The 72,089-nt window shown below is 42.3% G+C and overlaps 4 protein-coding genes across 4 annotated transcripts; 1 reads left to right on the top strand and 3 right to left on the bottom strand.

Annotated features, from left to right (window-relative positions):
- Positions 1-20,844: 20,844 nt before the first annotated feature.
- LOC308282815 (homeobox protein Dlx3b-like) lies at positions 20,845-25,039 on the bottom strand (the record flags this gene model as incomplete). Its single annotated transcript, XM_080723201.1, has 3 exons — positions 20,845-21,288; positions 23,252-23,439; positions 24,658-25,039. The coding sequence occupies 3 exons, from the start codon at positions 25,037-25,039 to the stop codon at positions 20,845-20,847; spliced, it is 1,014 nt and encodes a 337-aa protein (XP_080579327.1).
- Positions 25,040-28,737: 3,698 nt separating this feature from the next.
- Positions 28,738-39,556, bottom strand: LOC308284154 (26S proteasome non-ATPase regulatory subunit 11-like). Its single transcript, XM_080724704.1, has 13 exons — positions 39,458-39,556; positions 38,284-38,385; positions 36,254-36,450; positions 35,493-35,550; positions 34,939-35,133; positions 34,439-34,583; positions 33,944-34,004; positions 33,765-33,827; positions 32,557-32,682; positions 31,176-31,211; positions 30,795-30,846; positions 30,167-30,309; positions 28,738-29,621 (listed from the first exon to the last, which is right to left on the bottom strand). The coding sequence occupies exons 1-12, from the start codon at positions 39,546-39,548 to the stop codon at positions 30,167-30,169; spliced, it is 1,269 nt and encodes a 422-aa protein (XP_080580830.1). The 5' UTR covers positions 39,549-39,556; the 3' UTR covers positions 28,738-29,621.
- Positions 39,557-40,510: 954 nt separating this feature from the next.
- On the bottom strand, positions 40,511-44,921 carry rpain (RPA interacting protein). Its single transcript, XM_080723603.1, has 7 exons — positions 44,788-44,921; positions 43,767-43,958; positions 41,971-42,040; positions 41,506-41,623; positions 41,309-41,372; positions 40,900-41,037; positions 40,511-40,643 (listed from the first exon to the last, which is right to left on the bottom strand). Exons 1-7 carry the CDS (start codon positions 44,857-44,859, stop codon positions 40,614-40,616), a joined length of 684 nt encoding a protein of 227 aa, XP_080579729.1. The 5' UTR covers positions 44,860-44,921; the 3' UTR covers positions 40,511-40,613.
- An 11,653-nt stretch (positions 44,922-56,574) lies between these two features.
- LOC308283649 (cyclin-dependent kinase 5 activator 1-like) lies at positions 56,575-59,775 on the top strand (the record flags this gene model as incomplete). The annotated part of the gene is made up of 2 exons (XM_080724117.1): positions 56,575-57,129; positions 59,284-59,775. The coding sequence occupies 2 exons, from the start codon at positions 56,575-56,577 to the stop codon at positions 59,773-59,775; spliced, it is 1,047 nt and encodes a 348-aa protein (XP_080580243.1).
- Positions 59,776-72,089: the final 12,314 nt, after the last annotated feature.

Raw genomic sequence — 72,089 nt, 5'->3', positions numbered from 1 at the left:
GCAGCCGAGTGTGATCTACAAGCTCACAACGGCTGCATCTAGACTGCGACACGACGTGAGCTTGTATGTCTGCTGTTAACCGGAAGTGTGGTGCAAGAAAAATCTCCAGTAAATTCCCTATTTACTATTTTTAGGATATCTCCAATCACACAGTCTACAACCTCTTTGAGAAATGGTGTGGGTATTGCATCCAGCGAGCAAGAAGAAGATGTCATCTGCGATATGGAGATATCTGTATCTGTCTGTCTGCGTCCATTTTATACCCATATATGGAGATCTCTGCAGACACAGTGCCGGTTCCGGAAAACCCTGATGTCAGACATCAGCTCCGCATAAGGAGAATCTGAACCTTTCGCACCGGTTCCGGAAAATCGCGTATCGGATCGGGTCGAGGCCAGGTACTGCACTACAGTACACACTCACAGAGATTTTTTGTTGACTCATGTGGCGTACGTGATGTCAGAGCCTTTTATGAAGTGATGTCACAATGAGTCAGCGCTTGCGCCAGTTCCTCCGGAACAGTCTGATGTCAACAATCAGCAACAATCAGCTCCGCATACGGAGATTCCGAACCTTTTGCGCCGGTTCGGGAAAACCGCGTATCGGGTCGAGGCCGGGTACTGCACTCCGCGCCGCGGCGAGGAACGTGCGCGCAGAATCTGAAGCCGGTGGGACGAACGGTTCTCGAGATACGCGGATTAAATACACGCAGACACGCACGCTCACAGAGACTTCTCGCATTTATTGTAAGATGATTCCTCCCCACATAAATTGCTGTGTTGCTGTGTCACTGCTGTTGTATCCTACTGACTCGGCTGCTAGTGAGGAGCCCCCACCAGGAGGACGTAGAGCTTTCATACTACTCCTCCCGCCAAACAGGTGCCGCCTTTAGTAATAGTAGCAATAGCAATGATCAATAACACCCTCCCCGCCTGCCTTCCCTCCCCTGGCCTGAACATGGGCCAATTGTGTTCTTGCAGACGCCCATTGCACCATGGTGGCTTTCAACCCACAACCTCTGTGGTGGTGGGCAAGGAAATTAAAAACAAGGTAGGGACATATACGTCATTTTCGCTATCTTGCAATTCCAGACGGCAGATTCGTCTCACCATGGGAGCCAGCCCTGCAGCCGGACGTTTGGTGGCCTGCATTGGATTCCATGGAAGTCCGTGGAGAAGCTCATGAACAAACCAACAACAAACAATTATTCTGACAGTCTTGGACCTTTGTCAAATAATCACTTCTGGAAAATAAAAGACATCATATAACACTTTTTTTTCTGCTATGTTACTTTTCAATGTGCACACTGTGCAATTTTATAGAGGTATCTAAAGAGTACAATGTACGTTCTGAACGTGCCAAGGATTTAGTGTTGCCATGTTTGCTTATTATAAGCGACTTTGGGCTTATTTGTCTGTGAAGTTGCTTGTAAATATTGGTTGTTGCAGGTAGCGTCTTGGGAGTGTGTGTGTGTGTGGGGGGGGGGTACTGCAGGGGTCCGCGAAATTATTGCTTAATTGATGAAGAACGTGAATAAATAAATACATTTCATTTACACTTTTCCCCCCCAAATGTCCATTTATCTTCAAATATCTTTTAAACCACTTTCTGTATCTCATAACATTGAAAGAGACCGATGGAGCACAGTAGGCTACTTTGCATAGGATATGCAGTAACAAGGGAATGGGCTTTTTATTGTTTTAACCAGTGGTTCTAAGTGGTGGTGGTGGTAGGCCTACCAACGTTTTTTACTTGAGTAAAAGTATCATCAATATTGTCAATGTTTCGATCAATTGAGTACAAAGGACCCCATGGAAACAAGCCATAGCTATACTTATACTGTTTTGGAAAATTAATTTTAGCAGAACTTGTACTGTACTGTAGCCTACTTCTCTGTACCTGTCTCTGCAAACTGTAAGTAATCAATCAATACAGCAATTTAGAAATAATCTCACAAGTTAAACTCAGGAATCAAAAATGAATGATATTAAAATATAAATATAGCTGCAAGCAGCGATAAAGTGGCCAAGGTAGAAAAAGTAGGAAAGCAAAAAAGCATCAAGGGAAAGCAAAGAAGAAATCAAAGAAAAACTGGAAGCAGTGTTCTTCCGAACAGGTCTCCGGCAGGTCAGGTGTTTTTTTTTGGCCTAGTGGTGACTATAATAGGCCAAAGTCAAAAGGGTACCACGTGTTCTTTGGCCTTTCACGGCAATCGGACGCTGCATGCGGGATTTGAGGCATTTTGTTCCAAAAATGGGTTTTGCAAAAATTGACCCGCTGGTGGCGCTATAACAGGCCAATGTGAGAAGGGTGGCATCTGTTCCTTGGCCTAGTGGGAATGTGCATGCAAAATCTCACACAAATAGCAGGCTGCGTTTGAGACATTTTGTTCAAAAAGGAGCAATCCTGCAAACCTTGGAATTCAATGTTAGCCAATTAGATAGAATATGATATTGGACAAATCCGTCATGATTACATCACTGTAGAGATACTGTGTGCCCATTTGTGTGATTATCGGATAAAATCTGAAGGAGTAATATCGAAGAATGCGTTTTTGGCCTTCTGGTGGCGCTATAAATGACAGAGACTCTGCCGATTTTACACTAATCGGCATAGTTATTGGTGAAAGCACAAATTGACCTCTACACAACATGTATGCAAAAGACTATATGCAACAGACATAAAATAGTTCCAAAGAACTCCTCAAGGTTTTCAAATAATTCAAGTAGTAAACGTCTTCAAATAAAGTTTTTAAACATTAAGTATTGTGAAGTCTGAACCCAAACCAGCACACGGAAACAGTTCTCAAGGTGAAAACGCAATAAGCGTTGTTTTATTCAATGGGGCGTTCCCCTAAAACATGAAATAAAGTTCTTCCCAAAACCGGGGCTTTTAACACGTCTTCAAATAAAGTTTTTAAACATTAAGTATTGTGAAGTCTGAACCCAAACCAGCACACGGAAACAGTTCTCAAGGTGAAAACGCAATAAGCGTTGTTTTATTCAATGGGGCGTTCCCCTAAAACATGAAATAAAGTTCTTCCCAAAACCGGGGCTTTTAACTCAAAATATGCTTCTTTCCAGAACTTAACAAACAGGGGTTACATTCGAAACATATGTTTCACAGTATGCCGTTGCTTCCATTAACACATGCCATTTCTCTTCCAAGACTCAGATGCTGCTCCTAATTTGCCTACAATGGGAACAGATAGAACCACCATTAGCAATGTGGCAAAATACAGAGCAAATGTGCGACAGAGGAGAACATAGTGGAGTTTTGCTTACTGCTCGATGGAAGAGTCCCTTCGAGAGCCAGCTACACAGTGAAGCAGAGCTCGGTGGTTAAGAGCAAAAACATTTGGATTGCCTGACTCGGAGAAGCTGTGTTGCGGCCAGGTGCTGACAAATCAAACTGATTGCAACAAGCAGCCATCTTAGCTGCTGCATTCTGGGAAATGTAGTTTTTCTGAAAACCAAACAAAGCCATCAGTTAGATTCAGTTCACATGCAAAAAACAGGGCCTGGATAAAAAAAAATAAGAAAAATCAACTAATCAGCCGATCTACAAGGTTAAAACAAAACTAGAAAAATATTGTTCCTTCGAAACAATTGTGGGCTCGCTTCAAGCCAGAAAACAATGGCTATAAAAGCACAAAATGTCAAGATCGCAGGCAGTGCTCTCTTTGACGTTACTGACGTCAAAGATTGGTCCATTTTGTTCCAAAAATGTGTTATGCAAAAGTTGACCCGCTGGTGGCGCTATAACAGGCCAATGTGAGAAGGTTGGTATCTGTTCCTTGACCTATTGGGAATGTGCTTGCAAGATTTCACGCACATCCCAGGCTGTGTTCATGATTTGAGGTGTTTTTGGCTTTGGACACTTTATCGCTGCTTGCAGCTATATTTATTATTATTATTTTATAACTTTTTTGTGTGCACTTCATAGGCATGTTAGATAAAGGTCCTTAGATTGCGTGTAGAATGTTTCATGCAAATTGCAAAAAAAATCCTAGAATAAAAACGGGTTTAAGCGTTTTACAAACTGCTCAAAATTATATAGCGCCCCCCTTTGGCCATTTGGGGTAAGTGATATTTGAACTAACCCTCTACACTATTTTGTCATGAAAATGTGACTTTGCATGTATGATTTAGAGGCAGAAGAATAATTTGCATAAAAATGCAATATTGTTTGAATTATTTAAAAAAGCATGTTTCAATGTTAAAGAAATCCGATCTGACAGATCTTTAGATACGGTCCAAAGTTCACGTAAAAAAGGTTTTGTGCACGTGACGCGAAAATTCCAGAATAATAGCGGGTTTACGCGTTTTACAAACTGCTCAAAATGGCGGAAAATGGAAGGGCGGAGCTTACTTAACAACGACACAGATGTCTTCCGCTTGAGTCAAAGCACGCGTGTAACAAGTTGCATGTCTTCAAACGAAACGAGTCATGACTTATGCCCGTTTGAAGTTTGGATTTTCAAACGCTTCGTATAGCGCCCCCCTTTGGCCGATTGGAATAAAATTGGTTTCAGTGATACTTTGACTAACCCTCCACATCTTTGCCAAATGCCATGAACGTGTAACTTTGCATGTATGATTTAGAGGCCGAAGAATAATTTGCATAAAACCGCAATATTGATTGAATTATTAAAAAAATATATTTCACTTTAAAAGAAATCCGCCGAGACTAGTTTGACCGTATTGGTCCAAAGTTCATGTGAAAAAAGTTTCGTGCGCGTTATGCAAAAATCCCAGGAGGAGATAGATTTTTACTGTTTTTCATATAAATCCAAATTGTGGGAGAACTAAAGGTCAGAGGTCAAAAGTTAGAGGGTAAAAGTTGTTCGGCATGAGGAGACGCATAAGTGTATACAGGTTTCATGGCTGTACGTATAACACAGCATGAGCTATACCTGTTCAAAGATCGCACTTTCGAAGGCTTCCTACAGCGCCACCATTTGGCCGATTGCTGTAAAAAATAATAGCACACTTCGCCACTGTAAGCTGAACACATTGATGTTTTTATTTTCATTTTCTCACTAAGTATGTAGGAGTAGAAAGGAACCGAAGTTTTGAGGAGAACTTGATATGACGGTTAGATATTGTCACTAGAAAAATATTGTTCCTTCGAAACAATTGTGGGCTCGCTTCAAGCCGGAAAACAATGGCTATAAAAGCACAAAATGTCAAGATCGCAGGCAGTGCTCTCTTTGACGTTACTGACGTCAAAGATTGGTCCATTTTGTTCCAAAAATGTGTTGTGCAAAAGTTGACCCGCTGGTGGCGCTATAACAGGCCAATGTGAGAAGGTTGGTATCTGTTCCTTGACCTATTGGGAATGTGCTTGCAAGATTTCACGCACATCCCAGGCTGTGTTCATGATTTGAGGTGTTTTTGGCTTTGGACACTTTATCGCTGCTTGCAGCTATATTTATTATTATTATTTTATAATTTTTTGTGTGCACTTCATAGGCATGTTAGATAAAGGTCCTTAGATTGCGTGTAGAATGTTTCATGCAGATTGCAAAAAAAATCCTAGAATAAAAACGGGTTTAAGCGTTTTACAAACTGCTCAAAATTATATAGCGCCCCCCTTTGGCCATTTGGGGTAAGATTGGTTTCAGTGATATTTGAACTAACCCTCTACACTATTTTGTCATGAAAATGTGACTTTGCTTGTATGTTTTAGAGGCAGAAGAATAATTTGCATAAAAATGCAATATTGTTTGAATTATTTAAAAAAGCATGTTTCAATGTTAAAGAAATCCGATCTGACAGATCTTTAGATATCGGTCCAAAGTTCATGTAAAAAAATGTTTTGTGCACGTGACGCGAAAATTCCAGAATAAAAGCGGGTTTACGCGTTTTACAAACTGCTCAAAGTGGCGGAAAATCGAAGGGCGGAGCTTACTTAACAACGACACAGATGTCTTCCGCTTGAGTCAAAGCACGCGTGTAACAAGTTGCATGTCTTCAAACGAAACGAGTCATGACTTATGCCCGTTTGAAGTTTGAATTTTCAAACGCTTCGTATAGCGCCCCCCTTTGGCCGATTGGAATAAAATTGGTTTCAGTGATACTTTGACTAACCCTCCACATCTTTGCCAAATGCCATGAACGTGTAACTTTGCATGCATGATTTAGAGGCAGAAGAATAATTTGCATAAAACCGCAATATTTATTGAATTATTAAAAAATTATATTTCACTTTAAAAGAAATCCGCCGAGATAAATCTGACCGTATTGGTCCAAAGTTCATGTGAAAAAAGTTTCGTGCGCGTATCGAAAAAAACCCAGGAGGAGATAGATTTTTACTGTTTTTCATATAATTCCGAATTGTGGGAGACCTAAAGGTCAGAGGTCAAAAGTTAGAGGGTAAAAGTTGTTCGGCATGAGGAGACGCATAAGTGTATACAGGTTTCATGGCTGTATGTATAACACAGCATGAGCTATACCTGTTCAAAGATCGCACTTTCGAAGGCTTCCTACAGCGCCACCATTTGGCCAATTGCTATAAAAAATAATAGCACACTTCGCCACTGTAAACTGAACACATTGATGTTTTTATTTTCATTTTCTCACTAAGTATGTAGGAGTAGAAAGGAACCGAAGTTTTGAGGAGAACTTGATATAGTATATAAATAAATAAATAAATAAATAATGACAATATCTAAAGTGTGCTCGCCTTATAGGCGAGCCCACAACTAGAAAAATATTGTTCCTTCGAAACAATTGTGGGCTCGCTTCAAGCCAGAAAACAATGGCTATAAAAGTACAAAATGTCAAGATCGCAGGCAGTGCTCTCTTTGACGTTACTGACGTCAAAGATTGGTCCATTTTGTTCCAAAAATGTGTTGTGCAAAAGTTGACCCGGCGGTGGCGCTATAACAGGCCAATGTAAGAAGGGGGGTATCTGTTCCTTGACCTATTGGGAATGTGCTTGCAAGATTTCACGCACATTGCAGGCTGTGTTCATGATTTGAGGTGTTTTTGGCTTTGGCCACTTTATCGCTGCTTGCAGCTATATTTATTACTAGAAAAATATTGTTCCTTCGAAACAATTGTGGGCTTGCTTCAAGCCAGAAAACAATGGCTATAAAAGCACAAAATGTCAAGATCGCAGGCAGTGCTCTCTTTGACGTTACTGACGTCAACGATTGGTCCATTTTGTTCCAAAAATGTGTTGTGCAAAAGTTGACCCGCTGGTGGCGCTATAACAGGCCAATGTAAGAAGGGTGGTATCTGCTCCTTGACCTATTGGGAATGTGCTTGCAAGATTTCACGCACATTGCAGGCTGTGTTCATGATTTGAGGTGTTTTTGGCTTTGGCCACTTTATCGCTGCTTGCAGCTATATTCATTATTATTATTATTTTTGTGTGTGTGCACTTCATAGGCATATTAGATAAAGGCCCTTAGATTGTGTGTAGAATGTTTCATGCAAATTGCAAAAATAAATCCTAACAGGTTTAAGCGTTTCACAAACTGCTCAAAATGATATAGCGCCCCCCTTTGGCCAATTGGGGTAAGATTGGTTTTAGTGATATTTGGACTAACACTCTACATCTTTGCCAAATGCCATGAACATGTTACTTTGCATGTATGATTTAGAGGCAGAAGAATAATTTGCATAAAACTGCAATATTCATTGAATTTATTTTAAAAAGCATGTTTCAATTTTAAAGAAATCCGATCTGACAGATCTTTAGATATCGGTCCAAAGTTCACGTAAAAAAAGTTTTGTGCACGTGGAGCGAAAATTCCAGAATAAAAGCGGATTTACGCGTTTTACAAACTGCTCAAAATGGCGGAAAATCAAAGGGCGGAGCTTACTTAACAACGACACAGATGTCTTCCGCTCGAGTCAAAGCACGCGTGTAACAAGTTGCATGTCTTCAAAGGAAACGAGTCATGACTTATGCCCGTTTGAAGTTTGAATTTTCAAACGCTTCGTATAGCGCCCCCCTTTGGCCGATTGGAATAAAATTGGTTTCAGTGATACTTTGACTAACCCTCCACATCTTTGCCAAATGCCATGAACGTGTAACTTTGCATGTATGATTTAGAGGCCGAAGAATAATTTGCATAAAACCGCAATATTGATTGAATTATTAAAAAAATATATTTCACTTTAAAAGAAATCCGCCGAGACTAGTTTGACCGTATTGGTCCAAAGTTCATGGGAAAAAAGTTTCATGCGCGTATCGCAAAGATCCCAGGAGGAGATAGATTTTTACTGTTTTTCATATAATTCCAAATTCTGGGGGATCTAAAGGTCAGAGGTCAAAAGTCAGAGCGTAAAAGTTGTTCGGCATGAGGAGACGCATACGTGTATACAGGTTTCATGGCTGTACGTATAACAGAGCATGAGCTATACCTGTTCAAAGTTCGCACTTTCGAAGGCTTCCTACAGCGCCACCATTTGGCCGATTGCTGTAAAAAGTAATAGCACACGTCGCCACAGTAAGCTGAACACATTGATGTTTTTATTTTCATTTTCTCACTAAGTATGTAGGAGTAGAAAGGAACCGAAGTTTTGAGGAGAACTTGATATGACGGTTAGATATTGTCACTAGAAAAATATTGTTCCTTCGAAACAATTGTGGGCTCGCTTCAAGCCAGAAAACAATGGCTATTAAAGTACAAAATGTCAAGATCGCAGGCAGTGCTCTCTTTGACGTTACTGACGTCAAAGATTGGTCCATTTTGTTCCAAAAATGTGTTGTGCAAAAGTTGACCCGCTGGTGGCGCTATAACAGGCCAATGTAAGAAGGGTGGTATCTGTTCCTTGACCTATTGGGAATGTGCTTGCAAGATTTCACGCACATTGCAGGCTGTGTTCATGATTTGAGGTGTTTTTGGCTTTGGCCACTTTATCGCTGCTTGCAGCTATATTCATTATTGCGACCGTAGGTCGCACTTACTACAGAAAGCTCCACCAGGTGTCCGTGCGTCAGTCCGTCACACGTCAGACGTCACACTTTTGCCCTGCTCATATCTCCGCAACCGTTGCCCCGATCCATGCCAGATTTTGCACACACACTCCTTACCTGCCAAACTACAACCTCCAAGGACCCCCGGAGTTCCAGGGACCCCCAGGTCCCTGGGGGACCCCCAGGTGTAAAAAAAATACCAAATGTGCAAAAATGACCAAATGACCACCCCCACGGGGCTACTCACGGGGAATTCCCGGGGACCACCCACTCCTGCTACTCCAGAACGGATGCAAAAGTGGTGGCGCCCCCAGTGGAGGACCCCCTCCACTGCAGCTCACATAAAATGCCCTAACTCGGCCTAGGAGCGTCCGGGAGAGCCGGGGCCGGTACCTATTCGTCCGCCAAGGCAACGCGGAGACCCCACCCCTCATTTCTCACATGGCCCTCTTCTAGCGAGACTTACGGTCGCTTATCTCCCGATTAGGGAGTCTTACTGGTTATTATTTTTTTTGTGTGTGTGCACTTCATAGGCATATTAGATAAAGGTCCTTAGATTGTGTGTAGAATGTTTCATGCAAATTGCAAAAAAAAAATCCAAACGGGTTTAAGCATTTCACAAACTGCTCAAAATGATATAGCGCCCCCCTTTGGCCAATTGGGGTAAGATTGGTTTTAGTGATATTTGGACTAACACTCTACATCTTTGCCAAATGCCATGAACATGTTACTTTGCATGTATGATTTAGAGGCAGAAGAATAATTTGCATAAAACTGCAATATTCATGGAATTTATTTAAAAAAGCATGTTTCAATTTTAAAGAAATCCGATCTGACAGATCTTTAGATATCGGTCCAAAGTTCACGTAAAAAAAGTTTTGTGCACGTGGAGCGAAAATTCCAGAATAAAAGCGGGTTTACGCGTTTTACAAAGTGCTCAAAATGGTGGAAAATCGAAGGGCGGAGCTTACTTAACAACGACACAGATGTCTTCCGCTCGAGTCAAAGCACGCGTGTAACAAGTTGCATGTCTTCAAACGAAACGAGTCATGACTTATGCCCGTTTGAAGTTTGAATTTTCAAACGCTTCGTATAGCGCCACCCTTTGGCCAATTGGAATAAGATTGGTTTCAGTGATATTTTGACTAACCCTCTACATCTTTGCCAAATGCCATGAACGCGTAACTTTGCATATATGATTTAGAGGCAAAAGAATAATTTGCATAAAACCGCAATATTGATTGAATTATTAAAAAATTATATTTCACTTTAAAAGAAATCCGACCAGACAGTTTGACCGTATTGGTCCAAAGTTCATGTGAAAAAAGTTTTGTGCACTTGACGCGAAAATCCCAGGAGGAGATAGATTTTTACTGTTTTTCATATAATTCCGAATTGTGGGAGACCTAAAGGTCAGAGGTCAAAAGTTAGAGGGTAAAAGTTGTTTGGCATGAGGAGACGCATAAGTGTATACAGGTTTCATGGCTGTATTTATAACACAGCATGAGCTATACCTGTTCAAAGATCGCACTTTCGAAAGCTTCCTACAGCGCCACCATTTGGCCGATTGCTGTAAAAAGTAATAGCATACTTCGCCACAGTAAGCTGAACACATTGATGTTTTTATTTTCATTTTCTCACTAAGTATGTAGGAGTAGAAAGGAACCGAAGTTTTTTGATACTTGATATGCCTGCCTAGTATAGAAATAATGACAATATCTAAAGTGTGCTCGCCTTATAGGCGAGCCCACAATTATTTTTTTTTTTTTTGTGTGTGCGCACTTCATAGGCATATTAGATAAAGGTCCTTAGATTGTATGTAGAATGTATCATGCAAATTGCTAAAAAAAATCCTAACGGGTTTAAGCGTTTCACAAACTGCTCAAAATGATATAGCGCCCCCCTTTGGCCAATTGGGGTAAGATTGGTTTTAGTGATATTTGGACTAACACTCTATACATCTTTGCCAAATGCCATGAACATGTTACTTTGCATGTATGATTTAGAGGCAGAAGAATAATTTGCATAAAACTGCAATATTCATTGAATTATTTAAAAAAGCATGTTTCAATTTTAAAGAAATCCGATCTGACAGATCTTTAGATATCGGTCCAAAGTTCACGTAAAAAAAGTTTTGTGCATGTGACGCGAAAATTCCAGAATAAAAGCGGGTTTACGCGTTTTACAAACTGCTCAAAATGGCGGAAAATCGAAGGGCGGAGCTTACTTAAAAACGACACAGATGTCTTCCGCTCGAGTCAAAGCACGCGTGTAACCAAGTTGCATGTCTTAAAACGAAACGAGTCATGACTTTTGCCTGTTTGAAGTTTGAATTTTCAAACGCTTCGTATAGCGCCCCCCTTTGGCCGATTGGAATAAAATTGGTTTCAGTGATACTTTGACTAACCCTCTACATCTTTGCCAAATGCCATGAACGTGTAACTTTGCATGTATGATTTAGAGGCCGAAGAATAATTTGCATAAAACCGCAATATACATTGAATTATTAAAAAATTATATTTCACTTTAAAATAAATCCGCCGAGATAAATCTGACCGTATTGGTCCAAAGTTCATGTGAAAAAAGTTTTGTGCGCTTAACGCAAAAATCCCAGGAGGAGATAGATTTTTACTGTTTTTCATATTATTCCAAATTGTGGGAGACCTAAAGGTCAGAGGTCAAAAGTTAGAGGGTAAAAGTTGTTCGGCATGAGGAGACGCATACGTGTATACAGGTTTCATGGCTGGACCTCAAACACAGCATGAGCTATACCTGTTCAAAGTTTGCACTTTCGAAGGCTTCCTACAGCGCCACCATTTGGCCGATTGCTGTAAAAAGTAATAGCACGCGTCGCCACTGTAAGCTGAACACATTGATGTTTTTATTTTCATTTTCTCACTAAGTATGTAGGAGTAGAACGGAACCGAAGTTCCCGTCTACAGTATGCATGATAGATAAATAATGACAAGAACTAAAGTGTGCTCGCCTATAGGCGAGCCCACAATAAAGTCAACAGATGTGCTGATTTGGAGGTTGTGATTTGCCATCCAATTTGCGTGATTTTAGGCCAAAATCTGTAGGAGCAGTGTTGTAAAATGTGTTTTGCAAAAATCTGTCTGATGGTGGCGCTAGAGAGGGGCATGTGTGAAATCAGGGACGGAGGTTGTGATTTGACAATCAATTTGCGTGATTTTAGGCCAAAATCTGTAGGAGCAGTGTTCACAAATGTTTTGCAAGAATCGGCCTCATGGTGGCGCTGGAGGGCCATGTGAGAAATCAGGCAGCCAAGGAGTGTGTGCAAAGTTTGGCATGGATAGGGGCAATGGTAACGGAGATATGAATAGGGCAAAAGTATGATGTCACACGGACAGAGTGACAGCCGGTGGAGGTTTCGATAGTAACTGCGACCTAACAGTCGCAATAATACTCACATCTCTTTAGTTAAATGCTTACATTGAAGAAAGAGATGAGGCCACACCCCAAACAATAGTGGACACAGGCAATAATCCACAACTGCACACTCCTGACAATATAAAACACATTCTCACTGTAAACGATAGAACCAAAATAACACAGTAAAATGGTAAAAGAGACCATACAAAATACAAGCAAACAGTCTTACCGGTTAACAGAGCAGCACACACTCCTCAACTCAGCAGTGTTTTGTTCAAACTGTTCAGATGGATTCAATCGGCCGACGCCCAACAAGCAACCATCTTAGCTGCTGCATTCTGGGAAATGTTGTTTTTCTGAAAACCAAACAATTAAGATTCAGTTCACAGGCAAAAAAACTTAAAAAAAATCAACTAATCAGCCGATCTACAAGCTTAAAACAAAATAAAGTCGACAAATCTGCTTATCTACAAGCAATAATTACATTCCCGAAATGAATCTTTTTACATTCCAATCCCAAAACCAGAAACAAACATTTCCGAGCCACATGTTCACTTACCAATTATCTTAGTCACGCAGCCTCAGTGTCAATATCAGAGTTGGTCAGGTGGATCTAAAAGCAATATAGTGTGGGTTAAATATAAATGGAGTAATGCTGTTAGAAATTGGAATAGTCTTGAAATGAAATGTGTACAAACCTGCAGCAGCTCCAATGAGGTTACTGAACAAACTGAAAAAAAAACTGGCTTTATACAGGGTGTGGTGATTACGAATGCTCGGCAGCTGTGACTCAGGGACCGTGGTCAAAACATTGCATGTGAAAAATAAGAATATATTCCATTTGAAAAATAAAATAAAATGACTGTAATTCCCGCTGAACCGTGGGTTACAAGTGCACAAGTGCACAGTGCACTAACCTACATTATTGCAAAGTGTGATTTAAATGTGACTTTGAATGTATGTTTTAGAGGCAGAAGAATAACGCACGCACGCACACACGCACGCACGCACGCACGCACGCACGCACGCACGCACGCACGCACACACACACACACACACACACACACACACACACACACACACACACACACACACACACACACACACACACACACACCTGTGCCTAACCATTCTGCATTAGAGGTGGGATTTATGGCTATTTGAAGTGAGACAGTACCATCGATCTGGCTCACTAAAAAGAGCCGTTCAAAAGACAGGCTCATTTGTCTCCTTGTATATTTATATATTTTTAAGAAGAATTTGTTTAAACATGAATCCACAAGGTGGCACCACATTCCTCTGCTGACAGTTGAGATCACAATTTAGTATTTACCCTTTTCATAAAATGTGTGTGTAAATTAAGCTACCTTGACTTTTGTTATTCATAAAACACCTAAAAAAAACAAGCAGGCAACAATGAACTCGCTCCTCCACTTGTTCTCTCTCTCTCACTCACTCACTGTACTCAGTCAGTACTCAGTGGAGTAGCAAGGAGATGTTGAATTGGGGGGAGGGGGTCTCCCCCCCAAATGAACGGCTCTCTACTGCGCGAACCGGATCCCAACGTTCACTTCAAAGAGCCGTTCAAAAGATTTGATTCGTTCGCGAACGTCCCAGCTCTATTCTGCATCTAGCCTAAGGCCCAGATCATGGGAAAACCCTACTCACGTCAGGGTGGGGGGTCCCCAGTTCAAATATGATTCTTTTTGGTTTCAGTGATATTTGGACTTACCCTCTACAGTAGTTCATCATGAAAATGTTACTTTGCATGTATGTTTTAGAGGCAGAAGAATAATTTGCATAAAACTTGCAATGTTGATTGAATTATTAAAAAAGCATGTTTCAATGTTTAAAAAATCCGATCTGACAGATCTTTAGATATTGGTCCAAAGTTCATGTAAAAAAAGTTCTGTGCACGTGACGCAAAAGTTCCGGAATAAAAGCGGGTTTAAGTGTTTTACAAACTGCTCAAATTGGCGGAAAATCTAAGGGCGGAGCTTACTTAACAAAGACACAGATGTCTTCCGCTTGAGTCAAGGCACGCGTGTAAGCAAGTTGCATGTCTTCAAACGAAACGAGGCATGACTTATGCCCCTTTAAAGTTTGAGTTTTCAAACGCTTCGTATAGCGCCCCCCTTTGGCCAATTGGAGTAAGATTGCTTTCAGTGATATTTGGACTAACCCTCTACATATTTGCCAAATGCCATGAACGTGTGACTTTGCATGTATGATTTAGAGGCAGAAGAAAAATTTGCATAAAACTGCAACATTGAGTGAATTATTAAAAAATAATGTTTCGCTTTAAAGAAAATCCGCCTAAGTTTTCAGACCGTATTGGTCCAAAGTTCATGTAAAAAAAGTTTCGCGCACATTACGCGAAAATCCCAGGAGGAGATACATTTTTACTGTTTTTCATATAATTCAAAATTGTGGGAGAAGTAAAGGTCAGAGGTCAAAAGTCAGAGCGTACAAGTTGTTCGGCATGAGGAGACGCATAAGTGTATACAGGTTTCATTGCTGTACCTGAAACAGGGCATGAGCTACACCTGTTCAAAGTTGGCATTTTTCAAAGGCTTCCTACAGCGCCACCCTTTGGCCGATTGTTGCGAGCTTCACCTTTTAGCCGTTTGGCATAGTCCTCTGCCATACTGCCGAGTTTCGTAAAAAGCGACTGCACGGTCTAGCCGCTAGAGAAAAAGTGGCGGAAGAATAATAATAATAATAGTTATGATGAAGTCCAATAACAATGAGTGGCCATTTGCCACTTCGTGGCCTTGGCCACTAATTAAAGTACCAATATAGAAAGTGCTCAATATGCAGAATGTCGCATTTGACAAGTTATCAAAATCTTGGCAGATCTATAGCTTGTTGATGGTTATTTTCAATACAGCAGTAAGTGCTCATAAAAGCCTAGTACCTGCCTGGCTCTAGTTGGTTATTTTGGTCTTGTTTTCCTAGGCCTGGTTGCTTATTTCTCAGAACCTGGCAACACTACCAGAAACGATACATGACGGAGGATGACGCTGTTTAGATACCTCAATAAAATTATACAGTGTGCACATAAAAAAACAATTGATTGGAAAACAACCTGTGATATGCATTCTTTTATATTCCTGGACCGATTAACTGACAAAGGAGACAAACGTCAGAAATAATTTATTCACAAGCATGGTCCAGCTGGCTGTCATCCTTCTGCCATGGACTCCATTGCAGTTCACACAACTTCCGGTCCCAGTTTGGCTCCCATGAGCGTCAATGGCGGATACCCAGCCGTTTTGGCGACTCTACCTTCTTTATAGTTATCTTGGTGGTGGGCAGGGACTTTACCACAGCGCCACCCAAGCACCCATTATTTAAATATGCACTATATGCACTATGTTTCTATGACAGTGCATGCTGATAATACAAACAAAATAGTGACTATGTTACAGTTGATTATCTATTAGTTTTTAATTGATTTCTGAGGGACTTTTGGACAAAAACAAAAGAGCTGGATGGTTAGAGCTAGATTCGTACAAAGGTAATTCTTGTACAACACGTGTGTGTGTGTGTGTGTGTGTGTGTGTGTGTGTGTGTGTGTGTGTGTGTGTGTGTGTGTGTGTGTGTGTGTGTGTGTCACCTTTACCCTCTTTCACCTTTACAGGTGTGTATGTGTATGTGTGTGTGTGTGTGTGTGTGTGTGTGTGTGTGTGTGTGTGTGTGTGTGTGCGTGCGTGCGTGCGTGCGTGCGTGCGTGCGTGCGTGCGTGCGTGCGTGCGTGTGTGTGTGTGTGTGTGTGTGTTGTGTTACCAACTTCACCATCCTTCACAGTCAGATCCTGAGGATATTACCCCCCCCCCCCCTCTCTCTCTCTCTCTCTCTCTCTCTCTGGGGGACGAGGTACATTCCTTTCTGACACCTGGAAGTGCAGGAAGTCAAGACAGACTTCTGAAAAGAAAACTCGCAGGGTGGATCACAGTGGATTAAGGTGCACGCTGTGCACTCACAAACAACGTGGTTTGTAGTCCACATGATGAGGTGGGGATTGGGACTGTGTTCCTGTCTATGGTGTTGTACCTGTGTGCGCGTGTTTGTGTGAGTGTGTTGTCTGATGCCCATGGAACAAGTCAGAACAGGAGAGAAGCCGGAAAGATGGACTGCTTGTTCAGCACTCTCTCTCTCTCTCTCACACACACACACAGAGACAGACACACAGTCACACACACACACACACACACACACACACACACACACACACACACACACACACACACACACACACACACACACACACACACACACACACACACACACAGAATATTGCATATGCACAGACAGAAATAAGCACACACACAGGTACACATAAATACACATGGTCACACACAAATGAATGTGTGGATGCTCATTTATTACACATGAGTATGTGTGTGCAATGCAATAAATGGTAAATGGTAAATGGTGCATTTATATAGCGCTTTTAATCCAAAGCGCTTTACATAGATTGTGCATTACATTCACCCATTCACACACACATTCATACACCGGTGGCGGAGGAAGCCATGCAAGGCACCAACCTACTCACCGGAGGCAATTAGGGGTTCAGAGTCTTGCCCAAGGACCCTTCGACATTAACTCAGGGGGAGCCCGGATTCGAACTGGGAACCCTTCGGGATTTATACCCTACGTGCTCTAATACCAGTTTCTCTACCCCTGAGCTATGCCGCCCCGCAATCTCACTCAACATGGAGCAAACCTCAAACTGGCATGCATAAATAGCCTATACATGAGTGCACGCGTATGTGTGTGTGTGTGTGTGTGTGTGTGTGTGTGTGTGTGTGTGTGTGTGTGTGTGTGTGTGTGTGTGTGTGTGTGAGCCAGGCATGTGCACACATAGACATCAAAGGGGGCTTGAGCCCCTGCCCTTGTATCTGTCTGTAAAAAGTGCCCTCTCCAGACCATGGATGCAGTTTTTACTATGGTGAAAGAAATGCAAATGCTCCTCTTTCCATGCCATACCTGAAGGCAGCATTCAAGAGAATTGCCTTGTCCAAACTCTCCTGAACTTGAATGCAGCATCTTATGCAGAGAGAATTGTCCTCTCTTTTGATTATGCTTAGTTCAGTGTAGCTGACCTCCAAGGAGGTCAGCTATTTTCGATATTTCCACCAAAAGGCCCTTTTAGAAATGTCAGCCCCTGCCTCTCTAACATTCTCTGCACGTCCCTGGTGTGAACGTGTACTACACACACACGCGCACACACACACACACACACACACACACACACACACACACACACACACACACACACACACACACACACCAATCTCCTCCCCTTTCCAACTGCTCGCCACATGAAAGGACTGAACATCCACATCCTCTCTCTCTCTCTCTCTCTCTCTCTCTCTCTCTCTCTCTCTCTCTCTCTCTCTCTCTACCACTCTTCTTCCTCTCTGGTCCTCCCTCCGTTCCCCCCCTACCCCACTCTCTCTCTTCCTTCTTTTCTGGCACCCATTCTCCGTTATTCCTCCCTTCCATCCCTCCTCTGTCTCTCTGCATCCTGCCACAAGTGGTGTAAAGTAACATTTAGGCTACTCAATAATGTACTTCAGAACAATTTTAGGTATTTGTACTCTACTTGAGTATTTCCAATTTCCAATACTTATACTTCTACTCCACTACATCTCGGATCCAAATTCTGTATTTTTTACTCAGTATCAAGGGTTGGATTTGGGGGGGTTGATCACCATTATTGATTCCCGAGCACGGCCCGGCTGCAGCTCACCGCTCCAAGAGATGGGTCAAAGGCGGAGAACAAATTTCAATTACAGTACATCTATCTGACAAATAAATACATTATTATTACATTTTGATGGCAGTACTTTTGTACTTTTACTCAAGTATGTACATTTTGAATACTGAACTTTTACTTGTAAGTTGTAACAGCCAAACATAGCAGTAATGATACTTTTACTTAAGTATAAAATGTGAGTACTTTTCCCACCACTGCCTGCCACCTTGCCACAGCCCTCAATACCTCTTATTACACACATCACTTTTCTCCTCTTCCTTCCAGGCAGCCTATCATGTCTCTCTCCCTTTCTCTCTCTGTCTCTCTCTGTCTTCCAGAGCTACTGTCCTCCCCCTCCCTCTCTCTGTCTGTCTCTCTCTCTCAGTCTCTCTCTCTCTCTCTCTCCTTTCATCTGTAGCTGGTGTGTTATTAAAGATCCAGAGACTCCAGAGTGTCTGCTGTTCCGTCACCTCCCACAGCCTCTTCACATGCACATCCAGAGTGTGTGCGTGTGTGAGATATATAGCTGGGCGCAACCTGACTCATTCACTCTTACTGGTCCACCAGGAAAACACAGTCAGCAAACTGTCTTTAACTCTGTGCGTCTCTGTCTGTCTGTGTGTGTGTGTGTGTGTGTGTGTGTGTGTGTGTGTGTGTGTGTGTGTGTGTGTGTGTGTGTGTGTGTGTGTGTTGATATGTGCCCAACAAAATCTTGAGTGTTACTTTAACTCTGAGTGCAAAGATTGACCCGTAGTGATAAATGTGCATAAAGAGATGTTGTGTGTATGTGTGTGCCTGCCTGTGTAAATTACTCTACACACGATACATGCATATATGAAAGCATATACCTTTGTATACTTTACACATGCACACAACCATGTGTATGTGCACACTCAGTGCTTACACACAACATACTGTGAACACAGAAGACATACTTAAAACAAATACAAATATTTTATTCTTAACTCAAAATGACACAATTTCCTCACATAAATGGTTCTAAGGCACTGACCGCCAATCTTCCTTCCATCTACACACCATATAAATTAACAGACCTGAGTTCAGTAACGCAGTAAATGAAGAATAAAAACACCTTTCTTTTTTTATATATATGTATATGTTTCATCACCAACTAATTGCATGGCATCTGCTCTCAAAACACATGTCATCTTTATGTACAGTTAGAATAAGGCAACAGAGCGATTTAGGCCGTATCTGTTTAGGCGAGAATAATTTAACAGGCAAATTCATTCCTCTGTGGTGTGATCATCATCTGTCTGGCCCATGGTGAAAAAAAACGTTAGGGACATTGTGAACTTGTAGTATGGATGTTGGGAGTAAAACAAAACAGAGTTTTGAATAAATAGATTTACATAGCCAGCTCAAAGAAGCCGCACTGGTGTGCTTGAGAATAGAATGTAAATCAATGCGACACCAAAATCCAAAGCCCTATTCATACTATGGTGTCGTAAATTAGCCCAACTTTAAAAGAGGTAACAGCTCTATTTTACAGACCATGTCTGGCTGATCTATATATACACATGCACATACATACACATACACACACATATAGCATACACATACTGTACAGTACCTGAATGACAACAATTCTTTGAGTTGGTATGACAATAAATAAACCTGACACAAATCTGTTCTCAGGTGTCACAAACCTGCTCAACTGCACTGAGAACGAAGAAATTGGGAATATGTCAGGTGAAGGTAATGTGTCCTGTGTTCCTCCACCTATGCCTTTCTTTCTCAGTTTCTGCATGTTATGTTGTTCATTTCAACATGTCCAACATGTTTTCTGTGTATTTTGTCTCTTGTGAATACAGTATGTGTTGTGTTTTATGCTTTTCTGTGTCCGCATATAAAGGTCTAAACCCGAGTAATGTTTGTATTTCCGGTCAGTTCAGTTGACCCCGCACCTTTCCTTCCCCTTTTTTCAAAAGACCATTTGCAAATGATTTGTATTGTTTGTGTTTTAACATCCTTGGAATACCAGATGGGTGGTTGTTTAGCATCTAGGACATTACAATGACAATTCGAGTAGACTCAGAAATAAAACTTTTTGTTTTTCTGGGATTATCAACTTAATTGACACCTTCTGAATTGTATCTGTAAAGTCTATCTATTTAGTACTTAGATAGTAGTTAGTAAACAGATGAAACACTACGAATATTTTGCAATTTATGTGGACTCCTACTCAGCAATATTGGTCTTATAACATGAAGACATTAATTTACCAAGAGGTATAATCTCTCCAAATCCTGCACATGTGATGACAATGCGATGTCAAGTCATTGCTTTTGCTCAGTTGTTAATCTAGCAACAATGAATTATCCACTTGGCACTTTGTGATGTGCATCTTGTGTCTTGTTCCAATCTGTACCTATGTCCTTGGCTGTTCTTTAAAACACTTTTGAAAAGTTTCACTTGACAACAGAGGACTTAAAGTTTTAAAAGGTGCACCATTTCCATGCCAACGTGACAACTTCAGTGTTGCGTATCTTTCTAAATCCCGAAGATTTACTTCACTTAAGTCAACAGCAGGGGAATCCACTTCAACAAAAGAAAGTCTGTGGGTTTGCAGTCAAGACTCCTTTCCCAACATCACCGAAAATCCATACCAGGATTTTTTTCTTTCTCTCCTTTTTTAAGTCTTACCGCAGATCTTCAGAAGTTGACATTCTTCCCACAGCTCTCTGGTGAAAATGGCACCCAAAAGCCCTTTGCTGGGTCTCACAGCATCAGTACACAGCTCCCATACTTTGTGTGGAAGGTGGTGCGGGTGAGGGTGTGTGGTGAGCTGGACCTGGCGGCTGTATGCCTAAATTTTCCCCCTGCTGCTGGTACCAGTTCTGGTGTGAATACTCCGCCATGTAGCCTGACGATGATGAGCTGACAACAGGCTGGAATGGGCCCTGTCCACGACTGGCAGGATCAGGTACAACATTATTTGGCGCAGCGTTATTTTTGTTGTTACTGCCATTGCTACTGGTATTGTTGCTGCTCGTCTGGTTGTTGTTGTTGTTGTTGCTGTTTTCCCAAACGGCCGGGGATGTTGGGGAGTTGCAGGCCATGGGATCACTGGTGTCTGGGCTGTGGTCGAGCGGGATGTCTCCAAGCGGGAACTCTCCGTTCTTGTAGAGCTTCTTGAACTTCGACCGTCGGTTCTGGAACCAGATTTTGACCTGCAGAAGAGACAAGTATATGTTTCAATACAGTTGTCTGATGTCTCTGTGTTACTCAAGTGACTTCATTCAGACACTTAAATGACTATCCAGTCTAGCTATAGGGCATAGCAGTGGGCGTGGTTTACTGGTGCCACTTAATAAATCAGCCATTCATTTTGCTATAGACTTTTACATAATATTTATATTGATTATTTTAAGCCATCCAGGTTCCTCGTGAATTATGATCATAAAATCTTTGATTCTGTGAAATAATTATATATATTTGAATATTTAATTACATGCTATACTCCATTTAACATATCTGGTGCCAACCCCGAGTTTCCCGAGTTTGAAAAAGTACCACCCCTGTGCCAACCCAGAGTTTCCTGATTTTTTTTTCTTTTTTTCTTTTTCAAAAATGTTTTTTGGACCTCCAGAAATGTATTAGGCATGATCGCGATTGCGAAATTGCATGTTTAACCCCCATACCAACCAATTCTTTCAAACATGGCAGCCATGTTTGTTTACATCTGAAGAAAACATAATGGCTGATAAATCATGAATGCCTGAACGGATTTCCAAGCGGATGTTTTTGTTTGAAAGCTGTGAACAGTGTGGTGCACACACGTGGTGCATCATCTAGGCATGGGCGTGCACGATCCGTGCACTATAAATTACATGGAAGTCTATGGAGACCATGGCATCGCGGGACATTGAAGAGAAAAAATCACTGCAACTTAAGTGTTAAAAATACCCTTTGTTTAGTGGTTTGAATTTTTTTCTTTTCATAGAATCAAAGGTTTTATGGTCATGATTCACCAGGATCCTGGATGGCTTGATACTAGGCTTAATTTATATAAACATTTTTGTAAAAGTCTATGGGAAAAATGAATGGATGACTTTTTAGTGGCACCAGTAAACCACGCCCACGGATATGCCCTATTTCTTGCACTTGGATATCCTGGCATGCTTGTCATTCTAGCTGTCTAATCAGTGACCTGGGATATGAAGAAGCTGGTAGGCTTGAACAACTACTAATTTAATAATCGTCACCAAAATCCAGGAGGGTTTTTCATAATCCTGGTCCTTCATTGGCGAAGACATTCAGGTGAACAAATACATGGTATTGAGTCAAGGATGCTTGATTGATACTCTGAAAAAACAGAGTCAGAGTATGATTAGTTTAAAACAAACCCATACTGCAGCACCTGATGATAGAGACCCCTAAAGATACCAGGGGACGATTCAATGGCTGTTAATTGATGTTTAAATTGTCCCTTTAAGGAGTCACAATAGTTTTTGATTTAGAGGATATAATTGCTGATAAAGACAGCATGTTCGACACATCTTCTTGAGGTAAATTCAGCATGACTGAAATGTCACATTCGTCAGACTATGATGCTGTGCTTCACTGCTCGTGAAATAGTAAACACACCCATGTACTGATTAGACTGGGATCAAGTCACTTTACCAGATATGTAAACGGCCTGTGCGTGTGTGCGTGAATATATGTGTAGCCTATGTGTATGGAAATTACTGGATGCTTGTGAGTAGGCAGACTCTAGCCTGGATGGTACTGGTTATGAATGGAATGGAGACCAGGCTTTCCAACAGGTACAACAGAAAGCCTGGTGTGGTGATGCAAGGTTGGTCCCTGATTTTTATCACTCACATGTAAATAAGCCATGTGGCAATAAAAGGGTAGCGGCCTAATTCTAACCAGAGAAACAACACTCACCTCACGTCAACTTACTGATAGGGATCTCTGTTGCTGACTGACAAACAGGCTTTCATCTTCATTTGTTAGTGCATATGCAGCCACTGTGTTGTGTTGTATTGTCTTGTCTATTCTATTCTCTAAGCCAGTAGCTATAAATCATGCCATGGTTGTTATACATTTAGAAGTATATAATCTATTCTATTTTGGACTGATATTGGGTTCTATTAACTTGATTTTTTACACCATGTCCATCCACCTCACCTGTGTCTGTGTGAGGCCCATCTGTGCGGCCAGCTCAGCCCTCTCAGGCAGAGCAAGGTACTGGGCTGTCTGGAAGCGCCGCTGGAGAGCTGCCAGCTGGTAGCTGGAGTAAATGGTCCTAGGCTTCCGGATCTTTTTGGGTTTTCCATTCACCATCCGAACCTCTACTTCTGGTTCCTCTTTCACTGCTGATGGGAAAAGGCAAAAGAAATAAAAAATGAGCACAAAATCTATCACTATAGTCTAGTCTACTTCATTGAGCATGGAAGTAGCAGTTTATAGTTCCTTGCCTATAAATAGGCCTACTATATTCACCAATCTGCACATCCTAAAAATGTTTATTTTACTCATGGATTCAGACTTGGAGACACAAAAATAGACGCTGCTGCTGCTACACACAACCAACCCCGAAATTTCAAAGAAATTCCGACGCCACTGTAACTTATAATTTTGGTCTGCGTGTCTCCCACAGACGTTGGGGGAGAGATTTATAGGTGCTTTTCATGTTGCCTGTAGGCCTGGTTGAATTGTATCTCTTGTTTTGTCCTGTTGTTTTGCATATTAATTTTTCTTCTTTTCTTACAGACACTTGGTTCAGCAACAGACATAGCGTGCTACCGACCCGCTGGTGTTTCCAGTGAGTCAAACACCAACACTGATTGACATGCCGTGACACCTGATGCTCGTGGCCCCGGGCCAAAAGCCCTGGGGCCAAGACAGAGTCTTCCAAACTGGAATGTCAAAAACGGTATACCAGCTTGTCGAGTTTTTTTCCTGCTACTCCGCTAAAGGGCCTCTGAACTTGTAAGTTCCGTTCCTGTATACACTTGTGTTGGCAAAATTAAACTAATTTAGGCTACTGAATGACGTCGTCAACGTCATCATAGGCCTACTAAAATAGTCCATATTGAATCAGTGTGGGTAAGTGGGTTTGATGGATATCTAATAGTGTGTGGCCTTTTCCCCCTTTTTTGCATTGCCACAGCCTCATTGCATTTAGATCAAATGTCAATGAATAGGCTACAAGTTAATGAGTTGACCATTCATTGATATGTTAGCATGGCATATCATCCTTGACATTCTTACAATCTAAAACTGAATGGAAATTGATCAGGAACAATATTTTAAAGTTGGTTGAACTTCAACCGTTGAAGCACTAGCTGGTGTAGGCTACCATTGTTTTATTTTATAATCGTATTTCATTGTCGTATTTACAGACCTTGCCAAATGCCAACTATGAAATCGAGACGGAACAAATTTCCATTAAAACTCCCCAAATCAGCACATTTCTAGAGGAAAAAAATAAATGAGCAGGCTATAGGAGCAGAGCAGTTTGTGGGACAGTGGAACATTTCTGACCGCAGGGACACAAAAAGAACTCAGCCATCCCGTGCGTAAAAACTCACCAATGTCTTGTAGCGGCGACGGGAGCTCCCTGCTGAAGTGGCCGTGCTGCCGGTAGGACGCGTGGGGATAAGAATACTCTGTCTTGGCGACCGGATAGGTGCTCGCCGGCCCCATTCCGTTGAGATTATAATGGTGATACGTGTACGGATTCATCGGCTGCGCGCTGGCGTAGGACTGCTGCGCCGTCTGGTAGAAGTCGTGGTGGCCGCCGTGGTGCGTCGTCTGGTGGCCGCTGTAAAAGCCCATGTCCGTGGAGGAAGACTCGGGGAGCGTCGGGGAGTCTTTCGTGGCCGGGAGAGAGCTGCCAGCCGCGGGGAGCTCAGAGGAGCTGAGACCCGCGACGGCAGGTTTCTTGTCATCGTAAGAAGACTGCCCGTTCATGTTCAAATCCCCGTTGGGAATGACACTTTTCAAGCTAGTCTTACCAATGTTACGGCGGCTGCCGATACAGCCTACGTCTGCAATTCAAACTCTTGTATGACTTAAGTAAAAAGGGACCACAATTTAAGCGTTCTTGTGGTCTTTATCCTTTAAGTCGACCTTGTATCAGTGAACTGAATACTGTCCTGTTCCTTTTCCTTTGCAAACTTCTAATAAAGTATTCAATCAATCAACCAAACCCGCCGGAATAGGCTACTATGTTTTGCTGATTCTCAATGCTGCAGAAATCCTCCAAGATGTGTGTGGGTAAGCTTGCGTCTATCCAAAGTCCCTTGGCGAGTCAGTCGTCAGGCAGCGGGGCTGTCCGGTGTGGCGGCGCCCAGCCCAAGTAAAACTCCAAATTACAGGGCGCGCCGCGCAGAGCAGGCTGGAGGGAGTGGATGTCGCGCTCTCATTGGTTCATCCCTGCCTCTGCCCCGGGGCTCCGGGGCCCAGACTGCTCTGACTGTCGCCTGTCTGGCTCCCCTATTCTCCACAGAAACCTCGAGCAAAACCTATCCTCTTGCCCTGACCGTGCAGAGGAGCATAAAAATCCATCCATGGCCTGTAAACACCCTAACTTTATACACCTCGAGATGTTTCTAAATACGAAGTCTCTCTCTGAGGCATGATTCACCCACTCAATGTAGTTAAAGATTTAACTCACAACATGCCAATGGGATCCAGAACAAGCATGCATAATGGCGTTGTGATAAGGTTGTTTACGCATAGGCTTAATGGTGATGTCCCTATTCAAATGCAGAATAGATCCAAATGCTGCCATCGACCTATGCTGAGATCTGTTTGCAGTTAATCAGGGGCTATTTAGAAAGGATATTCTCGTAGTTAAAGGGCTAGACTAGAGACTTTCCCCTTGGGCCTGCCACAAACTACTGAGTCAGCTCCAATCCCAAACATGCAGATTACGAAAAGCAAAGCCAGAATGTTTTGGTAACATAGGCCAAGGCCCTTGGCCTTGTCAGAGCACGACCCCCCAAAATAATCATATTTAACTGTACCACAGATAAACATTGTGAAAATAGCTGGCTTGTAGACTATTTTCCACAATCTTTTATATGACAATTTTGTATATTAAAAAGGACTTCAAGTTGTAACTTGTAACTATTAGAATCCTGATAAGTTGCAGAAGAGGTGGAAATCTGAATCTCCAAATGGTCAGGGGCCAGACAAGAATGCACAACAAAAGTTCAGAAATGCACCAGTGTTCTTATGCCCTATAGCCTACAACTGGTCGTGGGGTCTTTTTTAGAATCCAGCGCAACCCACTGCCTTAGAGATGCTCATGGTTGAACAAACTTTTGGTTGATTACATAGGTCGATTCACTCTAAACCCAATCTGTGAACCCAACACATTCAGTCATTTTTGCATTTGGGGGCACCACCTCCTCTTTTTTGTAGAATGAGGAACTCGGTTTGGCTCCTCCCATTTCTTATTCCACTTCCTCCCAGGTGTTTCTGTTTATTCCTACAATCAATTCCAACGTTTTTATTGTCTACTCAGGCTCCCAGACTGTTTAAGTTGCTTTATTCAGTATTTAGATATTTGATATTCATTTGATCAGACACACCCCCATCATGTAAACCATTGTAACGTCAAACTATTTTAACCATGATAGATTCATCGAAAACATTATGGTGACTGATACCCTCTTAATACGTGAGGCCATGTTTTTTGCATTTACTTACTAATTTTTAAAGTTGTATTTATTTGTTTCCAAAATAATTATTCAAAATAACTGAAAGAAGTAATTGAAAAAAAACATGGCCTCCTCAGTATTAGGACAGTATGTGTCACCATAACCAAGAACCAGTGTTTTCGATGAATCTAACATGGTTAAAATAGAGTTTGAAGTTACACTGGGTTTGTATAGGAAGGGTGCGTGTCTGATAAAATGAATCTCAAATGTCTAAATACTGAATAAAGCAACTTAAAAACTGTCCAGGGTGCTCACAAAATCCTGAGTAGACAATAAAATTATCAAAAAAATTAAAATGAAGAATCCCTTGAAGTGAGAGCGAGAAAAAAAAAAAAACAATGGCGCAAATCAGTCTGGATCCAAGGTCAACTACAATACTAGATGTTTAGGGCAGTGGTGCCGAGTGCTGACTAGCAGTCTTTAGAGCTTACTCTAAGCCTAGCATATTGACAAAAACCTTCCAAAAGCAGTGGTCATTGGGGCCCCAGACACATGTTGGTTTAAGACAGAAACATCCTCTAGTCTACAAAACATTAATTTCATGTGATAAATGAACTTGAATATTGAAACTAAATGAAACCAACCAATTAGGCTAAAAGTGACAAAGGCAGTAAATACATTTGAAGGTGTAGTTCACCCCAAAATGACTTATTTTCCATCTCCATGAATTCAAGGCTTCATGGGTTGCATAATTGATGGAAATATTTTGTGGGTGAACTACTTTAATATATATGTTGTGTAAACAATGTAGACATATCAGGGTTCCCACACATTTTTACCAATGAATTTCCAAAACCTTTCCAGAATATTTAACGCAATTTCCAGTCCCTTACTCCAATGTGCAATGCCCAAAGACAGGCAGTGTAGCAAAAATAAAACAATGGTATTATGGTATAATTCCATTCCAAATGTCATGCCAAATTCTTTTCTACACCACCTATCCTAGGACAGTGGATAATAGTTAAATAGCTTACGCTTCATCACTGACGATTCACTTGTTGCTGCACTGCAGCACTTTGTGAGCTTGTAGATCTGTTATTTTTGTCACACACATTAGGCAGCAATCACGCAGCCCATTCGGTGAAAAACTACTCGTTACATTATGTTGTGTAATATTATACCATCCTGGAGAATAGCCAAAAACAATGTATAGCCATATGTTTTCCAGGACTTTCCAGGACCCTTGATCAATTCCAAACCTTTTCCAGTACTGGAAAAATATTTTTCTAATTTCAAAATATTTCCAGGAATTTCATGATCGTGGGAGCCCTGACATATCGACTTGAGGTGCTGCTCACACCAAAACCTCACTCATCCCCATGTAGTGTGAAAACAGAAAAAAAGAACAAATACCTTGCCATTATACCACATAACGATGACTCTGGCTTTAAATCTAAGGTTATTGAACATGCACACAAACATCAGAAAGGTTCAGAGTATTTAGTCACTTTCATGACCTTGAATATTCACACTTCAGGTTTCCGATTTCTTTTTTTTTATTAGCACTTGTCTTTCTCTAAGTCATATATGGTAATCCCTCTAAGTTGTTGCAAAAAATCAAACCCCCCCCAAACGGCAGAGTTTGATTTAGTTTCAGCGAAACCTGGCCTGGCCCACTGTATGTACACCACAAAGCATCTCATAATGCGAAGAGTCCTCTCCAGTCATGCCCTGTACAAACCGAGCATTAAAAAGCACTTTGTGTAAACGGCCAAGTCCTCAGTCAGGGAGTGGCGCTTTTTTACTCTGTTCTCTTTAGCGTTATATAAAAAAAAGTGTGTTGGGGTGGGCGGGGGGAGGGGAGTGGGCATAGTGTGAATACATCAGGCCTCCAATAGACAGAGGCGCTTGGCAACATTATATACAAACAGGAAGTGAGAGTGCAGAGGAGCCGCCGGCGAGGTTGGGAGACACCGCGCACGGTAGTGAGGAAATGTTGATCTCCCTGTGGCGTTTCTCAGGGCCTGTCCACTCCACACACAGTACACGCATCCCCAGAATGCCTTTTGGGCCGAGACACTTGGTATGTGGAAAGTTGATGTTTTTTGTGGGGCTCCAAGTCCATCACGAGGAATGAGGGGACGCCGATGGGGAAGGCTGTTCTCTGTGTGTGGGGGCGAGGCAGAGTCAGTGCTTCTCATCCACGTTGAAATGGTTTAAGTAAAAAGAGGGAGGGGAAGAGCAAGATCAAAGGAGATTGGCGAGTCAAACAAAACCGAACAGAACCATCGAGGTGAGACCAAAAAAAACAGACTCAAGCTTTCAAACCTCCCGCCATTACAATCTGATAACAGACCAAACTTATGTTTGTTTCTTTGTAGTTTTTATCATACATGTATGTATAAGTACTGTATATGTATTCATTGATATTTTACAAGGATCCCTGATGGCCAGTGCAGACAGAAACTGAAACAGAGAGAGGGCCGCCCAGTTCCATTGTACAACCAGTGTCAAGGAGGAGATTAGGTGGAGAGAAGCGCAGTGCCTGGAGTTGTCCACGGGGGGGCACACTTTGTTTCAGATCAAACACGTCATCTGAAGGAAAGGACTGAAAAGAGGGAAGGAGAGGAGGAGGGAGGAGGAATGGGAACAGAGGAGAGCAAGCAGCCGAGTCCTGTCTGTCTGTGGTTCTGTTGGTCTGTTATTGTTTTGTTTTTTTCTTCAGTTGGTTTATTTGCTTGCTGGGTTGTTGAAAGTTCAAACTCTCCCCCTCTACTTTTCTCCCTCCTCCACCCTTCTTCTTATCCAAAAAGTGAAGTGCGTGATCAACAGAAGTCTGACTGGCCGACATTGCTCCGGACAGGGAGACAGATGGTCAACAGTGTCTGCAAGAAAAATAAAATAAAAATAAATCTCTAATTCTTAAACTTAAAGAAATACAACAGCATTTATTTCTCAACCAATTGTAGGAAGGTAGGAGCCCTCAATTCAACTAACTGCACAATAAATAAAACTAAAATAGTTTTCCCTGAATATATCCGTCTGTATCCACAAGTTAGTAGGTGCTTGATGAATAAATACCATGTTTAAAGCAGGGGTCGACATAGCCCACTGCCCAATGGCCCTGGCCACAAGATATTACATTTTGGCCACTAACCCCTTTTCCCATTAGTTACAGTAATTCAATTGTGGTGGCGCAGTTTAATTTGTCCTGCCACAGGTTTAGAATGAACTCCAAAATATTTGTTACTCTCATTATGACAAATTAAATGTACGTATCACACAACCTGTCCAATTATACATGGACATAAGGAAATCCTTTAGTTGGAAAATCAAAGCTGCCCTATATTTGACTGCATTGGACGTGTTTGCTCATTCTGGAATCTGCACACGATAATTAGCTAAATGTTGTTTCCCTACCAGGACTTACCTATGTGAGCTTCTTGGCTTTGTTGTAGAGAGAGTCGACCACTTTGCTCATGTTCTGAATGGTCTCCAGAGCTGCTTCGTATGTCTTGTCCACCAGTGGCTCATCAAAGATGATCAAAACACCCTCACCTTGGTCCAAAATACCTACAGTTTCATTGAAGCAGTCAAAGAAATAACTGTTAACAATCAACTTAAAAAGTCCCAATTTCCATGGGGGGCAACTTTAAAAGGTTCATTTTGTTGTTGCTTCAATTAAGACAGGAAAATGAGAATACAGACAGTAAACAGACAAGTTGATGACAGAGAGGGTGAAAGACCAGCAGGGAGTCAAATAAGGGATGTCGCATATCCATTCAGCTATGGTGTGCTGTTAAATCAGTGATGATGACAGACAGTAATGTAAGGGTAGAGGAATGGTGACATTCAACACAGGTACACTGAGTTGGGAATCAAACCCAGAATGTTAAGGGGTATTTATTCTTAGAAGCAGATGGGTGCTTAAAATAGACTCCAGTGAGCTTGTAGATCAGCTATTTTTGGTGTGTGACATGGCATATTAACCAGAGCCCAGGCAAGAGAAATATTCAGGAACACAGGAGGAATTGGAAGAGTTTGTTTTAGACACCTACCATGAAACTTCTCGTCCAGAATCATCTGTGACAATTTCCTCTCCACATCACTCTGCAAGGCAGAAAAAGCACACATCTTTATACCCTACTCTGTACCTGCTGTTGGTTATATCTTAGCATCTTAATTTAGTTTTTTACCAAACGTCATTTATTTTACTGCTTTCTGTATATTGTCTTGACAGTTTTGTTTATCCTAGCTCACTTTCATCATTAGAAACTTGCAAGTATACCATGTTGTTGAGAATAGACTGGAATTCTCTGACGTTTCTCTGACAAGATGATTATTGGCAGACAAGCGAAACAATGCAGTAGAACTCACTGATAATCTATCAAACGCTAAAATTAATGGAAGGGGAAAGAAATATTGGGTAGCACCCTTACCGTAGAGAGTTTGATGAGGATAGAAATGTGTTCCATCTGTTGGGAGGGACAGGGAGACAAGAGGCATAATATAGAGATCATTTAGAGACCCAGCAATCTATGCAAGTGTTTGTATATTAGGGATATACCGTAATTGGGGTCAATGTTCTATGACTCTGATGAGGTTCTGCACCTGCACAGATTCTCCTTTTCCCTCCCATTGTCTCTCAAAATATGCTAACGAGTTGGGCAACATCTACTGTCGTGTCAGACGTTTGATATGGCAGCATCTCCTGTCGCTGTGCTTTTCAGCGTTCCCTGTATGCAGACATTCGTTCTCACATCCAACCCATCATGGGTTGATGCACCATTAAAACCATTTAATACAACGCACTGAATGCAGAAATGGACTTGAGCCCTGTGAGACATGCCTGACTGCCTGAGCGAGGCACCAGCAGAGTGGTGCAAGTTGCATACGGATACAATTTGAATCGTAAATCATGCCGTCCTAGACAATATTTGACGCAACAGGAACGCCTGGCGAGTCACACGTCTGACACTTGTTCATCTTACCCAACTCGTCACTGCAGTAATAGCTGCATGCGAGAATGCATACATTTGACTACACAGTCCCTTTCACTGCTAACACCCATAGTTCACATGCTTTCTCTCATACACATGCAGTCCACTACTGTACCTGCTGAACAGGTACCCTGACTAAACTGTAGGAGTCACAAATGGCGCTAACGCATTACAGTAGCGTACCATGCTGTGCGGCGCCACTCCACCAGTGAGGGAGAATGAGTTGAGAGTCCAGAAGTTTTTGAAAAACTACCATGACGTCAATGATGATGACATGCATGTGACGTTTAAGCGTGAGTCGTGTCGGCCCGCAAACTATTCGCGCATCAGAGTTTCGGGGTGCCCCGTACACTGAAGTATAAATGCACTTAGCCAACACCCGGAGAGGGAATGGGGATGGGGATACTCTGGAGAGAAGGAGACAAGTCCCACAAGCGTAGTTTTATATTAACATTCCTGTATTGTGGGGGAATGTGCCGCATTGTAATTGCTGAATTTGTTCATAATGTAACAAGTAGAAAACAGTGATGGTTGATTTAATGCGTCTTTTCATAAAAGTATACGTCAGAGACACAGGATGCTGACCGTTCAGCATCTCTGAAGAACACAATCCCCTCCCGCCTACCCACCTGCAAACACCTGGCCAATATAGTGTTTGATTGGCAAGTAATTTACCCCTTTGTGACCCAGATACCCTCTGCTCAGAGGGAAGTTTCAATTCCCTTTCATGATTTGACTCCCGTGTTATTGTCCTGAACCTCTCTGCATTGTAGCCTGTAAAATCACCAAATGGATTAAGATACATTATCATGAGTAATACCTGGACTCTAGAGAAGGGCTCTATAACTCTGATTAGGTTCTGTTCCAACAGCTTGTCGTAGAGTTTGGTCAGGTGTGTGCTGATGATGGGGTCGTCCTTCAGCTCGGCACTGTACTCTGTTAGCGCCTGGAGAGAGAGAGACAAACTGGATTAATAATTTAAAAACAATTGTACTCGTAACGCACTTTATATTTGACACAAATCTCAAAGTGCTACATTGCATGAATTAATAAAATTCAGAACGATAGTCAGAGACCCCCCTTCCCCAATAATACTCAGCTAAGAAAAAGTTTAAATTTAAATGAATAAAGACAAAGGTCATTATATATCAGGTTGCACTTGTAGTTTTCTGTAGTATAACAAAGAATAAGAACTTAAGAAGAGTCTAGGATTAACACACACACACACACACACACACACACACACACACACACACACACACACACACACACACACACACACACACACACACACACACACACACACACACACACAGACACACACACACACACACACACACACACACACACACAGTATATTTAAAGTCATAAATTATATTCCACTAAGCTATGTACTGTAAAGGTTACACCCCGTCACTCCGACATGTCTCCTTTCCGACACTAACCCCATCTCCAACTTAACCCCTATGGAAGTGTTGCCACTCCAAGTCAATTTCGGAGTGGCGACATGTCGGAATGGAGAGCGACACCATGTAAAAGATTTTACCGGGCATAGATTGTATATTCCTCACCATCTACTGCCGATTGACTGTCATTTACCCACTTTACACACTGGGTAGATTGTCTATCTATGTAGACTTTGACTACTTGTATACCCGTTAATAAACCTGTTGATACTTTTAACATACTGTTTAGTATTCCTTTACTATAATACTAAATTAACAATACTGTTAATTTATTGTTAAATATACTGTTAATGCACTCTGACTACTTTTATAACTATGCTTGTAAATAGCTCATAAATAGGTCATAGACCAGGCGCAGACAGTCCCCAAAGTGGACAAGAGTTCTGTAGTATATTTATATTGTATACCAAATCCCCTGGCTTCGACTACCTTTTTCCTAATAACCTGGTTATTCTTTATTAATATATACATTAATGAAGCCAGAATTGGAACATATTGTCAGGAAATAGACCTTCAATGAAACATGTACACAGATGAACCGACATGAACTCTGAACACTCACCTTTTCAAAGTCTGCCAGCGACCTGTTCTTGCTGGCTTGTGCCACAGATTTCAATGAGTCCGTCTGCAAAGGAGAGATATTTACAGCTTGTGAGTCATGTTGACAGCTTAACAGTACACATGTTTTGTACTTTATAAATAAAAGCAGCAAGCAGCAATCGACCCTGTCTGTGGGAGTACCTGTCGTCCTGCGTGCCGCAGCGCTAGTTTCCCACTGGTCAGAGACTGGACATCTTCTGGCCTGAAAGAAAAGAAAAAGATAAATTACACAGCAATCACTGTACACCATTAATAGACATTGTTAAAAACTATTTTACATTTCTACTACTAATAATATACTATCAGCTTTTTAAAAATAACACCGGCCAGAAAGGTAACCAAGCATGTTTCTAGCTTATTCCTTGAGCATTTATTTATTACTAGTGATGCATACATTCAGTGCCATGTGTGCTAGTTACTGTAGTACATAGGTAAGCATGATTTTGCAAAAACAAACGGTTAAGTATACTTTCTGAAAATCTTGCAGTTGGTAGGCCTGTAGTTTTCATATCTTTTTGCATGTTGATCAAATGAGTTGATTTTTTCAGAATTGTATATTACTATGCATTAAGCATAGATCTTACAAATTAACCATGGATATGCAGAGTAGATTTTTCACAATAGTATATATCTTACAAATTAAGCATGATTTTGCAGAGCAGCATGTATTTGAGAGAAGTGATGGCTTTGGGGTGGTCAATAGAATCGTAGCCCTCGAAGGCTTCATAGAAGTACGAGTAGGCTGTCTTCCAATCCTTCTCCTCTGCTGCATGGATGATCCCTGGAAATCGCACACAGTTACCACAGTTACACATATTTGGATACACACATAGATGATCATGACATCATGACACACACACACACACACACACACACACACACACACACACACGCACGCACGCACGCACGCACGCACGCACGCACGCACGCACACTACCTCAGTGGTTCTTAAAGTGGATTTCAGGGACTCTCTAGGTTCCTTTAAAAGGGTCTAAATTGACCCTTACAAGTCTGTACCCTTGACTGTGTACAAATGGAACAAAATGAACACTGGCGGGTTCATTTGGTTCCATTTGTATACTGTCAAAGTTAAGGGGAGACCTTCAAATTTCAAAGTTTGAGAAACACTGCTCTACCTGACTGCATGTCCAGTGCGGCCTGTAGTTTGGGCGGGCAGTAGATGGAATTGGCCGTGGTCCTGGCGGAAGTGAGGGCGGCGCGGGCCTTGGGCAGGTTGCTGAGGCCATGGTATGTCTTACTCTCCAACAGCTGAACCTCCACCAGCAGAGCCTTGTCATCCATCTTCTTCAGCTCCTGCAGCAGCTGGGATTCTGGAATCATGTTTTCAAAATATATATATATATCTAGTAACAGAATGGTCAAACGTTTTATTGTCACAACAAAAGTTAAGATGTGCTGTGTCCTTGAGCAAGTCACCAAAGTGCTACCCGCTCACACTGGAATTTATAGGTCAATCTCGCACCAAAAATTATGCAACGGGGTATAGTTTTAAATACGGTTTTGACACTGCCAGCTGCCATTGTTACTGTAGTCAGCTCTGATAGTTTGTGCGTTAGGTTAGCAACAGCAACTAAGGGCTAAAGGCTAAGGACATAATTGTGGCTCTCCTAGGCATTTGCAGGACACCAAACATCATATTAGAACTCGCAGTAAAACAAGAGAGACTCACCTAGCAGTAGCGCTTCCTGGTAGCGCTTTGTGTCAAAGTACAGCGAGATGAGACGAGCCTGGGTGGGACACAGGAAATATTACTTACTGCAATTGAACAATCCTGACTATTTGCATTCATTTCATATAGTACATGTAGATCTGCAGAATATCATCCTGTAAGTTAACAGAATATTTTTTTACCTTTAATACATCTCCTCCAAACAAACCGTCTAGTTCCTTTATATAGCACTTTTCTTAACATTACAAAGTGCTTACTAAATGGCAAACGATGAACATAGTAAAATAGATAAAATAGGATCAAATCTAATCTAACTAAAGATTAAATTAATGCAATGATAGATATTTAAAAGTCTAGCTAGCAGCTGCATTTTGAACCAAATTACCTGATTTGAGAGATATTTCATAACTGACAACAATGATAGAATAATCCCTTGGACTTCAGCTTCCAAGTTCAAATTTGAGTCAAAGATTATTCTAAGGTTTCTGGCAGAGGGCTTGATATCACCCGCAAAGAAGTGATGGTTCTCACAAATGCCCAGTGCTAGATTTTAGGGGCCAGATTCATCTAGCATTTAATTTCAGCAACGCTGTTTTTTAGAGCAACAAGGTTGTGTGTATATACACTGAGAACTCAAACCTTTTTATACCTATAGTCCCCGTCTGAAGGACCTCCTTTAATATTGGCCTACTTCCATATACAGTACTCACAGCTCCAGAAACAACGGATACTCTCTCCTCTACCTCCTCTCTACCTCTCACCTCCAGTGCCTGTCTGAGGAACGTCCTTTTTTCCACCTTGGCCCACTCGATACACTCCAGGCAGAGCTCCACCTCCTGCCCCGTGGCGGCCTCCATGTCCAAGAAGAGGTCCAGTAGCAGGCGCACCAGCCGCGCTGCCTTGGCCTTGGAGATGGAGTTGAGGAAGGGACGCACATACTTCAACAAACCACCAAGCTCTGGCACAGGGGATGACACACGAAAGCAGAGTGACGGAAGCAGAGGAAAAGACCAGGTATAGAGAGAGAGAGAGAGAGAGAGAGAGAGAGAGAGAGAGAGAGAGAGAGAGAGAGAGAGAAATCGAAAGAGAGAGAGAGAGAGAGAGAGAGAGAGAGAGATGCAGGGACGGATTAGAGCCTGGCCAATTTGGGTGTCTGACAGATATTAGGGAGTGAACTATAAACACAAACAAATTGACACAATCCCTCAAATGTGATTATCAAACACATAATTTGCAATGATCCCTCTGTGGTTATCAAACACAAGACAGGATTGTTGTAATGGACGGAGGATATGTTTTACAGTTTGTAACTCTCCAAAATTACATCAGTACACTGCAAACAGTTAACCGGGATAACTAGAAATAAAGTCTAAACCCAGAATATATTTTCTGCATTAGGCCTATGCTTTGGAGAGAGGGAAAAAAAAAGAAATCATATTAGCCCACATCAGACAACATAAGCAGGTACTGATATATCCGACCAAGAAATTCTATCTGGCTCTATAAGCCAATGGATGGATAGATTTGGGGTTTTGTGAGTCAATATTTCAATAACAGAAGCGCTGATGTCTCTAGCTAGAAGCAGCGGCACACATCTTTGTTCACATTTATCTGATCAAATCACTGGTCCACATGCTATGATGGAATGTAACAAACACCTTTATCTCCTTTAGCTGCCAGCTATACATTTTTTAAAACACTCTAAATGTGGTTTGGTTACTTGCCAAAGTGGCAGGTACATTAAACAAATCACAACAAAAAGTTTATTTTATTTGGCTGGTTGCCAACAGTTGAAAAACTGTGCAGGTTTTAGTGCACTTGGTGACAAACCTTTTTCATGCTTATAGCACAACATAAATTAATTCAATTTCCAAATTAAATCATGTGGAGTGGATTCCATAAGAGATCTATGAGTTCATGGAGTTCATGGAATCCAAATAATTCACCCAAGTGTTAACTGGTGCCAAAATGGAAACGGCAGCCTGATGACAGACAATGCTGTCAGGCTGGTCTCAGACATTTGCTCATCCTTAACGGTGGATTATACCAGGGACACGTGACTTGTTTTGGTTTTTAGCTCTTCATTGGCCTAACTGTGGATTATACCAACAAGTGACTCGACTTTTTCTTTGCTCTTCCTCATTGACCCACTTCCATGGACCCCGCGTCCACAAGTATATCATTTACAATATACATCTGCTGCTATGCTCACGCAACTCAGGTACCTTATCTTATCTCATCTCAGGTGCCATGTGTTAAATATGTAGATCATTTATTATTATTTTAAAAATGTTTCTTGTTTGACCCCCTCCCTCTTCTTCTTCCCACTCTTTCTTCAATGTAAATAACGATATGATGGGAACTATGCACGGAAGCAAATTTCACCCACTTCTTTACATCTGGAAATTGATATGACAATAAAGCTGATTCTAGCTATTTACTTTTAAAGTCTTCCATCGGATCCTAAAGTAAACCAAGCACCTAGCCTTGGATCAAGAAGGTCATCGAGGTCACTCAAAAAACGACTTAAAGGACCATGGCATGGATGCGTTTGAGATGACTATTAACACATTCACTGTCACTTTTGACTGCAACAAAGTGTAAAAGTGATAGGCTTGTGGGCTCCACTCTACGCTATGAGGGAAACTGGACAACAGGGTCATTCTGCCCCTGTTGCCCCGAAACTCTGAATGATTTCATATTGTAGTTCAAACATAACAGAACTGAAATACATTCTAAAAGTGGAGAATGCATCAGCCCGTAGGTAGAAACACCACCTTGTATGTATTACCTGCAGCTTGTCCGGTCTGGGCCAGCAGACCCCCCAACTCCAAGATGCTCTGCTCTTTGACACGAACCGCCTCCTCATCACTTTCCTGGATGTCCCGCTTCACTACAAAACATGTATTTGTGTTTACTAGCTGGGCCATAAGTGCTTGCACAACTATGCTAACGAGGCTGTCTGTGATAGTGTATGTAATTGTCTATAACAATTACATCAACTCACCAAACCATAACACGAAACGTCATAACATCTCTAACTCGATATGACATTTGGTTACATTTGGTGGGAAAAGGTAACTGTCAGATATTGATAAACAATTTGTCGTGCAACTTCTGAACTTCTATGAGACTGATTGCACTTGAAAGCGTAACTAAATCCAGCCGATGAGCTCAACTTGAGACGTTTGTGATGTGATCATCTCCACATCAGAATTAAAGTACTTTAGACCGTCATCATTTCTCCTTTTGAGTTAATCTCTTTTTTGTTTAACTCCCTGTATCTACATATTATCTAGCATCAAAATCAAGTTAATGGCAAAGCTTTCAGTGAATGAATGGCAACCAGCCAAGTGGCTGGCCCAGTGATTAAACAAGTCAAACTGTTTATAATAAATGACATGTATGCAATGATGGCAACTACCTGTCAAACACATTCACGTGGTTCTTGCTCAATATGAACAAGGATGCGACATACAGTATATTTTATCTACTAACAAGGACTGGTCAATGTATGTCAGCCAACAACTCGTTAATTTCATTGTCAATCGGCCTGCCAAGACAAGAGGGTCGCCGCTAACATTCCCTGCAAGCTAACGCTAACTAGCGAACTATCAATGAAAAGTTGGTGTCAATGAATGGGCTAGGTGGTTAGCATTAGCTTAGCTTGTGGACCGGTACGTGGCTAGCCAGCCCACGGCTGCTGACTCACTGTGGTAGTGAAGCAGACGCGGGGGCCAACACACGGGGCTAAAATAGCCGATCTACAAGATCACAACACTTCGCCATGCGACGCGTTGTGATCTTGTAGATCAGCTATTTTTTAGCCGCTAACAGGCTAATGACAAACTGGCTGGCTACCTCCTCCTCCAACTACCGTAAATTGTTAGTGTTTCAAGACTTTAAAGAGTGTCTTTGCTCCAAGGTAGTCTCTTTGGTGCGCCACAGTGCTGTCCCACGCTTACCTATAGAATGTAAAATATCAATGGAGGCATTCCGGTCTGTTCCCATAAGAGACTGTGCTCTTTGAAACTCAGCCACTGCCGCGGCTGCCATCTTTCCTGTGCCTGGCTCCTCTCTGGCTCCTCCTGAGTCTTCCGTTCACGTCACTACACTGGCAGGTCGATAGTGCCACCTGTCGTCGTTTCGATGTAACTGCGCTACAGCAGTGGTTCTCAAAACTTTCACACTCCCGAGTTAGGTATAGTTATTAGGGGCCACAATCCACTCCCATGGACCCCCATAAATGGGAATTACATTTGGTTCACAATTAAGACATTTAGCTGGGGACCTGGGGTTCCCATATCCCGGTTTAAGAACCACTGCACAACAGAACACTTCCTACAGCCCCACAGTCCCCTGTCGGACCTCCTCAAGGACTACTCCCCAGAGCGGAACCTGAGATCTTCTCACTTGGGGCTCCTCACCATCCCTCCCAGCAATAAGCGGACCCTCGATGATAAGAGCTTTCAAATGTGGCACCCCCAGTCCTCTGGAACGCTCCCCTCCTTCAAGTCTGCACTTGTTTAAGCAGGCTTTTGGAAAAAGTGTTTGTCTATATTGTTGAGCGTCCTTGGGTTTTTGAAAGTGCTATGTAAATTCAAGTTATTGTACGCACACACAACTAGAATGATAGCTACATCTGATAGCTGATCTGATAAATGTGATTTGCAGTTCATACAAGTTAAAATTGTATTAACCATGATTTGAGGGAACCTTTTTCCTGTGAAGCTCCCATAATGAGATCAGTTCCTAAATATTTCTCATTAAAGTCAGTATTATAAATAATACAGTTTGGACCGACTCCATGGGCCCATGTCATGTGTTTGGAAGCCACACGGCACACAGGAATAGAAATGAGGTCACCGATATCCTGGCATTTGACTTTTATACTATTAAAATCACAAATGTAACCATTTCCATGTTAATAAAATGTCTGTATAGAACTTCATGTACAGAATAAGCTTGAATTACATACGATTATGATTAGTTGTCTAAACAATATGACGAAAACTACAGTCTACATAGATTCACAGTATATATTAAAACAAATCTTTATTACACAAAATACACAATATAAACTTCTTAAAACTCGAAACCAGCAATGATTGAAGCCATTTTTCAGAGAATGATGGAGAGGTAGTCACACGCCTGAAACAAGAGACCAGAGAAATTCAGTCAGTCCATCTTATGCATGTCACAAAATCAGCAGTGTCTTGAATTCTAATCTTACAGAAGATTAGACATGAGGACAGTGACCAATTTTAATGTAATTTCCCCCAGCAATTTATAGCTGATGCTTTCACCTAGTTCAATTTCAAGCGTACCTATCTGCACAGAATGTGGTAATGCCTAGTCATGATTCATGAACAGAAATCACCCAGTGACATGAAACCTTCAGTCCCACCTTGCAGCTTATCATGAGGTTAGAACCTTCTGTGCTCGTCACCATGGCGAAGACAGGGTTACAGAAACATCCTTCCATATGTTCGGAGGTTCTTGACTCCAGGAGACACCGAAGAACCTCTGCAGTGATGTTCCGTTGCTGGACATGTAATACACAAGACATTTGTCACCGACTTATACAGGTACAAGCAGTGAAATGTTGTAATGTAATAAACAATCATTCAAAATAGTGAAAATGGGAGATCTAAAAAACACGCTATGAGAGTTTGTAGATCAGCTATTTTGTGATTGTTCTAAGTCATATAGAGTTAAATCATATCCCTCCATCAAAAGTTCTTAAAAAAAAAAAAAGTTAACAGCCCCAGATGTTTTTGTATGTTTTTTTTTAACAGAAGAAAAGTTTAACAAACCCTTGTGTTGATGTACAGTCCACACGGGCAGGAGGTGAAATGACTATTAATGTTCAAGTTGTTCCTAGGAGACAAAAACATTTAAAAAGTTTCCCTCATACTCCAAAAATGTAAGATAAAAGGTGTCCCAGCCAGCTACTGTCAAAATAAATGGCTACATCATCCAGCATGTGAAAATATAATAAATTCAGACTTACATGTGACATATGGGGCAAATGACATGAGTCTCCTTGTCCTCCATTCCTTCAACAATGGATAAAATGTACTGTTCCTCAAACTGCATGTTTCTCTCATACTCGTCAATAATGGATGACTCTAGAAAATGCAGAGAAAACCGTTTTTCATGACTAGGGTCAGAGATGAATGAAACCTATACTGAAGCGAAATTAAGATTGGCACAGTATAGCAAGTGGTTCTTTAAAGCCTAGTTCAGACCAAACATTCAGGACGAGACAAAACGATTTTATGTCTGATTTTGAAAACAGACAGTCTGCAAGTTCACAATGTGTTGCCATACAACAGAGAATAAATCAAGCCTCTAACCTGAGGACGTAGGAAAAATAGCTCCTTAGATTCCTCTGTTAACACTTTCCTTGGAGATATCCTCATGACTCAAGAAAAGACTAATGTTACTCAGAAGAGAGCTGGTGAAATGAAATTACCTTGAGACATGAGCTCTTGTTGGATTTCCTCCAAAACTGCCAGTTCATCATACTCCATTAAACTGAACATCTGGAGAGAAAAAAAAACACAGGTAGTAGGAAAGCTGAAATGGAACCAGGAACTTAGAGGAGCTGAAAGCTCCGTTATGAGTTTGTCCAGAATGCTTAAAGGAGTAAGTAGTTCACCCCCAAAATGACTTTTTTCTATTGATTACTCTGGCCATGGAGAGAGTAGAGTTCAATAATATTTTTTGGTTTTTGTCACATTCCTAAGACAAAAATGTGATAACAATAAATTTACCCCCATTGATTCCGGATGGTGACCCGTTTCGAAACGGGTCACCATCCGGAATCAATGGGGGTAAATTTACTCGAATCAAAATTTTGTCTTAGGAATGTGACAAAAACCAAAAAATATTATTGAACTCTACTCTCCATGGCCTGAGTAATCAATAGAAAAAAAGTCATTTTGGGGGTGAACTACTCCTTTAAGTATCAAGTTTCAGCCTAGCCCTAGAATAACTAATATTCCATAATATTACATGTCTTGCTGTTGCTGTCTCCATATTATTATTTTGTATTTCAATTTTTTGGCCCAAAGCATTTCTTCTTTCACTCTTTCAGCTCGACTGGAATAAATTCACATCATGGCTGAAGCCAGTCAAGTACAAAACTAGACAATTTTTTACACGTTGAATTTAGAGTTGCAACACCAACCATTGGCAGGCCATGCATCCAAACAGCAAAGTGCCATCTGATTGTATTAAACAACGTTAAAGGAAAACTCCGCACTTAACAACATCTAGGCTTATTTTCCTACTTATATACAGCCCATATCGCTTTTACACTATTTGTTGCGGTCAGGTTTTTCCCCCCTTTCTCAATAATGTGTAACTAGTTGTCATTACAAACACACCCATGCCTTGGTTCACCAACATTGGAGCTGAAAAAGAAAACTTGAATTAGTATCTCTATTACTATTATTTCCATCTGCAAAGTGTGATAAAATCCAACATGAACAAACACTTTGCAGATAGAAAGTAAATTCAAGCTTTCCGTTCAGCTGCAATGTTAGTGAGTTTAACATCTTTAATACAATCAGATAACACTTTCCTGTTTGGATGCATGGGTTGCCATTGCCAATGGTTGGTGTTGCAAATCTAGATTCAACATATTAAAGAAATTAAATCTATAGTTGCAATTTGCGGCTAGTACAAACCAACATGATTCAGAGAACACCTGCATGACATTGAACAATTGACTGATGTGATGTTGTAGAGGAAGCCTATTTGTTTGATTTAGTTAGGTAAATGAAATCCTAACCAATCATTTTAGATTTTTAAGATTAATTAAAGGGGACACATACCTACAGCAGACAAAGCTTTTGAGAACTTAACTCAGGTCCACAGACAGAAATACAGTCCAATAAATTTGGTGTACACACACACACCCCAGGTTCCAGGGGATTTCTGCGATTTTCCCGAAAAATGTTAAGCTCAGCATCTAAATTTCTATGCCTTGTATCACCTAGAAATTTGGGGGACGGGGACCATATACCAGATGAGGTCTATGGCCAAACCGCACCAATGCAACTAGTCGCAACTCCTTGCAACAACCCATTTTAAGGCCATGTTGCAAGGACTTGCATTGGTACGGTTTGGCCTGAGTTCCATCACATTGCAAGTCTAGCTGAATTCGGTTTTATGCAATTGTTTTTGTAAAACAATACCCATAATAAAGTGTACAGTATACATTACACCACTCAGGGGTTTACTGTGCTTGTGTGTGAAGCCTACTTGTTCTATGCCGTTTCCCCCCGACAATAAAGGCAGCCTTTGGTCTTCAGACTGTAGTGCGTTCCACTCCAACTCCATCACCTCCTGGACTATGATGGAGCCTTTTGCCACACACTGCTGTTCACCATCTCCCAACTGACGATACTTCTCCAGTAACCTCGAACGGCTGTTTCTCAACCTGTCCACGCAGCGCTAGAGAAAAAAAAGTGGTGATTAGATATACACGAATGAAAATGCATCATCATTATTAAATGACAGCAAGCTGGAAACTGCATTCTTGATTTTTATTAACGTTGTCTGTGTCCTGACTCCTGAACTGAACATGCAGCAACATAACGTGACGTGAAATGCCATGCCATGATCCCCAGGGGTCCGTGAGGAGTTCCAGGGGGTCCCCAGCTAAATAGGAGCCAAATGGACCCTTATTGGTATGTAACTCAGAGTGTGCTAATGGAACAGGTTCATTTGGTTCCATTTGTACACTTAAAGAGTTAAATTAACATAGATTTTACTATATAAATTGGTGTCTCAGAGAGAGAAATACCATTAAATAGGGGTCCGTAGCCTAAGGGATGTCCTTGAAATTAAAATGGTTGAGAATCACTGCTAGACCCGTAAAAATCTTCATTTATGACCTTGGGACCTTGGCATATCTTTCCAAATAGTGTTTGGCTAATAAGGCTACAGCCTACAGGCTAATAAGTGTCAAATTGACACTTACTGTCAATTAGGGATCCTGGACATGAAAAGGTTTGAGAGCCACTGGCTGAGCTAGGCTAGCAGGCAACGCCGATCAACACATGTTTCCGCGGGACCCTAATGCAGTTAAAATTATCTTTGACGTCTCACTGCATGCAACACTTTATAGACGTTATATTTGTCCGAGACCAGAGAGTGGTACAGTGAATGACAGAAGGCATGGACTTTTAAAGCACCATGGATATTCATCCCAAATAGAAAAAGGGTTCTTCAGAGAGGGGCTGCTAGCTGGCCTGGCCAAGCTTATTTCGCCAATTCTTACCTTCCGAAATGTTTCTTTCCATGGCGGCGTCGTTCCCTTGTACAGAGAGCGGTGTCTGTGCAAAGCATCCATTTCAAAGTGCTTACAATTAAAACGCACGAAGGCAACACACGTATTATAAAACTGACCGGGCAAAAGTGTTGCACGCACGGCTAAATGGACAATAGTAAACACTGCATCTTATAACTTGGCGCACCGGAAGTTGATCCACGCTATGACACAATGCATGATGGGTTGTGTAGTTTGGTGTTATTGCGTGAGGGTCGGCCTCATCTTCTTCTTCTTCTTCTGTCGGGTTTATTGGCGGTTGGCAAACCTTTCAAGGTGCATTACCGCCACCAACTTGACAAGTGTGGAACTTTCCACAAACATTACATTTCTAGTGATGCTCAGTGCCATTATATACAGTGCCCACATACCCATCTCCCTTTCACAAAAGTGTCCATCAATTTGCGTCCGACATCGCTGTCGGCGCAAATTCCTCTCTAAGAATGTCATTGAGATCTTCTCCACTTATTTCCACTATGTCCAGGAATCGCCTGGCTGCATCCAGCACCATTCTAATTCTCTCGCCTTTTCTTGGGATTTCTACTGCACAATTTATTACCATCGCAATGAATGCAAGGAATCTCCCTTTATCAAAATAGAGAACCTGCTCAGCTCCATTCCCCTTTCCCTCTGGTTCTTTTTCCTCTCTTTGCTTTTCCACCACAACCTTTTCTTCCATGCTCCTCACAGCTTCTGCATATGTCACTCTCTTTTCTTTCCTTATCCTATTTATCTTCACTTCCTTGATTCGTTCGGGACACTGTGCAGATCCTGCATGATGCGCTCCATCACAGTTGGTGCATTTTACTGATATTTGCTCCTCTTCACATTTATTCTTACATTCTTCTAGCCCCTTTCCACACCTTCCACACTTCATTTCTCCTCTGCAGACAGCTGCCACATGCCCGTAGGCCTGGCAGCAGAAACACCTCAGTGGTGCTGCCTCGAATGGCCGAACTCTATAACTCACGTAATCAACATATAATCTATCTGGCAACTCGTCTTCAAATGAGACACAGACCGACTCAGTTAGCTCCTTCTTTCCATTTCTGTATCGTGACAACCTCCTGGCGTCCTTCACACAGTCCATATCCATAATCATCCACATCGAAACTTCCAGAGGCACTCCACTGATTACTCCCTTCTTCATTGGCTTCTTAGTCATCTCAAAACATGTTACCTCGCTCCCGTTGTACCGCTTAATCTTCAACATTTCGTTCATCTGTCTTTGGTTCCTGCACTCCACTATCACCATCCCAGTCCTTGTTACTCTCACCGACCTTATGTCTCCAACTCTACTCACTATGAACTTGCTTACTTTGTGCGGATCACCAAACAAACCGTTTACTTTTGCCGCGGCTCTCATCCCTATCATATATTTCTCGACTTCCTCCTCAGACCTTTCTTCTCCAGTTAAGCTAGTTGTCTCACTATTCCTTTTCCTTTTGTTTTCATATCCTCTCATATCCTCTGCCGTTTGAGATTCGCGGTCTGACTCCATCGAACGTGACGCCATCTTTCCCCGGGTCGGCCTCATCAAACACAGCCAGGAAAATATTTAAAAACTGTTAAAACAGTTTTTAAATATTTTCCTGCATATTTATATTGCTTTAAAACTGTATATAATTTGACGTTTTAATTCTGTAAGTGTTATCTGCTCTTTATCCCCTTTTCTCCCCAATTTAGTCTATGCCAATTAAGTCAACTCTCCAGTGGAGAGTTGACTTAATTGTCAACTCTCCTGGATTTCCCAGGAGTCTCATGGATTTTGACCCCATCTCCTGGCATGCTCCTGGATTGGCAAATCTCCTGGATTTCTGAATTTGGTATCAAACTCCCAAAATTCACCAGAACACAGGAAATTACATCTACTATGTTAATCCTTTTCTGGGGGAGGACCCCCAGACCCCCCGCTTTAGGGGTGGGGCAATGAATGCAAGAAAGATGATCATCATTAAAGATGTCCTTTGGTACAGTCATCAAATCTGTACACCTACATATGGCATTTTAAGGCTGAAATTGTACCCTGATAAACATATAAAACATGCACAAAATTCACCAGAACACAGAAAATTACATCTACTATGTTAATTTTTTTCAGGGAGGACCCCCAGACCCCCCGCTTTAGGGTTGGGGGCAATGCATGCAAGAAAGATCATATACATGTAATGACTTAAAGATGAGAAGTCATTATTATTCACCTACATAATATATATATGTTAAGAGGTTTTGGGGAGAGGACCCCCAGACCCCGGTAGGGGCGTTCCGCACACCCCCCCAAAAAATAAATCTCCTGGATTCTGACCGTCCAATGTTGACAACCCTGACTCTCCACACACAATTGTGTGTTACTGCTGTTGCATCCTGATTAATTGACTCTCCCGCTGCAGTGAGGGATTTGAACCCTCAGCCAGTCAGCCTCCGTGGTGGTGGGCAGGTACTTTTACCACTGCACCATCCTAGCACCCACATTAGGCCTAGGCCTATATATTTTTAACTCATTGTAGGCATACTGTTTTTGGAGCGGTGAAAGCGCTCCCAATAGACAGGTATGTCTGTGGCTGGCTGGCTATGTGGCTGGCTGGCTGGCTGGCTGGCTGGCTGGCTGGGTGGGTATGTCTGTAGCCTGGCAATACCTTGAGTGGCCACACAAGTTAAAGGAGGGGCGCTGTTGTGCAGGCACACACACACACACACACACACACACACACACACACACACACACACACACACACACACACACACACACACACACACACACACACACAGATTCACCGCTCCACTTCGAACCGAGGTTTGATTTTAAAAATGTCAATAATATTCAATCATTGGTATTGGAAATTAGCAATGAGGATGAACCTGTGGTATAGGCCCGCCTAAATAGCTTGATGTTTATTTATTAGTGTGGTTGCCTTTATAGCCTTGCAGAGCCATGAGGCTCAGGGCAGGAGCCTATCTCCTGATTCTGTAGCATGAGGCAGGTTACATGTCTCCTTTCCGACACTAACCCTATCTCTTACCCTAACCCTAAACTTAACCTCTATGGAAGTGTTGCCACTCCGACAATAAGAAGTCAATGTCGGAGTGGCGACATGTCGGAATGGAGGGTAGTATTGCTTGAGGTAGCCTGATGTAGCCTACAAGTAGCCTATACCCCTGGACTTGACGCTAGTATTTTGCAGGGACTTACAGTATACCCCCAAACCAACAGATTCTTGCAAAACACATTTATGGACACTGCTCCTACAGATTTTGCCCTAAAATCACGCAAAGCGGTACATAGTATCTCTAAAGTCATCAACATGGATCTGAACTGTCCCATTTCCCATATTCCCTCCTGATAGGCTATAATTGCCTTCTAAAGTCTGCTGGATTGCTTCGTTTTAAAAAAAGCTTCGCAAATCATGAACACATGCCTTTTCTTTGCAATTAGCCACGCACATTCCCTCAACACATAGCCATACATGCCACTTAAAGTCTTCACATCAACCTGCACATGGGCCTCTTCTAGCGCCACCATGAGGTTGCTTTTTTTAGCTCTCCATGGTAGGCAAAGGCTGATCGGACGGGTGGTAGTGCGGGGCATAAGGGGAGAAAATGCTCATTTCGTGCAAATTTTGCACAGATGTAGCCCAGGTCTTGCTCTAATGATTTAGCTATAGGGCACCCGAGTCGGTGACCTTCGGGGTCGCCACAGCGGCCAAATCAAGTTGGGCTCCCATCGACTTTCTATACAGGAGGAAAATACCCAGAAAAACATTTTAAGTAGGATGTGAGGGGTCTAACTAGGGGGTTGTCATGATGCTGAATCCATTGCAAGCATTTGTTTTGCACAAAAAACATTCCTTGGGCTACAAATGGCCCCAGAAAACGATGGAGTCATCACTTTTCACAGTTTTGTGGGCGTTTTCTGGGGCCATTTGTAGCCCACGGAATGCAATGGATTCAGCATCATGACAAACACCTAGTTAGACCCCTCACATCCTACTTAAATACCCAGAAAAAAAAATCTGGGTATTTTCCTCCTGTATAGAAAGTCTATGGGAGCCCAAATTGATTTGGCCACTGTGGCGACCCCGAAGGTCGCCGACTCGGGCGCCCTAGCTAAATCATTAGAGCAAGCCCTGGGCTACATCTGTGCAAAATTTGGCGCTTTTAGACTGATTTGCACGAAATAATGCCCCGCACTATGGTGTAATGTTGTTAATTAAAGACCAGACCATTGTGGTGATGTCCAACTTATAGATCATTCATCTGTCCAGTCATTTTCATGACTCCTCCATAGACATACATGATCTTCCCCAAGACACAGGCTGAGTGGCGACCCTCGCCTCTGGAACGGTTCCAGAAGTCCAGCCTGTCCAGGGCTTGACATGTTAACATCAAATGCATAAAGCACGTTGTAGCATCCATAGTAGTAGTATCCATTATAAGATGCTGAATAGTAGTATTCATTATAAGATGCTGAATTACATCCGCCCCAGAGGTAGACGGTGTCTTCTACCAATACAGCTGTGTGTCTCCAGGTTTAAGTGTCTTGCTGTTTACAGTTTTAATGAGCAACGCCACCAGTTATATTGTTCAGTGGCTCACACATGATGTAAAGTTTGACCAATCCTCAAAGCCGATGGGACGTGCCGGCCAATCAGGGAGGCAGGTGCTTCCTAATCCATCTATAAATTAGGGAAATCTGCGCTGTGTGTCTGCGCTGACGTCATCCAATGGGAAAACCCTTGAAAAAACCCAGAGTGACGTCATCAATCGGGTTATGACACTCATCATCACCATAAAAGCCAATGAGGGAACAGCATTCTTGGTGACGTCACCATCAATAAGTGCGGACCTGATATAAACGTAGAGGGTGATGTCATAATATTGAGCCATACACTATATAAAGGCCATGAGAGGGGCCGTCTATGCCTGTAGCATAGCATATCCCAGATGGGCATAGATGGGCATAAACGGGCATATGTCCGATAAGCTTCTTCAGGATTGGTGATTGATGAGCTTCACATGACACTTTGACCAGACTATAAGTGTTTGTTCAGGTTTCACTTCACTATAAAACGGGAGTTACGTCATCCAATGGGAAAACTCTTGAAATAACACAGTGTCATCATCACCATCAACAACAGCCAATGAGGGACCAGCATTCTTGTTTACATCACCATCAACAAGTGCTGATAAAAATTACAAGGCGGGCTCTGCTGGCGCATAAGTAGGCCATACGTGCCATACAAATCTATCTATGTCTGTGAGTGTGTGTTTAAGCCCGCAGTAACGGGTAAGGACTACTGTATAAATAGCGAGTAAGGACCTCTGTCTGTCATCCAAGGGGAAAACCCTTAAAAAACACAGGGTGACGTCATCCAATGGGAAACCCTTGAAATAACACAGAGTGACATCATCAACAGAGTGATGACGTCACCTCCAAAAGACTATAAAAGAATGAGAAAATCGGGCAATAATGTTATAATCTGAATTGTCTAAATCATTTCCATTAAAAGAGGCAGCATGAAAAGAAAAGCTCTGTCTACGGACAACAGACGAGGTGACAGAGATGAGAAGGGGAGGGAAATGTCGAAAGACATTGTACTGTCGCACGAGAGAGGTGGCAGAGATGAGAAGGGGACAAACATGTCAACAGGGACTGGTAAACCGAGATCTTACGAGGTCAACGATGCCAGGAGAAGTAAAGAAACGTTTGATGACCACCTACCCAGGAAAGAAAACCTCTTATGTGATAAGTGTTTCATTGAGGTATCGACACAGCATGTCCAGCATATACACACCAAAGAAAATCCTTTCCAGTGTAAACACTGTGACAAGGGTTTCAGTCAGACAAGTAAACTGAAGAGACATCAGCGTGTCCACACGGGAGAAAAACCCTTTTTGTGTAAATACTGTGACAAGGGTTTCAGTAGGTTAGATTACCTGAAGACACATCAACGTGTCCACACTGGAGAAAAACCCTTTTTGTGTAAACACTGTGACAAGGGTTTCAGTGAGGTGGTTAACCTGAAGACTCAACCGGCGTGTCCACACGGGAGAAAAAACCTTTTTTTGTAAACAGTGTGACAAGGGTTTCAGTAGGTTAGATCACCTGAAGACACATCAACGTGTCCACACTGGAGAAAAACCCTTTGTGTGTAAACAGTGTGACAAGAGTTTCAGTTTACCTGAAGACACACCAGCATGTCCATACTGGAGAAAAACCCTTTGTGTGTAAACAGTGTGACAAGGGTTTCAGCCAGTTAGGTAATCTGAAGAGGCACCAGTGTGTCCACACCACATAAGAGCTTTAATCAGTTACATATGACAAACCATCATCTCCACACTTCACCCAATGAGTTGTCCACCAGATGGCACTGACCACTCGACCACGCTTGAGCGGAATGAAACGCTCCGGTGGGGTCACGAGAAGCCTGGATGACCAGGAAAGCTGGTGATGAGCCAAGCAGACCTGCAGATGGCACAGCAGTGCTGCAGAATAATGGTCTCAGAAAAAAGGGGAAGGACCACAATAATGTCAGGAGAGAGGATTACACAGCCCTCCAGAGCCCTACCTCTGCTCAGGGACTAACAGTGAATGAACAGACACATCCCCCAGGGATTGAGGAAGTCGAACAGGCCCAGGCGAGAGGGTCAATGACTGAGGCGGAATCTGGGACGTGGTCGAGAGAAACACTGACACATGACGGTTCAGATGACAAGAGCAACGTCAGTGACTGCGGCATCACAGGAAGAGACAATCTCCTCTGCACAGTGCCTCAAGGCCAACAACCTGGATTTTGACCTGTCGAGTGACAGTGACAATGACCGAGACGATTACCTCATCTACCTGGAGGAAGTGCTCGTGAGGATCCATAAGGAGTACTACCACCACTACGAGGCCTACCTTGGGAAGGAGTCTGGTAAGATGCCCGACAACAATTGTGTTTAGTGGCAAACTACCCAATGGAACAGACACAGGAATGCTACCACGCAAAGGCACTGGGGGAGAAGATTGTTAAAAACCTGGTGCTCAACTCCAAAGAGCCCTAAAGAAGAACGCATCTCATCGCTGCAAGAGCTGGCATTGAGAAGGTCCGTCAGGCACAAAGCTGTAAGTACCTCCATGTGGTTAATCCTGATTGGCTGTGGAGTTGTCTGGAACGCTGGGAAAAGGTAGAGGAAAAGCTGTATCCGCTAAAACAGCCTAACATCTTTAACTGATGTTGTGTGGACCTCAAATACAGAAAAGCTGATCTGAACAGGGCCTCCTGGCCTCCGTCTTTCCCACCGCTGTTAGGGTGGTGTCTCATTCCATGATCATAGAGAGCAACCTTCTCTCAGGGGAACTCAAAGGGGTCAACAGGATGAGACAGCAGGACAGGGCCAAGATGGCAAGCAGCCCATCATGTCAGACATCATTCCCTTCTACACACTCTGGGAAAGTGTGGATAGAGAGGTAGACGAGGTCCTCGCTGAGGAGAGCAGCGACAGCGAGAGTTAGGGGCCATGGAAGACGAAAGTGAAGGACGAAAAGGAGAATGAAGAGCAGCGACACTAGGGCACCAGGAAGAGTGCAAGACAAGAACCTGTGCTGCAGGCACTGGGCAGCAAGTAGGTCCTGACACTGGCGAGGGATGACAGGCCGACGACAGGAAGTGTACAGAGGGGACACAAGCGAAAGCATGAGGAAGCCAAGGAGTACTCTGAGGATGAGTCATCTAAGGACTTCAACGAGGAGTAGGAAGGCAGCTGCTCAGAAACAGATGAGATGGCTGCTGCGGTGGAGGCGGAGCTTAACGATTTCATATGAAAAGACAAAAAGAAAAAAACACACAATGAAACAGGCTTACCCACTCTTACGACCATGACCAAACATTTGCCTTCATGCTGTGCAACCGCTGTCAGCTTACGAGGACCCAAATGAAGGATGCACTCTGTCGAGGTGCCAACTTGTGCCTTTACCTGCCATTTCCCAAGAGGTGTTGGGAAATGGCAGGTCTTTCCCCTGTTAGCCATCCTCCAGGAATAAAGCGACAGCAGGTCTTTCCCCTGTTAGCCATCGTCCAGGAATAAAGCGACAGAGAGCCGATGAGATGACTGACCATGGCTGTGCACATAGTGACTTGACTGTCAAAGTCATACAGTACATCGACGGGAGAAAAGCAGTTACGCACTAGATGATGATGATTTGGACCTCATTGAGGAGAACACAGGTGTTAAAATGAAAAGGAGGAAAAATAAATACAAACCACTAGCCTGAACGGGAATTCCCATGGTGGAGATATTAGCCAAGACGGAAATAGTAAGACATGCTATCTCCGTGTTTACTTCTGTGAAGTGGGTGTTCACCTTTTTAGGAGACCTTTTTAGCAGGTTGGAGTCTTATTATTTCCAATTAATGGAAGAGTGAACGTGAACACGGCTTCTGAACCATTCTTTAAACCCATGGTCACACTGGACTCACAGAAGTAGAGAAATAGACGTTCCTGTGAGAAAAAACACTGATTTAATGACATCATAAAATAATCCCCTTTTACCATACACCCAACACTGTGGGTGTGGCTAACTTCAGCTGGGTCACTCATTGGTGGTTGTGGCCACATAAAAACATAATTGTAACACTTTATGTACACTTTTTTGGAAAAAAAGATCTTCCTAATAATCCCAGATGTTCATGTTTAAGGGGGGGGGGGGGGGGGGGGAGAAAATCATGGCACCCCATCTTTAAGTTCTGGGTTCTGTGGGCTTCCGTTGAAGTTCTGTTTTGTATTTCTTTATGTGGAGCGCAAACAGACTTGACTCTACAAGCTCTACAAGCTCTCAATGCATCACTATGTGTAGTGTTGTGATCCTTATAAGCTTACAACGCCTCGCGCTGCGAGGCGTTCGCGCGAGGCGTTTTAAGCTTGTAGATCGGCTATTTTTGGCAAAGAGGTTTGTTGAGGGAAAAGAAGAGCAGTATTTGACGGTTCAAGTGGTTAATGTCTGAAAATACACATTACTCAAACATGATGACAGTGTTGTCAAACAAGTCTAAGCTGTCTAAGAAATCTATGAACATTTTGAATCTGCAAGTTACAATTTTATACAATATGCAGTGGGTGTCCCTGCTTCATCTCTCTCTCATTCTAAGGGGTCCGTGGCCTGAAAACGTTGAAGACCCCTGGACTATTCTGAGAATGGAGACTCAACGCATCAGGCCTGATGAATTCAGCACCATGGACAGCGCGCCTTCTAATAGGCTGGGGCATCTCGGCACCCAATGGACCAACGAGGCTAGTCTAGTCTGGATCCCATACACCAGACGGATACACGGTCATACTCTGATTGGCTAGTATATTGGGTTATATAGGCAACCGTTAGTTTTTGTTTTACCTCATGTCTTTTACTAATGGTTTGACCTTTAATAGATTAGGCTAAATGTACCACAGAACTATAGGCCTAGAAGATTCGCAGCTGAGGATTGGAGTTAAAAAACACTTTTTCAAAGATCTCACAGCGACCCACCTGACCCTGTATAGGCAATTACGATTTTTTACAATGCTGTCCCCTCGAAACATTTGATGAGCATTTGTCAACATAGCTATGCATGAGATTATTCTGGCACACTTGCTTGCATTCCTGAGTGGACAACTGCTGTCGATAGTCAACGGTTGCCACGACAACCATCTAGCGCCAATCCCAAAGCAAGCGCCTCCCCTGAGAGATGGGATTGCAATTCTTCCATTTTTGAGTGAAGCGGTTGCGACGGCGACGGAGGAGCAGCAACAGCATCCGCGCCTCGACCAATCAGAGCGCTTCTTTTCACTCTCACAACCAACCCGAATAACTGCAGATGCCCGCATCAAAACGACGAGATTTTTTCCCCCCTCTTTTGCAGCTTTGCTTACCATAAGCTGCCGTCTATTTTTGGAACTCGTAGTAGCCATTTTTTCCTCTGTCTTCATTCCATCCCTTTCTGTTGATCTTAGGCGTTTTGTTTTTATGCTTGAGGGGTGGGGGACTCACCTGTGCTGTCTGTCATCGTCTCCCGAAGCAGTGCATTATTACCAGCCGTGATAGTAGGCTCTCTAGATGTTTAATTTCTCAATGGAAGACATCTTCCCACTCACTGCGAGGCTCGCACATTTCGCATCTGTACTGCATCCGTATTCGCGTCGACGAGCGAGATACTTTCACCATTCTTAAATGAAGGCTTACGCCAAGTAGCCCATCTGGAAGGATTGAACCTCATCCCAGTGCTTTCCTCTGGACGGCTATTTTGGACCAAACCGCGTTTCACGCCCAGCACCTTGGACAGCTCCAAGCTTGTGTTAGAGAGATCGTGCGGTGAGAGAATCAGCAATAACAGATCACACTTGGATCAAATTTGCCAGCACCAAAGAGATCAAGGTGTAATTGTATTTGAATAAAACAAAATGAATTGATTCACTAAAAGGTAATAGACTCCACAAGCGTGGACCGTTTTGTTTTACTGCATGTGTCAACCTGTATATCTGTATCATTATTGCTTATGACATTTAAAACCGCCCAACACCCTAAATCATGTAAAGGTTTGCTTTTTTTCAGTTGGCTGGTCGAAAACCACAGGCAGTTAGCTTGTATATTTCCTATTTTGCATGCTATACACAACAGACTGGCAGAGTAGGCTATGAATAATTATCATATCGAATTAAGAGATGAAACCATCCTTAATGCAAAAGGTTGCCATCCACTATGAATCACATTTGGTAACGGTGTAGTTATAAGTTTAGGCTGTAGGGTTGAGCTTACAGGCCCATATTAATTAATATTTTTGAAGCTGCCGTGTGTTGAAGGGGGTGGTGTTTTCGTTCAAGGCTTCCATTTTGAAGCTAAGATGGATGCTTGCGCACATTTCTTTCTCATGCCTCTATGGCCTTATCTTGGTCCTTATATAATATGGAAGTGAACACGGTTGAGTGGCGAGAGGGGGCACTTTTCACCGTGGTGTTGTTGATGAACAACAATCTACCCAGTATGCAGTGCAAGCCATAAGGACACATTAGAATATCCGTTGGAGGTGAAAATGGGGCTTGCTTTGGTGGTTATATATGTTGAACTCAGCTCCGAATAGGCTATCTATATGAATAGCAGGCAGGCTATGAGGTACCTGCAGAGGATCAATGAATTTCTGGGGTATAAAAACGAACCAGCAGGCTACTTTATAAGCTTCTTGTTCAAAGACCTAAACCCCTGAACCCACAGCTGCTGTGAAGGAATGTATGTCATTGCATTAGGCTAAATGATATTAGGTTTTGACACACCTGTTTTTGATCAATCATAATACACAAAATAGAATAACATACCCTTGATAGTCATGTTGCATCAATTCTAATGTATATATAATTTTGGCAATGGGCATTGTGTGCAAATTGTCTGCTCTGCTGTAAGTCAAATCTAATTCTATTTTTAGAAAATGTCAAATAACTCAGTGGACAGCAACAATCTATCCCAGTTGTAGGCCTATACAATCTCTGAATGTGAAGATATTCTGTAGTTTCAATTAAAAGGCCAAAGTTCTATTCTATTCTGACTTCTCCATTTGTTATGTTAAAACTAACTACCCTACTTGTATTTCCTCACAGGTTAGGCTTGAGTGTTTTTCTCAAATACACTTTGCTTTTAATAAATCAAAGAGCCACTGCCATCTGCACCCCTCTGCGCTCCACCCATCCTTTCTCCATCGCACCCTTCCTCCCCGAGCGCACACACCACCGGGGCACCATGGGTACAGTGCTCTCTCTGTCGCCGAGCTACCGCAAGGCGGCCCTGTTTGAGGACGGCCCCGCCACCGTGGGACACTACACGGCTGTCCAGAACAGCAAGAACGCCAAGGACAGTGCTACTGCCACGGCCGCCGCCGCCAAGAGCCTCAAGCGCCCGTCCATCATCAGCGTTTTGCCATGGAAGCGCATCGTAGCCGTGTCCGCCAAGAGGAAGGGCTCCAAGAAGCTGCCGTCGGAAGGGGGCGACGCAGGGGGCAAGGGCAGCCCATCACAGGATGGACATGTGCTTACGGCCACGTCCGCCGCCACGGTCTCCTCCGACAGCCTGAAGCTGAAGAAGTCCCAGTCCTGTGCCAACCTCTCGTCCTACACAGGAGCCCAGGAACACCACTCTTTGGTCAGTGGAAACACCACCACTACCTCCTCCCACCTGCCGACCTCCAAGACCCTGGCCAACGTAGCAGCAGTCGCCGTGGGGAAGAAGAACTCCCTGACAGGCTCCGGGCTCCAACCGGCCAACGTGGCGGGCACACCTAAACGCGTCATTGTCCAGGTATTGTGTTGTTCAGTGGTGGAAAAAGTACTCACATATTTTGCTTTAGTAAAAGTATCAATACCGTCAAAAATGTTAAAAGTAAAAGTCCGGTATTAAACATTTACTTGTGTAAAGGTACAAAAGTATTGGCATCAAAATGTACTTAAAGTACCAAAAGTAAAAGTAGGCCTACAAAATAGCTTATCTACAAGCTCACAAATTATAAAAGGAACAGGGAACCCTCCAAACTGAGGAATAGCCCTGCACAGCCTACAAGAGAAACTATTAGAGTGAGATACATACTGTAGACAAAAATAGCTAGTCCCTGGACCCTGCATTCCTCGTTCACACTCAACCTGAGCATATAGCTAATTGTGTTCTAACCCGCCACCCTGAATAGTTTCCTGCGACAACTTGATCTAAACACATAGATGGTGTTGTAACGAAGGCCCCGCCCCTTCACGCCATGTGGGTAGTTGATACATCGTCATAGTTACCCACTGAATATTGGTACTCCATATATGGAGACATCAAATACACCTACCTGCTGACTAATGTAGAACTCCATATATGGACTTAGCTGACTTATCATGACATCAGTGAGATGTCACAAGCACACAGCCAAGCACTATTTAAAGGATGGCCATTACCCCTTTAGAGAATATACAAGCAGTTCACACTACTATTTGCCTTTCTCCCTCAGACGACTCGACTCCTATTGTATTCATCAGAGTTGACATATTGGTTAAGTTCTTACCAGACATGGTGCGCCCGCTGGCCTGGCGGTCCAGGCGCGTGCCACATGGGCTCTGATGCCTGACAGCGCGTCGCAGGTTCAAGTCCCGATCCTGACGGCCTTTACTGCATGTAACTCTCCATCTCTCTCTCCCATTTCCTGTCTACCTACTGTACTATCAATAAAGGCAAAAAAAAAAAAGAAAGTTCTTACCGGACACCACTGCGGTGGGTCCTAGTCTAGCGCAACCAGTCCCTTTGAGTAGTATTATAGGTGTTATTATTGCGACCGAAGGTCGCATATACTCTGAAGAATCGTGTCGCTTGAGTGTCCTTCCTTCCTTCCTTCCTTCCTTCCGTATCCTCGTGACCGTCCTTCCGTATCCTCTGTGATGTCAGTGTGATGTCAGCGAGTTGTGACATCACTTCCTGTACAGGGCGGCTACACGAAATGTGGATAACACTATATATGGAGATAGTCCAGTCCATCATGTCATATGGGACTACCGTCATAGAAAGTAGCCATTGTTAGGCCGGAGTCATTGGCTGTCTAAACATGGAGATGTGGATAACACTATATATGGAGATAGTCTAGTCCAATATGTCATATGGGACTACCGTCATAGACAGTAGCCATTGTTAATCCGGAGTCAATGGCTGACTGTCTGTACAGGAAGTGATGTCACATGACATACTTTTTATGCCCATAATATGAGTCCTAACATGGAGATGTGGATAACACTATATATGGAGATAGTCTAGTCCAATATGTCATATGGAACTACCGTCATAGACACAGCCATTGACTCCGGCCTAACAATGGCTACTGTCTATGACGGTAGTCCCATTATGACATGATGGACTGGACTATCTCCATATATAGTGTTCTCCACATTTCCATGTTTAGGCCCCATCGCTCACACCCTCGATGGGGTTGGCGATAGGGCCTTTCTGTGTGGAGTTTGCATGTTTCCCCGTGTCTCCTAGGGTTGATACCCTCACAAAAACATGAACAAACTCCCCCCAGAATGATAACAACTAGAATCGTCAGAGAAACACTGTGGTTGGCCAGATAGTCAAGAATTGGCGCGACCTCGCCCTTTAGGGCGAGGTCGCATGTCACCCTGAGGTGTCTTACTAGTTGTAGTATTAATGGTGAAAACACATAATCTGATACCTTCTTAGCCTTCATTTAGTTCACAAAATAAACAAATTAAATTGTTGACCCCCTCCTCTCCTTTCCCCCTCTTCTCCTTCTTTACACTGTCTGACATTATTCCCTCCTGCTCTCCATCTAATCATCCATCTAACCACACTTATGTTAATGCATATGTCCACCATCCATCTTGCCACCGCCTTTTTCTCCCCTATGTCCTTTTCTCCTCCTGCCCCCCTCCCTTCTACCTCCCCTATCTCTCCCCACATCTTCCCATCCAGGCATCGACCAGTGAGCTGATGCGCAGCCTGGGAGAGTTCCTGTGTCGCCGTTGCTATCGCCTCAAGCGCCTATCTCCCACCGACCCGGTGCTGTGGCTCCGCAGCGTGGACCGCTCCCTCCTGCTGCAGGGCTGGCAGGACCAGGGCTTCATCACACCGGCCAACGTGGTCTTCCTCTACATGCTGTGCCGCGACGTGGTCTCATCCGAGGTGGCCTCGGAGCGCGAGCTGCAGGCCTCGCTCCTCACCTGCCTCTACCTTTCGTACTCCTACATGGGCAACGAGATCTCCTACCCGCTGAAGCCCTTCCTAGTGGAGGCAGAGAAAGAGGCATTCTGGGACCGCTGCCTGGAGATCATCAACCGCATGAGTGGCAAGATGCTGCAGATCAACACCGATCCACACTTCTTCACCCAGGTGTTTGCCGACCTGAAGAACGAAAGCAAGAAGGAGGAGGAGAAGACTCGTCTTCTCATTGGCCTGGACCGATAGGAAGTTGAGGGGTGGGAGGCGGGTTTAGTGGGTGGAACAACGGAGGAGCAGTGGGGTTTGTGTAAGGGTGGAGAGGATAGTGGTGGTGAATGGATGCGGGAAAGGTAGAGTGGGTGGCGGGAAGGAGAGATGGAAATGAGTCAAATGAGTATGGAGTGTAGAACTACAGTTAAGCAGCGGTGCTGTCTGGCATTTGTTACACTACACAATTTTTGTTGTTGCTTTATTTCGATAGTTGAGAGAAATAGAGTAGAGAGATACCAGCATGCCCCTACAGTAAACAATAACAAAAATAGTAAAATAAAATAAAAAAGGCAAAGTGGGGTTATTTGAACATAGCACTTACAATATTTGGGTTTTTATAATGAACAATGGCTTAAGAGGCAAAGACAGCTCATGATCTCCCATGCAGCAACTACTGTACACATGGGGATGGGTGCATTTTTTAAACCACAGACCAGAGCCATATCAGATCTTTGGTTTGGTGTACAGCCAAACCTTCAGCCTCCTCTGACCTAATAAGAACTTGATTAGATTCCCACGACCATGAGACCACTTGCTGCTGTCAAACACCTAGCCCCCACTTGGCTCATTAGGGGAGAATAATACATTGAGGAGAAGTGGACACATGATTATTCGATTTCTTGACAATACAGACTAGATTAGATTCCTTGGTGATATCAGCTGCCCAGCCCACAGGGCTTATAAAATGATTGAGGCTCCTAGGATTCATTGAAATAGATGTGATCCTAATTGTTTAAGTGTTTGCCTCAGGGCAAAACGTTGCGATTCACTCTGACTGTTCTGAATTCTTATCATACAATACGAAAGCAACAATGGTGAGTCTAAATGCCAGATGACACTGCTGTAAGCTGCTCATGTACTGTATATATTTGTGGAAAATATAGAAAATATTATAAAGACACAGAAAGTAAAGAAAACAGAAGAGGTGAACAAAGAACCAGTGTGTGAGAGGACAGAGACATTTATTTTGCCACAGAGACATCAGGGTGGCAGAATCATATCAAATACGATAACCATGTTGCATTAGATCACTTTGTTTGTCTGTGTGTAGCAAAGACTGCACAATGATCACCTAACATATTGCCAAATCCACTTTACCCTAATCCCTTATCCAAAACTGAACTCATACACTGGTAAAGGGGGTGCACCACTATTGAGACTTGAAAAACACTGAAAGAAAAGTAGGTTATGAATTGGAACCCTCATTTTCTTATAATCTTAGACTATGAAATTGGAATCACTTCATCAATGTTTAGTGTTTGACACTGTTTAACAGTTTCATTAAGCAAACTCTTAAGCAGATCCTCTTTTGTTTACTTGGGAAGAAATGCAATACTGAACCCATGCTTCAGTGGGGAAATCTTTCATTCGTATGTCCCTTCGCCGCCTCTGCACTTTGTCCAACAGTCCACATTGGTGCTGTTCCATTATCTGACTATATGGGTAAACATTAGAGGCAGCATTTCATATCCTACGTGAGGCAGAAAGAGAAGTTCAATGAGAGATGATACGGAGAGAGATTTTGTTTTGGAACTAAATGGGAGCAGAAAAAAATATTACAAACCCAGTCAAAATGTCTGCACGCTGTGGTTTGCAATGTCACAGAGAATGCACACTGTCACACACGAGTTAATATCAGTTTCAAAACACATTTGTGTTCACTTTGTGTGTTATTTTCATACTGGCAAGTGGCATTGAGATGTGCAAGGGGCCTGGGGGGCTACATCAACACAATCTCTCCTGGCAAACAGAAGTCCAAGTCAAGAAATACATATAAACTCTATATATTATAGGTGTTTGAGCTTATGAAGTGCAATGTACGAGAGGGCACGCACGAGGAGTAGGGGCCACAGATGAACGAACATTAGATTTCTTCTTCCATCGTATTAAACATGGCACCTTGAAGTTACTATCAACACTTCACTCAAGAGACTGCAGGGCTGTTGTCCAAAGTGCCCATAGTGTCACCTCTCAAGCCCCTCCCATCTCTTTACTTTTCCACCAGAGGACTGAACGAGAAAACGGATTATCTCTTCTTTATCTGTCTGATCCAAAAACTTGGCCTACGGTATATCAGTCCAAGCTCGTTCAAATGTGTTTAGATCGTGTCCGATCCGGTCCTTCCTTATCAGGGACTGTTTGACAGGTCCAAGCGATTCACTGGCCTAATTATTCAAATGAGTTGTGTTGACGTGCATGTGTGCTTCTATAGGTTTTTCTAGCATGCAGCTTTGTGTTGGGCACACCACACCACACACTGTAAACTAAGACAGTCTGCTGGACTAGCTGGAGTCAGTGATGTGACATCAGAAACATGGCCAAAAACAGTCAGGCCAGATCCTGCAGGCACTGCTGCTATTTCACTGCCTGTCTCGCACAAGGAATGTCTGATGAGGAAACATTCAACGGCGCATAGCTGAAGCCTTCCTTGCCTTCCTGTATGCCAATCTGTGATGTCACATCTCTCAATCCACCTTTAATAATTGTCAAGTTTGATAAAATGTCCCGTCCTGCCCACATTGCATTCTGAGGGGTGACTAAGCAGAAGTTAAGTCATGGAATGAAGTGGAACCCAGAACCTGGTGGACACTTCCTCCAGACCTGTTGCTTTATCCATTTTCACCCCAGGATCCATATTCTGAGGGAAAACCTTCGCGGGAAATAGCAGATCTACAAGCTTCCAACAAATCGTGCACAGCACGTTGTCAGCTTGTCAGACATTTAATGTAGAGCAGTGAAAACAGAAAGGTCTAACCCGCTCGTACATCCCAATGGGAAGCAACAAAGTCCTTGACTCTCGGCAGAGAATTTCAAAAAAGCGGTTTCCAAAACTTTCAAAGTATGCAACAATCCTTCCCTAAAGCCCATGCAACTGACTTTTTTTGCGTCATCAATTAATACTTCCAATAGGCTAATGAGACTTTTGTCTCTTGTGATTGGCCAATTCGAAAAATCTGAAAACCTTGAAGCGCTATCTGTGTTGAGGCTGTCTTAGTCACCCCTCAAAGTCCCCAGATCTTCCCCATTCTGCTAACGGAAGCTCTGGGCACGAGATTGGAAAATCCAGCCTCCTCGGTGGGGGTGGGGTCTTGTGCCATATCAACAATACTAATAATTTAGAAAACAACAAAATGGAACAAAGGAGCCAATACTACTGACTGTGCTGAACAAGAAAGACGTTTAAGCAAATGCATAACCTTTTCAGGATGTTCTTATTTTACATGTCGGAGACGATGACAGAGAAAACTGACATGTCAAAATGGATGGTCAGGATGGATGGCATATGAATGCCGTTTATGTATGATGACTGACTGGGCTGCAGTAGGTACTGCACTGAAAAGAAAAGAAAAGTAGCCTTGAAACCAGAGTCAGACCTCAAAAGACAAATATATGCACATAACGAATGAATTCCAATTGCAGCCAAACCTGTTTACATGCTCTTTCTCTGTGCTGTTGTCAATGGTCAAACAGTCCACAAGTAGCATTTACAATGAATCACAGGGTGATTACTGAATAATCAAAACATCGGTATTCTTTGTTGCATTTGGTTTATGCAGTTTATGAGTGGTAGCAAAATCAGATTTGGTGATATCATAGGATTTCAATAGACAAAAAAAAAAAGAAAAAACTTTTGTCATAACATAACAGTAACTCACAGCCATTGTTCTTTCCAATTGCCTGAATTTCATGCAATGCCCAAGCATGAATCAATGCTCATCAAGTGAAAACATTAACAAAAACAGTGGTTTTAGCTGTGCTGTTTTAGCCGGATTTTTTTTTTTTTTTTTTTATCTATTCAAATCTTATGGATAAAACCCAATGTCTACTTACTGTAAAGAAAAATAGCTATAACAAACAAAATGCCTATAACACTCAATGTTTACTGCATCTGATTTGGGTTGGTCTGAATCGTAGCAGTTTTATCTAGGCCTAATTGAATACGTTGAAATGCAAACGCCAATTTGGAGCAGTGGATAATTTGACAGGGACAATCTTTTCCTGTCTGTTATTTGTCAACTTCTAGTCACTTGTACACACACACACACACACACACACACACACACACACACACACACACACACACACACACACACACACACACACACACACACTGACACACACACACACAAATCCTTTTTGATATTTCAAGGTTCAAGGTTTCTTTATTGTTACATATTTTGTACGGATACATAAGAGTACCTACTTCAGCTATTCAATGTTGAATGATATACCTGGATGACACCCCACGTATTGAAGCAGTCCATGCAGCTTCCAGCTGTGCAGGGACCATATGGAAAAGGACGGGAGTCAAGGACGTAAGGACAGGAAACGTCTGTCTTCAGAACAGAACTCAGTGGTTCTCGTACCAGTGTGGTTCTGGAACTCTCTGGGGGTGTTCCTGAGGGTAGGAACTCAAAATCCACTCAACCCCTCCCATCTCTTATGTTCCTGTCTTTGAATAATGCATAAATTACGTGCCATATCTTATCTTGCAAACACATACAAGACAAAAAATATTGTGTAACATATGATGAAGCTTATGATGATGGTGACAATGGGGTTATTTCAATTTTCCTTCCTTTTCATTTGTGGATCATATCGTGTAAAAAAAGAAAAAGAAAAAAGTTAACTTTGTTGAACAAAAGTCTAGGCCACTATAGTGTTACAGTAGAGTATACTGATGCTGCAGCCTGTGACTCTACGGGTGTATGTGAGAACTAAGTGAGAAGAACTTGATCAACTGTTACAGTTTCTTTATATAAAAATATTTGCAAGCATGTTGCCTTTATGTGTGTTTTTTCATCCATCACAGTTTCTGAGGAAAGAAATCTGATCGGCCCATCATGTGAAGTTATCAGGAGAACACTTTATTTCATTATGGGGTTAAATACAGCTTAGTGAAAAAGTACAGTTAAAAAAAAAGTTAAAAAGTTACGGAATATGGCCCAAAGCCTCACTAGTGATTAGTGTAAGGATTCAAATGAATATTTTCTTTTTCTTTCATATGGCTATTATTTATTCTTTATTATTTAAAAAAGTGGAGCTGTGTGTATTTGTGAAGTGGAGCTGTGTGTGTGTGTGTGTGTGTGTGTGTGTGTGTGTGTGTGTGTGTGTGTGTGTGTGTGTGTGTGGATCATGTGTACCGATTTTTGTGACATTTGAAGAAAATATGTAGGAGAAGGAGCAAAAAGTGTGTTTTGGAGAAAATTCAAGATGGCGGAAAATCTATCATGGCGCAAATGGGCGTGGCCTATATGGGGAGATGCGTCATGACCCAAGGAATCCAGGGAAAAAATATTTTTAATTTTCCGACCTACGGTTCAAGAGTTACAGGCCAAAACGTAAAGTGGGGTGTTATGGCGCCACCATGCGGCCAAATGACACAATTATTTTTTATTTAATCCTTGAAATCATTATGAACCTCCTCTCCAAGTCCAAGCGAGAGACAAATAATTGAATGTGAGTTTTTGCAATTCCCATTATAAGTCAATGGGGAAAATTAATTCACTAATAAATTAATATCAATTAAACTATAGAACCTTTCTCTTAGAAAAGTAATAGCCCACGATTCCCGAGTAAGCCGGTCGATTTGACATATGGCGCGAGTGTGTGGTGGCAAAACTGTGGGACTAGTGGCGTGCCGAAGTTTAGGAAGTTCAGGCTACATACACACAGACACACACACACACAGACAGACAGACAGACACACACACAGACCCACACAGCCACGTATAGGGAGCCTGTGCTTCACACAGCTCCAACAATCCTTTTACACTGTAAGCTTGTCTTGTAGGATTTATCCCGTAGTAGTACCCACTCTGACCATAGCAGGGTAGTAGAGAGTTGTTTAATAATAGCTTTGAAGGTGTCAGATGATAAAGCAATAATTTGTAGGGCTGAACCTCTAACATACTCTAATCAAGGAGGGCTTGGGACAGATTAACAACATAGTTTAAAGGGGAAGACCACCCATTTTCAATATTGAACTGTGTCATTAATATACCTTAGTTAGAGGAGTTGTGTGGAAATAGAAAAAAAGTTCCCCCCCTTCTGTGTTGCCTAGAACTGGAGGATTGATTTTGGGGTTTGTATTGTTAAGTACAACTTGATGACATCACACATTGTACTTTACAACTCCTCTAAGGTATATTAATGACATATTTCAATATTGAAAATGGGTGGTCTTCCTCTTTAAGTAAACTTGCTATAAGTGTTTAAAACTTGCAGTATAGGCTATATGAAAAGGTTAACAAATATGTTGTGTTATGCTATTTTTGTATGTACTATAGGCCATAAAATCAACACACACAATAAAATCCAAAACCATGATTACACCTTAATATAGGTCATTTAGGCCTGCATATCTAAACTGCATACATAAAAAACATACTATGTTTGCTATGCCTTTTGAAAGCAGTGAACACCATCTCACTTCCATCTCCCTATAAAATACATTGCTGCAATGCATCTTTTGGTGGTATATTTGCATTGCAGATGTGTACTGATCCAGGATGAACTCACTACTGATGTCCTCAAACCCAGCATGCTATGTATATGTATAGTTCTATTATTGGCATGCACTGGTGGTTACTATAAAATGTACACTTACTGGAAGGAACACGACCAGAATTATTATTGATCACAGCAGTTCTACAATGTATAACTAAAGTTAAACGTATGTTTGTTGAATACAGAATCTGTCACGGACAGTCAAATCATCAGTAATAATGTACAAATCAACATTTCACAGGAGTTGACTTTGCCGTGTAGAAAGAAAGAAAAGCACCACTGATCGTGCGAGGGTGTTTAGAAAAGAGAAGACAGCGCCTCCCTCACCCAGCACCATGGACAGCGCCCGCCCACGTCTCTGTGGCAGAGAGGTGGGCGCTGTCTGTGGTGCTGATTAAGTGGGCGCTGTCCATGGTGCTGATTCATCAGCACTGCTCCATGCTGCTATTCGGTTAGGAGTAGGAAATTACCTTCTATTCCTCGTTGCTATAGGTTTATTACATTTGCAAAGAAATATGTGACATGATGTGATGTTTCTGAATTAACATAATAATACACGATTGTGTACTCCAATTATACAATATGAAGAATAATAACAACAAAGAAAACTATATGCGATGGGAAATCAAATCTGTATGCACCTTCAACTTCTTTTGCACCTCACTGTTTGGGCAAGCAGACGTATCATCTTCAATTACCTACAGCTGTGATTACTGTAAAAAAAAAAACACAACCTCAAATACAGAGCTTGATTAAATGGACATGCATGTACAAACACATAGGGGGCCTTTTGTACAGTCTGAATGGGCTTGTAGGTCTACAATCAGTCATCAGTTAAAAGTAACATGCAGAAGAACAATAACAGTAAATAACAGGGAAACATCAGAGATTAAACAATATAGTTTAACTAAACATCTGGGAAGGCTCGTTCAACTGTCTGTACAAAAGTCCACTTTGACATGCAGTGACTTACAAGGCCATGACGTCATATCAACACAGGTTTTTGTGGGCCATTGCCTCGTAAAAATATTCATCAATACACGTGCGTGGTTCCGCATGGCACGAGGGGGCGGGGAGGCGTCCGTGTCGACGTTTAAGAACCAAGAACCCAACCAATGGACGACGTTCCTTTTCGAACGCTTCCTCTCGGATCTACCAATCAGCATCGAGGCACAGCATCCGTGGTGTGTGTTGTGTGCTCGTGCAACCTTGCGCAGGTTATAAACCCCGTCTGTCCGTCCGTATGTCCGTCTGTCGCTGCTCTCCATTCATTCACTGTTCTGTAATCTCCCTAAACTGTGTCTCTGAGCTAGCCTGCTCAACAACACGCGAAGATGGCGGCCCGGGTAAGATGATCTATGTTTTATGTGTTTATTTATAAAGAACAACAATTGTGTGTTGTGTTTGTCCCACGATAGATGGAAAAAACACGAATAAGGCGACGTATGGCAGCTGGTTGAGGAGATTCGGCTGGCCTCTCTAACGGCTAGCCATCATTGCAGTATAGTAGGCTGAACGGCGTACGACGGTGTCCGAAAACAGCCGATCTACAATCTCACAACACGTCGCACAGTGACGCTTTTGTGAGCTTGTATGTCGGCAGTTTTCTGTAAGACGAAGTAAATACCCGCCCGAAGCTGCTGAATGTCACCGCTGGTGGTAATAGTCGAGTAATAACGGTACATACATCATTTACATAATACGGCGTTGCAGCTCACTATCACATCACGGGCTAGCAATAATTTCCTCTCTGTATAATTGCACCGTCCACAACAAGTCAGTGCTCCTCAATGAGCTACATGACATTCACATTCATCCACTGTGTGAATTCTGCTATAGCGTTAATCCAGGATTGTGTGCACGATGCCCTTGAGCCGACGCGGCTGCTTAAAGGGGGTTCTCAACAGGCTATCCATGAAAATATTGCGCGACTGCCACATGCAGATAGAGTAACGGTAAAATGACCGTGTAAAGATAAATAGGCATTCACTGCCAGTCTGTCAAACGCCCACCGCACCGCCGATTGATTATTCGAATTTCGATTGATTACAAATTCCATTGTGCAGACGTGCTCATTTGCAGTCTAGCATTTAAGCATCTCCACTTTTGTGTGCGTTGCAGAGCTCAGCTGTTTTCTTTTTACGCAGGCAGCCACTGTGTAGCAATGCATGACTGACTGGTTGTGTAGGCCTATATCTACCACCTGTCAGGATGATGCCAGGTGCAGGTGGTGATGACAACCACCCTGTCTGACTCTGGGTCCACCATCCGCATTACACGCCTTGCTGTGGAGACAGACAGTTTGTTTGTCAGCATTCAACGAAGGGGGTGTAGTAGGCACCTAATCATTTCCATGACATTCTGTTGAAAACATGAATTATATTGTGTGTCCCTGCATTATAGGTATGCACATGCCACATTTTAAATGGTCAGCAGAAATATAAAGATATGTATGGTTCTATAAGCAGAATTTCCCTAATTGTATTGCATAGGCCTATATAGTGACATTCATTTATTTTATGATGGAAGTAAATGAACTCTCACCCCAGCTCAGTCTTTTATGGATCTAATGCAAATGTGTAGGCTAAACACAGCAGCAGCTTGGAAACAGTCCCCACGCCATCTATCTCTGCTATAGGAAATACAATACATTTCAAATGAGACCAGTCAAAGGCTAAATTATAAGGTGGATGCATTCATGCAAAGCCTGCTAGTGGCCCATGCTGCTCGTAGAGGCACACCAGAAGTGGTAACCTCCAATTCTGCACATATCTGCACATTCTTTATGTTTCTATTTAATCAGTCGTTACTCTGTTAATCTGCTCAGGAAATGGTACTTACTGTAGCCTATATTCCCTAACCCCAGCTGTGTTAGTGGCATGCTCTACCCATTGAGTTACCATGTATTATAGGCTTTACACTGCAGTAATACATAACACATAATAAGAGTTAAATGGCCCTTGATGTACCCAGGGAGGAAACCCCGATTTATCTTGCAGTGCTAGTAATATGCACTGCTTATTAAGGGAATGGAATAAGCCTGCAAGCCTGCAACTATCTTCTCAGTGATTATGAAATCAATTACTTTTTCAATTAATCAAATGATCGAGAAGCACATTTTAAAAAAAAAGTATTTATAATATATTAATAAATCAGTGTGAATACATTCTCATTGTTTTAATTTTACTTTAATATATATAAAAATACCAAACATAGCTACAAGCTCACAACATGTCACATCGCAATGCGTTGTGAGCGTGTAGATCTGCTACTCTTGAATTATTTTCAAAGTCAGTGAACGTGATTTGTTCGATTAGCCCCAGGAATGGAACGGAATGGAATAGAGATTTAAAAAAATCTTGATTTTATGTTTCACAGTTTTGCAATTAAATCAAACATCATATTTGCCCTGGTCTCCTAACCATTACTTAAGAGATCAGAACCAGAACATACAACACATCTCTCCCTCCATCAGGCTCTCAGAGGCACAATACAGTCACTGAGGTCGTCACATACCATTTGGGCAACAATATAGCACAATGAGCAACAAAGGCATTAAGAAGTTATTATTATTATTATGATCTTTTTCCATGAAAAATCACTTCAATATTTAAACATTCTAATACCAAAATGAGCTAACAACAGTGGCGGCTCCAGGCAATTTTTAATGGGGGTGCTGGAAGGGAGCTTGGCTATTAATTGAGGTGCTAACTAGCTGTGGATGTAGCCTACCAATGTATATACCTGTATGAGCCTAAACAAACACAAAACAAGTCAGATTAAATAAATGGCAATACCATCAACAAAAGGAGTGATGTATAGGCTGCAAACAATGCAGATACTGACAATTTCTGGCACATTTTATTTTTCTCCTAACTTATCATGAAGGACTTCTAGTTTCTACAGTAGTGGGCAGGAACCTTTCTTTCACCAATGTCACAGATTTGAACAAGGATAATTTTATTTGATGACAGTGAAAGAAATATTATTTGGCTGAGCATTTCTTGGGGGTGCTAAGGGGGTTCTATGGGTTTCTTTGGAGGTGCTAAAGCACCTGCAAGCACCCCCCTAGCGCCGCCTATAGCTAACAACCACAATACTGATAAATGGCCATGTGACTCACCAGCCGTGGGTGTTTTAAGTATGCAAACACCAATATAATTTTGTCTTTGTCTTTAACTTACAAACTGTTGACAATTTGGAACTGATTGACAGCATATCAAGGGGTTATGGCTTTCCAGGCTGCCTGGGTTCCTTTTCAGTGCCTTGGTCTGTATGTCACAGATAACGCATCATTGTAGGGTCCAATCTGTGTGAGAATGATAAAACCAGGAGCTCTGGTTTATTTGGCTATGGAAGGACCGTGCACTGTAAAATCCTTGAATACAGTCTTAATTTAACAGAGAGTAAACATAGACGCATTATGGATTATTTATGTATTTATTCACAAAGAAAAGCACCATGCACCCACCATCAATTATTGCACCCACTATTTGCCCAGCCTTAAGATCAGAATCACAAACATTTTGCATCATATGCAGGTGCAAACACGACCATAATTTTGCAGCTGAGGGCAATTTGTCCTTGCTGCAAAGTATTTTAGCATCTGACTACAATATCCATGTGGGAAAGTATAGCCTAAATGCAGGATGTACTATTTATTCATGTGATGATACATCTTTGACTGTCACTGAGGAGTACTTCACTTGAACATATATAACATATATGCATCATCTATTAGCACACGCCAAAGGACATTAGTGACTAATGTTGAATGACGTGTACATACTACAGTGTACACACACACACACACACACACACACACACACACACACACACACACACACACACACACACACACACACATGATGATGGTACAAATTACATACAGTAAGTTATTAAAGATGAATCTAGAATTTAAAAAATATGAAACTATTTGAAATGTTATGCTACAATTAGGTAGATGAATAGATAAACTGTTATATTAGAGAGAAGAGATAGATAGGTGTAAGACCTGTTGTTTGTATTGTGTGTTATAGGTATACGTGTGCCAAAATGCTTTAGATTTCTATGCATTTCGGGTGTTTTAGGGGGTTTGTCCCTCCATTTCATTCCGCCCACGCCGCTTCGTGACCCCCCTATCATTTCTTCCTGCCCCACCTAGTGCTAAAGGCTAGATCCGGCCCTGGCAGAATCTATTCCATATACTGTATATTCAATGTTTCACAATTCACTAGAGGCTGAACTTCATTAACAGAGGGTGAGTGATTATAGGTATAGGCCTACTTATATATGACCTCAATACGAACAAAAATGTCTGTTGATGGACACTTTATGCGAAGCACCACACCTTTTACCTTTATGCCACCAGCAGTGATTTGCAGTTGGATCTGTGCCTGCTCTTCGAGGGTTACTGACATCTGCCCTATGCTCTTTTTTTAGTTTGTTTTAAGAGAGATACAGCTGTATTACTCCCAGTGAACAAGCTGTTACTGTGCTTCTGATAATATCAAACTCTTTCATGATGGATTTATCCAAGAATATTCCTGATTGTTGTACTGTGAGATGACGTTAAGTCTCCTTGAATATCTTTTGTGGTAGAAAAATGACATTACAAAATACATTCAGATATGCAGTAATATTCTAGAGCAGTGGTTCTCAAAGTGGATTCCAGTGAATCTGTGGGTTCCTTTAGCGGGGTATAAACTGACCCATACAAGTCTGTAACTCTGACAGTACTCTGACAAATGAACCCGCTCATTTGGATCAGAGTTAAGAGG

The sequence above is a fragment of the Nannobrachium achirus genome, assembly GCF_963921795.1.
Source record: "Nannobrachium achirus genome assembly, chromosome: 4".
Taxonomy (NCBI): Eukaryota; Metazoa; Chordata; class Actinopteri; order Myctophiformes; family Myctophidae; genus Nannobrachium; species Nannobrachium achirus.
Note: the sequence above shows the minus strand (reverse complement) of the source record. Positions and strands in the feature narration are given on the sequence as shown.

What these genes read in the sequence shown, in the direction of transcription:
- rpain (XM_080723603.1), bottom strand. Translation starts at nt 44,859, where the DNA reads ATGGATGCTTTGCACAGACACCGCTCTCTGTACAAGGGAACGACGCCG. An exon ending in GACTGTACATCAACACAAGG is followed by an intron (nt 41,038 to 41,308) that starts GTTTGTTAAACT and finishes TTACATGTCCAG; the next exon opens with CAACGGAACATCACTGCAGA. An exon ending in ACCTCATGATAAGCTGCAAG is followed by an intron (nt 40,644 to 40,899) that starts GTGGGACTGAAG and finishes CTCTTGTTTCAG; the next exon opens with GCGTGTGACTACCTCTCCAT.
- LOC308284154 (XM_080724704.1), bottom strand. Translation starts at nt 39,548, where the DNA reads ATGGCAGCCGCGGCAGTGGCTGAGTTTCAAAGAGCACAGTCTCTTATG. An exon ending in CGCACTGGACATGCAGTCAG is followed by an intron (nt 34,584 to 34,938) that starts GTAGAGCAGTGT and finishes TGCGATTTCCAG; the next exon opens with GGATCATCCATGCAGCAGAG. An exon ending in AGCCCTTCTCTAGAGTCCAG is followed by an intron (nt 31,212 to 32,556) that starts GTATTACTCATG and finishes CCCTCCCAACAG; the next exon opens with ATGGAACACATTTCTATCCT.